Source organism: Pseudophryne corroboree, chromosome 6 (assembly GCF_028390025.1).
Source record: "Pseudophryne corroboree isolate aPseCor3 chromosome 6, aPseCor3.hap2, whole genome shotgun sequence".
Taxonomy (NCBI): domain Eukaryota; kingdom Metazoa; phylum Chordata; class Amphibia; order Anura; family Myobatrachidae; genus Pseudophryne; species Pseudophryne corroboree.
Genome location: NC_086449.1, coordinates 223,099,209 through 223,171,297, shown reverse-complemented (window position 1 = coordinate 223,171,297; position 72,089 = coordinate 223,099,209). Strand labels below are relative to the sequence as shown.

Genomic DNA, 72,089 nt, shown 5'->3' with positions numbered 1-72,089 from the left:
ACAAGTGGAATAGCCTCCCATCAGAGGTGGTAGAGGCTAAGACAGTAGAGCAATTTAAACATGCATGGGATAGACATAAGGATATCCTTACAAAGAAATAAGGATCAAATAAGGTTAGAGATAAAAATAATATAAAAAAAAAAAAGGGGCAGACTAGATGGGCCAAGTGGTTCTTATCTGCCGACAAATTCTATGTTTCTATGTTTCTATGCTATCTATTGTTCTTCCTGTGACAACAGCATTCCCTTGTATGCACATGACTATTTACTAACCACGCTACCTGAGGGCATTCCTGCTGCACTTTTTACACAGGTCATTTACACAGGCAGAGCCTGTGTTGGCAATATTGAGCATTACTCACCTGTGATTAGCGTATGCACCAGTATCTTGATTCTACTGGTGGATTCCTTCTCATTGACCAATGTGATAAGACATGTTCAATTTATTGGTATATATATGCTATTTATTGTTCCTCCTGTGTCAGCAGCATTACCTTGTATGCACATAATTACTTAGGGGATATTTCCACCAGCTTTTCTGGATATTATTATTAATTTTAATTAATCTGGGAATATGGCATAATCCCTTATTGCTGAGTTATTTTGAGTTATTTCATTTATTTTGTTCATATTTAATTTGCAATATTTCTTGCATTTATTCTTGACGTCAGCAAATATTTGTTAGCAGGGCACTCCGCATTCAATCATTTATGCCTTCTAATTCTAATCCTGACTCTTTTCCTTCCGTGGACTCTCATCTATGATCCTGGATGCGTAATACCACCTTTGTGGGACCTACTGCATCCAGCCTAACGTAGAAAGCAGATCCACACCTTTTCTGTGACCTTCTCTCTGGTATATAGGTGCACTGTCATTGGCGTCTAACCCACCCATTTGTCTACTACCATACCACACTGCCAGTGCCCGATCTCGTCCGATCTTGGAAGCTATACAGTGTTGGGCTGTGTCAGTACCTGAGGGGGAGACTCACAGGGAATACACAGTGAAGTAGACTCTTTATCCTTGCGATGTGCGTTATCTGACACCAACAGCAGTATCACCACTTGATTTCATTTTCTTCTCTCTATTATCTCTACCCTTTGTATGCATACTCTGTTAATACAATGATTTAAGACCCTCTGAGCTCTTATTTATAAACAAACCACACAGTCCATTTGGTTGGTGACTGGTGGGAAGTGGTTAATGTCTCACTATCCATTGCCGGACCTGTCCAGCTTTTTCATATTTGATAATTGACTATAATCTGGTCTCAACAATACAGATTTTCTGTACTGGTCGGGCTGAAACGGATGTAGAATAGCAAAGTGTCTACATCCTTTCTTATCACATCTTGTGAGACAGGACCAGAACATTCCTTCACGTTTTAAAACGATTTCTTTCAAAAAAACTTTTCAATTTAATATGCATTTTAAATCACATTTAGTTGTTCGATCCTATTTTGTCTAATGGGTATTCATGAGAGACTCCTTTTAATGTATATCCATTAAAAGTTATATTTTATTAACTACCATGTATAATTAAAACTATTTGAACTTTATTTCAATTAATTAAGAGTGCGCCCACACAAGAACCTTCCTTTTTTCTTCCTTTGTTGACAGCCTGTAAAATGACAGTTAAAGGGCGGGATGAAGTAAACTTAAAAACGCGGCCAAACGTCTGAAAATTCCAGGTCTTGGATGCGGTGGGTATCGCATGTTCAGATGGCGTTGCCCTATAGAAAATTATGGGCTTTTATCGGACTTCCCCACTGAGAGGGGTCCGTCATTGGATGCATGTGCACATAGGATCCTGGGTCCTAAACCTGAAAGACCTATTATTCCTTTGTGATTTTATCCAGGCATACGGCATTAGTAAACACCAATATGTGTGCAGTGAGTGGTGGGATTTGCAATGATTGATGCATCCTGCCCAAAAGCTGATTGGTTGGTATGGGCAACTTCATTTTCATTCACTGGTAAATGAGACTCAAAAATCCTCCACAAAACCTGAGGCTTGGGGCCAGATCCTAAGTCGCATGCAACGCTGATATTGTGAAAAAGGTCAATGTTTTTCAATGATGCATGTTGCAATTTTGCTAAAATAGCAAAACTGCAAATGAAGCCGAATAGGGTCCTATAATGGGCAATTCAATTTATCAATATACTGTGTATATATAGTTATATTACTGGTTATGCTCCCAGTCAAGTAACTATAATTTACATATAGGGGAAATAAAAGGTTTAATTACATATATAAGTGTATTCATTATTGTAGAATGCTGTTAGGGTCTCCTGCCCTGTGCTGCCACGTCGTCATGGCAACCGGGAGACAAGTGCTAGTGGAGTAACCTGAGCGCAGCTGATACTCCGGTTCGGGTCTTTTGCTGTGCAGTGGTTATAGGCTCTGTGCACGGCAGGGGATCCGGTGCTGGTTTTTGTGCTCACAGTCTGTGAGGTCTGAGTGGGGCGTGGACAGCACCTGCTTTATAAGGCCTCTTTTCAGGGTAAGCAGATGCTGCTGAATCTTTGTTGGTTAGTCAGTTCATGAACGTTAGCCAGTACTGTGTAGCTTTGTATTTGTTTGTTGCTTACTGCAAGTAGGCCTGGGAATTTGGTATTACACTCTGCCAATCCAGACCTAGCAGTAAGACTGGAGTCAGTCGTTTAGCTTGCTGGGGTTCTGTTACTACTCTGTGAACTTAGCAAGTTTGCGGCTGTATTCTAAGACTTGCCTGTCTAATCCTGTCTCACTGTGCTAGGTGTCAGGGGTCAGTTTAGTGGCAGTAAGCTAAAACCTGTGCACTGCAAGTGAGAATTAGGATTGTGGAGATTCTCCTTGTGTCTATCATTCCATCTCTGACCAAGGAGTTTACTGCCACACCCGTTGGTAACCCTTTAGGGTTTTGCTGTTGCCCTTAGCAACAGCATTTCGGGTACTCTACGTATTAAAACACAACTTCTTGCTTTTTCCATCTTAGCAGTTCTAATACAAGGGAGATACCCAGTTCCTTAGCCTCTGGGCTTCTCTGTTCACTTTGTGTGTATTTTGTTACCCTATCACCTTCTGTGTACGTTATGTCATATCCCCCAGTTTGTCTGTGAGTCCATCTGTTTTGCATAACAGTTCAAACACCAGTACATTCCTGCAGACACTGGAGTGCATAACAGTTCTGACACCAGTACTTTCCTGCTGGCACTGGTGTGCATAACATATTCAGCAGCCTAATACTCCTGTTGAAATTTTGTGGGAATATGGAGCATACCCCTCAAAATATGTTGCAACAGGTGGTCGATCAGGTGCAGGTCCTGACTCGACAATTGAATGATTTGTCCATTAAAATGCACACCTCCCAGGCTGCTGGCGGAGCTCCCGCAGCAGCAGCACCTGCAGGGGTTAAGGAGCCGAAAGTAAATCTCCCGGATCGTTTTTCTGGAGATCGCTCGCAGTTCTTTTGTTTCAAGGAGAGCTGCAAGCTATACTTCCGGCTTAGGCCTCAGTCTTCTGGGTCGGAGATTCAGCGGGTGGGCATAGTGATTTCCTTGCTACAAGGAGACCCACAGGTCTGGGCATATGGGTTGCAGCCTGACTGTCCGTCGCTTAAAAGTGTTGATGCTTTTTTTACGGCACTGGGCATGTTGTATGATGACCCTGACAAGACGGCCTCAGCCGAGGCTCAGATTTCGATCCTTAAGCAAGGGCGAAGGCCAGTTGAGGTTTACTGTACGGAGTTTCGGAGGTTGGCCCATGATACCCAGTGGAATGACCCAGCCCTGAGACACCAGTACCGAAGAGGTCTTTCTAACCAGATAAAGGACCAACTGGTACAATATCCCTTGCCTGATAGCTTGGATCAGCTCATGCAGTTATCCATCCGGGTGGATAGACGGCTGAGAGAGCGTAGGCTTGAAAGGGAGACTGAGATTTCCTTCCTTCCCAAGGGAACCTCAGACTCTGAGGAATTTTCTGAGGAGCCTATGCAGATTGGGGCTACCCGCCTCTCCTCGCGTGAGAAGACGCGGAGGAGACAGCAGGGGTTGTGTTTGTACTGTGGGAATAAAGGTCATGTGGTAGTATCATGCCCAGAAAAGCCGGAAAACTTCAGGGCCTGAGGGTGATGGGAAATATCCTGTCAGGCCAGAAGTCAGAATTTCCCAAGAAGACTTTTATCATTCCGGTGACCTTGAAGATCCTCGGTCAAACTGTCAAGACTGAGGCCTTTGTGGACAGTGGGGCCGACGGGGTTTTTATGGACCGCCAATTCGCCCTGAAACACTCTGTTCCCTTAGTACCCTTGGCATCGGAAATTGAGATTTGTGGGTTAAACGGGGAACCATTATCCCAAGGTAAAATTACCTCTTGCACTAGCCAGATTTCTTTGTTTATTGGAGCCACACACTCTGAAAAATTGTCCTTTTATGTGACTGTCTGTACTTTTGCCCCATTGGTGTTGGGGTTACCCTGGTTAAGGGCCCACAATCCTCAATTTGACTGGGTCTCTGGGGAGATTCTTAGTTGGGGTACTGATTGTTTCAGGAGTTGCTTGAGCCTTCCAGTCAGGCTCTCGCAGCTAAGTTTGCCAGGATTGCCAGGGTGTTATGCAGATTTTGCGGACGTGTTCTCCAAAAAAGTTGCAGAGGTACTACCTCCCCATCGCCCCTATGACTGTGCCATTGATTTGTTGCCAAATGCTAAGCTTCCCAAGAGCAGGTTGTACTCCCTGTCACGTCCTGAGACTCAGGCTATGGCAGAGTACATTCAGGAGAACTTGGCTAAGGGATTTATCAGACCTTCACAGTCTCCAGTTGGGTCGGGGTTCTTCTTCGTGGGTAAAAAGGACGGTTCGTTGCGACCCTGCATCGACTTCAGGGAATTGAACCGTATCACGATTAAAAACTCATACCCACTGCCTCTCATTTCGGTCTTGTTTGACCAGCTTCGTACTGCCACCATTTTTTCTAAGATTGACCTACGCGGTGCGTACAATCTAATCCGAATAAGAGAGGGGGATGAATGGAAGACTGCCTTTAATACCCACTCAGGGCATTATGAATATTTGGTGATGCCTTTTGGGCTCTGTAATGCCCCGGCAGTCTTCCAGGATTTCATGAATGATGTGCTCAGGGAATATTTGGATAGATTCTTAGTTGTATACTTAGATGACATCCTAATCTTCTCCCATTCCCTGGAGGAACATCGGAAGCATGTACGCTTAGTCCTCCAGAAACTCAGAGACCACCGGCTTGGGGCGAAGCTGGAGAAGTGCGAATTTGAAGTTCAGCAAATCGCATTTCTAGGATATATTATCTCCCCAGAAGGTTTCCAAATGGAGGGTTCCAAGGTACAGGCAGTCCTGGATTGGGTGCAGCCCACTAGTTTGAAGGCGCTTCAGCGTTTCCTGGGCTTTGCGAATTTTTATAGACGATTTATCGCTGGATTTTCGTCTATAGTGGCGCCCTTGGTGGCACTCACTAAGAAAGGGGCGGATGTTGCTCACTGGTCTTGTGAGGCTAAAGCGGCTTTTGCCCGTCTCAAAAGGGCATTTGTTTCGGCCAAGGTGCTGCGACACCCAGATCCAGAGCGTCCTTTTGTGGTGGAGGTGGATGCCTCTGAGATGGGTATTGGGGCAGTGCTTTCTCAGATGGGAGCGTCTGATAATCGCCTTCATCCCTGTGCTTACTTTTCCCGTAAATTTTCGCCTGCCGTGATGAATTATGACGTGGGTAACCGGGAATTGTTGGCTATTAAGGATGCACTCGAGGAGTGGAGACTCTGGCTTGAGGGGGCTAAGTTTGTGGTCTCAATTCTCACTGACCATAAGAATCTGGCATATTTAGAGTCAGCGAAGCGTCTCAATGCCAGGCAGGCACGATGGGCTTTGTTTTTTGCTCGCTTTAATTTTTTGATAACATATCGCCCTGGGTCAAAAAACATCAAGGCTGATGCGCTCTCGCGGAGTTTTGCTCCAATCCAGGAGACCACCGAGGAGCCGTTGCCCATTGTTTCCCCATCATGTATTAAAGTGGGCATTACCCAGGACCTCTTATCATTAGTCCTTAGAGCACAGGAGCAGGCTCCTCCAGACCTTCCGGTAGGTCTTTTGTTTGTGCCTCCTAGGTTAAGACAGCGAGTGTTCCTGGAATTCCATGCCAAGAAGTCGGCAGGTCACCCGGGTATTGCCAGAACTCGGGAGTTGCTATCTAGGGCGGTGTGGTGGCCCTCGGTGGCTAAGGATGTGGATCAGTGGGTTCGGGCATGTGACATCTGTGCCCGAAATAAGACTCCTAGAGGGGTTCCTGTTGGCCCATTACATCCACTCTCTATCCCATCTAAGCCATGGACCCACATTTCAATGGATTTTGTGGTGGACTTGCCCAAATCCTCGGGGATGACAGCCATCTGGGTTGTCGTTGACAGGTTTTCGAAGATGGCGCACTTCGTTCCACTGGTTGTGCTGCCATCAGCCAGGTGCCTGTCTGAATTATTTATGCTGCATGTTGTGCGTCTCCACGGGTTGCCACTTGATGTGGTCTCTGACCGCGGATCCCAGTTTGTGGCCAAATTCTGGAGGGCATTTTGTTCCGATCTCCAGATTTCTGTCAGCTTGTCGTCAGGCTACCATCCGCAGTCTAATGGGCAGACTGAAAGGGTGAACCAGTCCTTGGAGCAGTTCCTCAGGTGTTATGTCTCCAAGTGTCAGACTGACTGGGTTGCTCATCTGTCCATGGCGGAGTTTGCCTATAACAACGCGGCTCACTCTGCTACAGGGATCTCTCCCTTCCTTTGTGTGTATGGGCATCATCCTAAGGCCAATTCTTTTGACCCCCTGGACTCCACGCCTGGTGGTTCCTCTGTGGTTTCGGTCCTTAGAGGTATTTGGCGGAAAGTGAAGAAAGCCCTTGTGTCTGTGTCATTAGTGACCAAAAGGGTTTTTGATAAGCGGAAAAGACCCTGCAGCTTCAAATTAGGAGACTTCGTCTGGTTGTCTACCAAGAATTTGAAGTTGAGACAGCCATCTCATAAGTTAGGGCCCCGGTTCATCGGCCCTTATAAGATCACCAGGGTTATCAATCCGGTGGCATTTCAGTTAGATCTGCCCCGTTCTTTGGGTATCAATAAAACATTTCATTGTTCCCTTTTAAAACGGGCGATTAGTAATCCTTCTACCAGTGGAAGACCTTCCCCTCTTCTGATACGTGGCCAGAGGGAGTTTGTTGTTGAAAGGATTCTTGACTCCAAGGTGGTTCGGGGTCGGCTGTCATTTTTGGTGCACTGGAAGGGGTATGGCCCGGAGGAGCGGTCGTGGGTGCGCAGTTGTGATCTTCATGCCCCCAGACTGATACGCTCTTTCTTCTCGCAGTTCCCCGATAAACCCGGTGGTAGGGGTTCTTTGACCCCTCGTCAGAGGGGGGGTACTGTTAGGGTCTCTTGCCCTGTGCTGCCACGTCGTCATGGCAACCGGGAGACAAGTGCTAGTGGAGTAACCTGAGCGCAGCTGATACTCCGGTTCGGGTCTTTTGCTGTGCAGTGGTTATAGGCTCTGTGCACGGCAGGGGATCCGGTGCTGGTTTTTGTGCTCACAGTCTGTGAGGTCTGAGTGGGGCGTGGACAGCACCTGCTTTATAAGGCCTCTTTTCAGGGTAAGCAGATGCTGCTGAATCTTTGTTGGTTAGTCAGTTCATGAACGTTAGCCAGTACTGTGTAGCTTTGTATTTGTTTGTTGCTTACTGCAAGTAGGCCTGGGAATTTGGTATTACACTCTGCCAATCCAGACCTAGCAGTAAGACTGGAGTCAGTCGTTTAGCTTGCTGGGGTTCTGTTACTACTCTGTGAACTTAGCAAGTTTGCGGCTGTATTCTAAGACTTGCCTGTCTAATCCTGTCTCACTGTGCTAGGTGTCAGGGGTCAGTTTAGTGGCAGTAAGCTAAAACCTGTGCACTGCAAGTGAGAATTAGGATTGTGGAGATTCTCCTTGTGTCTATCATTCCATCTCTGACCAAGGAGTTTACTGCCACACCTGTTGGTAACCCTTTAGGGTTTTGCTGTTGCCCTTAGCAACAGCATTTCGGGTACTCTACGTATTAAAACACAACATCTTGCTTTTTCCATCTTAGCAGTTCTAATACAAGGGAGATACCCAGTTCCTTAGCCTCTGGGCTTCTCTGTTCACTTTGTGTGTATTTTGTTACCCTATCACCTTCTGTGTACGTTATGTCATATCCCCCAGTTTGTCTGTGAGTCCATCTGTTTTGCATAACAGTTCAAACACCAGTACATTCCTGCAGACACTGGAGTGCATAACAGTTCTGACACCAGTACTTTCCTGCTGGCACTGGTGTGCATAACAAATGCAAAACAAGTATTTCTCGTTAAACGCTTTGGTCAAAAAAAGTTTATATGTGTCTTTAAATTACTTATCACCTACATACAGTTATGTCAGTGTTGAGTTATATATATATATATATATATATATATACAGTATATATATATATACTGTGTACACACACACATATATATATATATATATATATATATACTCTGTACACATATATATATATATATATATATATATACAGTGCTTAAAGTGGTCCTAGAGAGGTGGTGGAACTCACCCCCCTCCCCATGGTGCACATGTAATAAAGGTATTGCGCGCGCCTACGGCGCGCGCAGCAAAAAGGGGGTGTGGCCTCAAAAATAAAGGGGCGTGGTCACACAATAGTAATAATACCCTAAGTAGTAGTACCCAAGTGGAAATTTTGAAGTGGGGGTATGGAAAAGTGAAGGGTGCAATTATGTGCGCGCCGAAGGCACGCGCACTCCTGACAAGGGGGCGTGGCCACGCAAAAGGGTGTGTGCCCTTCAGTGTAGTTTACCACACCATATACCCCTTATACACATTATGCACCACAATAGTAGGACCCCTTTCACATTATACCTCACAGTATGAGCCGAAATTCACATTTATACCACACAGTATGAGCCACATTCATATTACACCACACAGTATGAGCCAAATTCACATTACACCACACAGTATGAGCCGAAATTCACATTACACCACACGGTATGAGCCGAAATTCACATTACACCACACGGTATGAGCCGAAATTCACATTATAGCACACGGTATGAGCCGAAATTCACATTACACCACACAGTATGAGCTGAAATTCACATTATAGCACACGGTATGAGCCGAAATTCACATTATAGCACACGGTATGAGCCGAAATTCACATTATAGAGTGACAGAGTGACAGGGAGAGTGACAGCAGGGACATGGAAAGTGACAGCAGGGACATGGAAAGTGACAGCAAGGGAATACAGTAGAGACTAGGGAGAGAGAAAGGCAGCAGGTTAGATTACCTGTTTAGCAGCAGCGGTGGTCTGCGGTGCTGTGGATGAGTAGGCTGTGGTAGGCGTGACGTGGAGGAGGCTGTGGGCCTCGGAGATAGTGCGGAGGAGGAGGCTGTGGGTGCGCAGAGGTCCGAGGGCGGGGCGGCAGAAGAGGCTGAGGGCGGATGCAGTGGATCTGGAACCAGGCTGGCTTTATTCCTGCCGCCGCATCGAGCTCCTGTGACCACGGCGCTAATATTTCAAAACTGCTGCGGACCGGCAGCCAATCAGCGACAGATTTGAACTAGTAGCGCCGCGGTCACAGGAGCTCGATGCAGCGGCAGGGATAATAAAGCCGGCCTGGTCCCAGATCCGCTGCAGCTGGGAGTCTGGAACCTGGGCTTCCAGTGCGGCGGCGATGGTAGGGGTGGAGCGACGGAGGGCGGACCGGGAACGCAGCTTCTTTGTCGGCCCATACAGTAATGCCCCCAGCAGTAGCACCCCTTATACAATGCCCACAGTAGTAGTGCCCCTTATGCAATGCCCCCAACAGTAGTGCCCCTTATGAAGTGCCCCCTTTACAATGCCCTCATTAGCTGTGCACCCCATCAGTAATGCCCTTAATGGTAATGCCCCTGTGTAGTATTGCCCCTAGTCGTTTAGCCCCTGTAGTTTAGCCCCAGTAGTCATGCCCATACTGGTAATGCCCCTGCAGTTATGACCCCAGCAATTTACTCCCCCCCCTTTAGTTTAGCCTCTGAGTGGTAATGCCCCCAGTAGTTTTGCCCTCATGTAGTTTGCCCCATGTAGTTTATCCCCCAGTGGTAATGCCCCCTGCAGTTGTGCCCCCAGTTATTTAGCCCCTGTAGTTTAGCCCCCATGTAGTTTGCCAAAGTTAGTAATGTCCCCAGTAGTTTGCCCCCTTGTAGTTATACCCCCAGTAGTTTAGCTCCTGTAATTATGCCCCCTTGTAGTTTAGCCCCCAGTAGTAATGCTGCCAGTAGTTTGCCCATTTGTAGCTTGCCCCCTTGTAGTAATGTCCCCAGTAGTTTGCCCCTTGTAGTTTGCCCCAGCAGTAAAGCCCTCCAGTAGTTTGCCCCCAGTACTAAAGCCCCCCAGTAGTTTGCCCCTCTGTAGTTTGCCCCAGTAGTAAAGCCCCCCAGTAGTTTGCCCATCTGTAGTTTGCCCCAGTAGTAAAGCCCCCCAGTAGTTTTGCCCCTCTGTAGTTTGCCCCAGTAGTAAAGCCCCCCAGTAGTAAAAGCCCCGCAGTAACTAGCCCCCAGTAGAAACGCTGCTAGTGGTACACATATAGGAGGGAGGGGGGGGGGGAGCACCATACTTACTAAGCCTCGCTCCCGCCGCAGTCCTCTCTCGCCGCCCGCTCCTCGGCACTATGGGAGAGACGTCATGACGTCTCTCCCATAGCGCGCACTGACAGAGCCGGAAGCCGGAGCTCAGTACTGAGCTCCGGCTGCCGCTGCGGAGAGGGAGACGGGCGCCCGCTGGTAACGCGATCTCAGCGGGCACCCGGCATCTCCCTGCAGCGCCGCCCGGGACATCGGGTTAGGTGAGCCGGGGGAGGCGGAACTGCGTTCCGTCTCCTGGTGGAACTGACGGAACGCAGTTCCGCCCCGTTCCGGCTCACTTTAACCCCTGTATATATATATATACTGTGTATACACATACAGGTTGAGTATCCCATATCCAAATATCCGAAATACGGAATATTCCGAAATACAACTTTTTTGAGTGAGAGTGTGATAATGAAACTTTTGTTTTTTGATGGCTCAATGTACACAAACTTTGTTTAATACACAAAGTTATTAAAAATATTGTATTAAATGACCTTCAGGCTGTGTGTATAAGCCGGTGTATAAAAAACAAATGAATTGTGTGAATGTACACACACTTTGTTTAATGCACAAAGTTATAAAAAATATTGGCTAAAATGACCTTCAGGCTGTGTGTATAAGGTGTATATGAAACATAAATACATTCTGTGCTTAGACTTGGGTCCCATCACCATGATATCTTATTATGGTATGCAATTATTCCAAAATACGGAAAAATCCCATATCCAAAATACCTCTGGTCCCGAGCATTTTGGATAAGGGATACTCAACCTGTATATATATATATATATATATATATATATATCCACAATGACCGGCACTCCATGTAATTTTGTTTTAAATACCTGGGTGCCTTCCCACAATCCAGAAGGAACATGTAGAGAGAGAGCGAGACGGGCGGCACTCCACAGATTAAAAAAAAAAATACAGCAGCTACACAAGCTTAATTTCCGTGGAGTGCCGCCCGTCTCGCTCTGTCTGACTCTCTCTCTCTCTCTCTATCTATCTATATATATATATATATATATATAGACACAAAGGAAATTACTCTTAATTTTGCGCTATAATACAAGCAGCACCAGGGATGGAACCTCTGTTAGTGGGAAACCAAAATATGCATACAAACAAAACTAAATAACCCTGTGCGCTAATATATATGTCACTGTAAATTCAGTTCAAGAAGAAGCCGTTCATACGAAGGATCATCCAATAATCAATATGTTGATGCCAGTTGGAACTCAGATGGTCAGGGCAAGGTTCCCTATAAATAAACCCTAATCTCCCAAAATAAAAGTCATATGGATTGACTTTAATATAATGTCATATGGATTGAATAATACAGGTTGAGTATCCCTTATCCAAAATGCTTGGGACCAGAGGTATTTTGGATATGGGATTTTTCCGTATTTTGGAATAATTGCATACCATAATGAGATATCATGGTGATGGGACCTAAGTCTAAGCACAGAATGCATTTATGTTTCATATACACCTTATTAGTGATGAGCGGGTTCGGTTTCTCGGAAACCGAACCCCCCCGAACTTCACCCTTTTTACACGGGTCCGAGCCATACTCGGATTCTCCCGTATGGCTCGGGTAACCCAAGCGCGCCCGAACGTCATCATCCCGCTGTCGGATTCTCGCGAGATTCGGATTCTATATAAGCAGCCACGCGTCGCCGCCATTTTCACTCGTGCATTGGAAATGTTAGGGAGAGGACGTGGCTGGCGTCCTCTCCGTTATTGTTGAACTTTATTGTGCTGTGCACTATTGCTTAATTGTGGGGAGGGCTGGGGAGCAGCTGTATAATATAGGAGGAGTACAGTGCGGAGTTTTGCTGATCAGTGACCACCAGTTATCCGTTCTCTGCCTGAAAAAAATGCTCCATATCTGTGCTCACAGTGTGCTGCATATATCTGTGCTCACACTGCTTAATTGTGGGGACTGGGGAGCAGCTGTATTATATAGCAGGAGTACAGTGCTGAGTTTTGCTGACAGTGACCACCAGTATACGTTGTCTGCCTGAAAAACACTCCATATCTGTGCTCAGTGTGCTGCTTTATTGTGGGGACTGGGGACCACCAGTATAATATTATATAGGAGGAGTACAGTGCAGAGTTTTGCTGACCAGTGACTACCAGTATATAATATATAGCATTACGGTACGGAAGGCCACTGCTGTACCTACCTCTGTGTCGTCATTAAGTATACTATCCATCTACATTCTATACCTGTGGTGCATTTTAGTTTTGCAGTTTGCTGACACAGTGACCACCAGTATACTATATATAGCAGTACGGAAGGCCACTGCTGTACCTACCTCTGTGTCGTCATTAAGTATACTATCCATCTACATTCTATACCTGTGGTGCATTTTAGTTTTGCAGTTTGCTGACACAGTGACCACCAGTATACTATATATAATAAGAATTTACTCACCGGTAATTCTATTTCTCGTAGTCCGTAGTGGATGCTGGGAACTCCGTAAGGACCATGGGGAATAGCGGCTCCGCAGGAGACTGGGCACAACTAAGAAAGATTTAGGACTACCTGGTGTGCACTGGCTCCTCCCTCTATGCCCCTCCTCCAGACCTCAGTTAGGATACTGTGCCCGGAAGAGCTGACACAATAAGGAAAGAATTTTGGAATCCCGGGTAAGACTCATACCAGCCACACCAATCACACCGTATAACTCGTGATACTATACCCAGTTAACAGTATGAAAAATAACTGAGCCTCTCAACAGAAGGCTCTAAACAATAACCCTTTAGTTAGGCAATAACTATATACAAGTATTGCAGACAATCCGCACTTGGGATGGGCGCCCAGCATCCTCTACGGACTACGAGAAATAGAATTACCGGTGAGTAAATTCTTATTTTCTCTGACGTCCTAGTGGATGCTGAGAACTCCGTAAGGACCATGGGGATTATACCAAAGCTCCCAAACGGGCGGGAGAGTGCGGATGACTCTGCAGCACCGAATGAGCAAAAGCAAGGTCCTCCTCAGCCAGGGTATCAAACTTGTAGAACTTAGCAAACGTGTTTGAACCCGACCAAGTAGCAGCTCGGCAAAGTTGTAAAGCCGAGACCGCTCGGGCAGCCGCCCAAGAAGAGCCCACCTTCCTCGTGGAATGGGCTTTTACAGATTTAGGATGCGGCAGTCCAGCCGCAGAATGTGCAAGTTGAATCGTACTACAGATCCAGCGAGCAATAGACTGCTTTGAAGCAGGAGCATCCAGCTTGTTGGGCGCATACAGGATAAATAGCGAGTCAGTTTTCCTGACTCCAGCCGTCCTGGAAACATAGATTTTCAGGGCCCTGACTACGTCCAGCAACTTGGAATCCTCCAAGTCCTTAGTAGCCGCAGGCACCACAATAGGTTGGTTCAAATGAAAAGCTGATACCACCTTAGGAAGAAATTGGGGACGAGTCCTCAATTCCGCCCTATCCATATGGAAAATCAGATAAGGGCTTTTACATGACAAAGCCGCCAATTCTGACACACGCCTTGCCGAAGCCAAGGCCAACAGCATGACCACTTTCCACGTGAGATATTTCAGTTCCACGGTTTTAAGTGGCTCAAACCAATGTGACTTAAGGAAATCCAACACCACGTTGAGATCCCAAGGTGCCACTGGAGGCACAAAAGGGGGCTGAATATGCAGCACTCCTTTAACAAACGTCTGAACTTCAGGCAGTGAAGCCAGTTCTTTTTGGAAGAAAATCGACAGAGCCGAAATCTGGACCTTAATGGAACCTAATTTGAGGCCCATAGTCACCCCTGACTGTAGGAAGTGCAGAAATCGACCCAGCTGAAATTCCTCCTTTGGGGCCCTTCTGGCCTCACACCACGCAACATATTTTCGCCATATGCGGTGATAATGGTTTGCGGTCACCTCCTTCCTAGCTTTAATCAGCGTAGGGATGACTTCCTCCGGAATGCCCTTTTCCTTCAGGGGTCGGCGTTCAACCGCCATGCCATCAAACGCAGTCGCGGTAAGTCTTTGAACAGACAGGGTCCCTGCTGCAGCAGGTCCTGTCTGAGCGGCAGAGGCCATGGGTCCTCTGAGATCATTTCTTGAAGTTCTGGGTACCAAGCTCTTCTTGGCCAATCCGGAACCACAAGTATAGTTCTTACTCCTCTCCTTCTTATTATTCTCAGTACCTTGGGTATGAGAGGCAGAGGAGGGAACACATAAACCGACTGGTACACCCACGGTGTCACTAGAGCGTCCACAGCTATCGCCTGAGGGTCCCTTGACCTGGCGCAATATCTTTTTAGCTTTTTGTTGAGGCAGGACGCCATCATGTCCACCTGTGGCCTTTCCCAACGGTGTACCATCATTTGGAAGACTTCTGGATGAAGTCCCCACTCTCCCGGGTGGAGGTCATGCCTGCTGAGGAAGTCTGCTTCCCAGTTGTCCACTCCCGGAATGAACACTGCTGACAGTGCTAACACATGATTTTCCGCCCATCGGAGAATCCTTGTGGCTTCTGCCATCGCCATCCTGCTTCTTGTGCCGCCCTGACGGTTTACATGGGCGACCGCCGTGATGTTGTCTGACTGGATCAGCACCGGCTGGTGTTGAAGCAGGGGTCTTGCCTGACTTAGGGCATTGTAAATGGCCCTTAGTTCCAGAATATTTATGTGTAGGGAAGTCTCCTGACTTGTCCATAGTCCTTGAAAGTTTCTTCCCTGTGTGACTGCCCCCCAACCTCGAAGGCTGGCATCCGTGGTCACCAGGATCCAGTCCTGTATGCCGAATCTGCGGCCCTCTAGAAGATGAGCACTCTACAGCCACCACAACAGCGACACCCTGGTCCTTGGAGACAGGGTTATCAGCCGATGCATCTGAAGATGCGATCCGGACCACTTGTCCAACAGATTCCACTGAAAGATCCTTGCATGGAACCTTCCGAATGGAATTGCTTCGTAAGAAGCTACCATCTTTCCCAGGACTCGCGTGCAGTGGTGCACCGACACCTGTTTTGGTTTTAGGAGGTCTCTGACTAGAGATGACAACTCCTTGGCCTTCTCCTCCGGGAGAAACACCTTTTTCTGTTCTGTGTCCAGAACCATCCCCAGGAACAGTAGACGCGTTGTAGGAACCAGCTGCGACTTTGGAATATTCAGGATCCAGCCGTGCTGTTGTAGCACTTCCCGAGATAGTGCTACTCCGATCAACAACTGTTCCCTGGACCTCGCCTTTATAAGGAGATCGTCCAAGTACGAGATAATTATAACTCCCTTTTTTCGAAGGAGTATCATCATTTCGGCCATTACCTTGGTAAATACCCTCGGTGCCGTGGACAGACCAAACGGCAACATCTGGAATTGGTAATGACAGTCCTGTACCACAAATCTGAGGTACTCCTGGTGAGGAGGGTAAATGGGGACATGCAGGTAAGCATCCTTGATGTCCAGTGATACCATGTATTCCCCTTCGTCCAGGCTTGCAATAACCGCCCTGAGCAATTCCATTTTGAACTTGAACCTTCTTATATAAGTGTTCAAGGATTTCAAATTTAAAATGGGTCTCACCGAACCGTCCGGTTTCGGTACCACAAACATTGTGGAATAGTAACCCCGTCCCTGTTGAAGGAGGGGTACTTTGGTTATCACCTGCTGGGAGTACAGCTTGTGAATCGCCTCCAGCACCGCCTCCCTGTCTGGGGAAGTAGTTGGCAATGCTGATTTGAGGAAACGGCGAGGGGGAGACGTCTCGAATTCCAGCTTGTACCCCGGAGATACCACTTGTAGAATCCAGGGATCCACCCGTGAGCGAACCCACTGGTCGCTGAAGTTCTTGAGACGGGCCCCCACCGTACCTGGCTCCGCCTGTGGAGCAAGAGAAAGAGGGACCTGGCACCGGTGTAATTTATAATAGGATAGAGAAAGGGGCCAAAATGGACAGGTATTGGAAAAGAAAACGACTTTTCAAATGTAGTCCTTATTGGCGGTGCGCCCAGAGCTAGGAGGTATCTGTACATACACAAGGAGAGAAAGAAAGCTCTGGTGTGGGCGCACTCTTGAAAGAAAGAATCAAAGAAATTCTTCGAATATGAGTTGAAAAAATGTAAAAACAATGTTTATTGAAAAATTGAATCAATTTTTCAATAAACATTGTTTTTACATTTTTTCAACTCATATTCGAAGAATTTCTTTGATTCTTTCTTTCAAGAGTCCGCCTGTGGAGCCCCAGCATCAAGCGGTGGACTTAGAGGAAGCGGGGGAGGACTTTTGTTCCTGGGAACTGGTTGTATGTTGCAGCTTTTTCCCTCTACCTCTGCCTCTGGGCAGAAAGGACGCGCCTCTAACCCGCTTGCCTTTCTGGGGCCGAAAGGACTGTACCTGATAATACGGTGCTTTCTTTGGCTGTGAGGGAACATGGGGTAAAAATGCTGACTTCCCAGCTGTTGCTGTGGAAACGAGGTCCGAGAGACCATCCCCAAACAACTCCTCACCCTTGTAAGGCAAAACTTTCATGTGCCATTTAGAATCTGCATCTCCTGTCCATTGCCGAGTCCACAATCCTCTCCTGGCAGAAATGGACATTGCGTTTATTTTAGATTCCAGCCGGCAAATATCCCTCTGTGCATCTCTCATGTATAAGACAGCGTCTTTAATATGCTCTACGGTTAGCAATATAGTGTCCCTGTCTAGGGTATCAATGTTTTCCAACAGGGAATCTGACCAGACCACGCAGCTGCAGCACTGCACATCCATGCTGAAGCAATAGCCGGTCTCAGTATAATTCCTGAGTGTGTATATACAGACTTCAGGATAGCCTCCTGCTTCCTATCAGCAGGTTCCTTTAGGGCGGCCGTGTCTGGAGACGGTAGTGCCACCTTCTTTGACAGGCGTGTGAGCGCTTTATCCACCCTAGGGGATGTCTCCCAACGTGACCTATCCTCTGGCGGGAAAGGGTACGCCATTAGTAACTTTTTAGAAATTACCAGTTTCTTATCGGGGGAAGCCCACGCTTCTTCACATACTTCATTTAATTCATCCGAAGGGGGAAAAACCACTGGTAGTTTTTTCTCCCCAAACTTAATACCCTTTTTTGTGGTACCTGGGGTAATATCAGAAATGTGCAACACATTTTTCATTGCAGTAATCATGTAACGTGTGGCTCTATTGGAATGTACACTAGTCTCATCATCGTCGACACTGGAGTCAGTATCTGTGTCGACATCTGTGTGTGCCATCTGAGGTAGCGGGCGTTTTAGAGCCCCTGATGGCTTTTGAGACGCCTGGGCAGGCACGAGCTGAGAAGTCGGCTGTCCCACATCTGTTATGTCGTCAAACCTTTTATGTGAGGAGTTGACACTGTCACGTAATTCCTTCCACATGTCCATCCATTCAGGTGTCGACCCCGCAGGGGGTGACATCACATTTATTGGCACCTGCTCCGCCTCCACATAAGCCTCCTCATCAAACATGTCGACACAGCCGTACCGACACACCGCACACACACAGGGAATGCTCTGACTGAGGACAGGACCCCACAAAGTCCTTTGGGGAGACAGAGAGAGAGTATGCCAGCACACACCAGAGCGCTATATAATGCAGGGATTCACACTACACACAGTGATTTTTCCCCTATAGCTGCCAATATTACACAGATTGCGCCTAAATTTAGTGCCCCCCCTCTCTTTTTTACCCCATGGAGTCTGGAAACTGCAGGGGAGAGCCTGGGGAGCGTCCTTCCAGCGGAGCTGTGAGGGAAAATGGCGCCAGTGTGCTGAGGGAGATAGCTCCGCCCCTTTTTCGGCGGACTTCTCCCGCTTTTTTATGGAAGTTATGGCAGGGGATTTTACACATATATAGTCTTAATGACTATATTATGTGGTAATTTGCCAAGTAAGGTACTCTTATTGCAGCCCAGGGCGCCCCCCCCCCCCCAGCGCCCTGCACCCATCAGTGACCGGAGTGTGTGGTGTGCATGGGGAGCAATGGCGCACAGCTGCAGTGCTGTGAGCTACCTTAATGAAGACCGAAGTCTTCTGCCGCCGATTTCCAGGAACGTCTTCTTGCTTCTGGCTCTGCAAGGGGGACGGCGGCGCGGCTCCGGGACCGGACGACTGAGGCTGGGCCTGTGTTCGATCCCTCTGGAGCTAATAGTGTCCAGTAGCCTAAGAAGCCCAAGCTAGCTGCAAGCAGGTAGGTTCGCTTCTTCTCCCCTCAGTCCCTCGTAGCAGTGAGTCTGTTGCCAGCAGATCTCACTGAAAATAAAAAACCTAATTTATACTTTCTTTTCTAGAAGCTCAGGAGAGCCCCTAGTGTGCATCCAGCTTGGCCGGGCACAAAATTCTAACTGAGGTCTGGAGGAGGGGCATAGAGGGAGGAGCCAGTGCACACAAGGTAGTCCTAAATCTTTCTTAGTTGTGCCCAGTCTCCTGCGGAGCCGCTATTCCCCATGGTCCTTACGGAGTTCCCAGCATCCACTAGGACGTCAGAGAAAATAGCAGTACGGTACGGAAGGCCACTGCTGTACCTACCTCTGTGTCGTCATTAAGTATACTATCCATCTACATTCTATACCTGTGGTGCATTTTAGTTTTGCAGTTTGCTGACACAGTGACCACCAGTATACTATATATAGCAGTATGGAAGGCCACTGCTGTACCTACCTCTGTGTCGTCATTAAGTATACTATCCATCTACATTCTATACCTGTGGTGCATTTTAGTTTTGCAGTTTGCTGACACAGTGACCACCAGTATATAATATATATAATAGCAGTACGATACGGAAGGCCACTGCTGTACCTACCTCTGTGTCGTCATTAAGTATACTATCCATCTACATTCTATACCTGTGGTGCATTTTAGTTTTGCAGTTTGCTGACACAGTGACCACCAGTATACTATATATAGCAGTATGGAAGGCCACTGCTGTACCTACCTCTGTGTCGTCATTAAGTATACTATCCATCTACATTTTATACCTGTGGTGCATTTTAGTTTTGCAGTTTGCTGACTCAGTGACCACCAGTATACTATATATAATAGCAGTACGATACGGAAGGCCACTGCTGTACCTACCTCTGTGTCGTCATTAAGTATACTATCCATCTACATTCTATACCTGTGGTGCGCCTCTTTTTTTCTTTGCATCATGTTCTGTTTGGGGACAATTTTTTTGAAGTGCCATCCTGTCTGACACTGCAGTGCCACTCCTAGATGGGCCAGGTGTTTGTGTCGGCCACTTGTGTCGCTTAGCTTAGTCACACAGCGACCTTGGTGCGCCTCTTTTTTTCTTTGCATCATGTGCTGTTTGGGGACTATTTTTTTAAGTGCCATCCTGTCTGACACTGCAGTGCCACTCCTAGATGGGCCAGGTGTTTGTGTCGGCCACTTGTGTCGCTTAGCTTAGTCACACAGCGACCTTGGTGCGCCTCTTTTTTTCTTTGCATCATGTGCTGTTTGGGGACAATTTTTTTGAAGTGCCATCCTGTCTGACACTGCAGTGCCACTCCTAGATGGGCCAGGTGTTTGTGTCGGCCACTTGTGTCGCTTAGCTTAGTCACACAGCGACCTTGGTGCGCCTCTTTTTTTCTTTGCATCATGTGCTGTTTGGGGACTATTTTTTTAAGTGCCATCCTGTCTGACACTGCAGTGCCACTCCTAGATGGGCCAGGTGTTTGTGTTGGCCACTTGTGTCGCTTAGCTTAGTCACACAGCGACCTTGGTGCGCCTCTTTTTTTCTTTGCATCATGTGCTGTTTGGGGACAATTTTATTGAAGTGCCATCCTGTCTGACACTGCAGTGCCACTCCTAGATGGGCCAGGTGTTTGTGTCGGCCACTTGTGTCGCTTAGCTTAGTCACACAGCGACCTTGGTGCGCCTCTTTTTTTCTTTGCATCATGTGCTGTTTGGGGACTATTTTTTTGAAGTGCTATCCTGCCTGACACTGCAGTGCCACTCCTAGATGGGCCAGGTGTTTGTGTCGGTCACTTGTGTCGCTTAGCTTAGCCATCCAGCGACCTCGGTGCAAATTTTAGGACTAAAAATAATATTGTGAGGTGTGAGGTGTTCAGAATAGACTGGAAATGAGTGGAAATTATGGTTATTGAGGTTAATAAAACTATGGGATCAAAATGACCCCCAAATTCTATGATTTAAGATGTTTTTTAGGGTTTTTTGTAGAAAACACCCGAATCCAAAACACACCCGAATCCGACAAAAAAATTTCGGTGAGGTTTTGCCAAAACGCGTCCGAATCCAAAACACGGCCGCGGAACCGAATCCAAAACCAAAACACATAACCCAAAAAATGTCCGGTGCACATCACTACACCTTATACACACAGCCTGAAGGTCATTTTAGCCAATATTTTTTATAACTTTGTGCATTAAACAAAGTGTGTCCACATTTACACAATTCATTTATGTTTCTTATTACACACAGCCTGAAGGTCATTTAATACAATATTTTTAATAACTTTGTGTATTAAACAAAGTTTGTGTACATTGAGACATCAAAAAACAAAAGTTTCACTATCCCACTCTCACTCAAAAAAGTCCGTATTTCGGAATATTCCGTATTTCGGATATTTGGATATGGGATACTCACCCTGTAATTGGAATCTATTCATTATAGATTTATGGTCTTCAAGGGCCTTTTAAAGCATTGAGTGTGTCTACACAGTAAACCTTACACCTAATTGGTATGTGATTATTTGGAAATGTTTCATATTTTTCCAGTAACTATTCTCCTCTATAGAAATATTGTTACGTTCCTGGTGCTCAGAACAAGAGAGACGTTGCGTATTGAGCCCAGAGCACCAGAACGTGACGCTGAAATAAGGTATGGTATGGAAATAGCCCCTAGCAGCCTACCTCCATTGTTTCACCCGTGTGGTCAGTTCACGCCTGCGTGACTATGGTTTCTTGGGCCCACGGCAGCCGCGTTTGAAGGGCGGATTAGGTCTGCCCAACTCCGATGCCCCCAGGTCTTAGAGTGAGACAAGGCATGAACCGAGACAGGATAATAACAAGGGGACCTCTAACTAAAGCAAACAGAAGGCTAGGGGCTACTAACAACCCTAAAACTAAATACATGTGCGGCACGCCGCCAAAGGAAAAGAACAACAAAGGAAATGCTGTCCACATGCCGACACTATACTGTTGTGTACCGGCGGTGACAGCATATGCAGAACCCTCTGCAAAACACCAGTAACAGATATAACCAAGGAATACACGGCCTAGGCCGACGGACGCGGCAAAGCCGCTACTCACGGAACCGGTACAAATACTGGCAAACGAACAGGAACCCCCAACGTAGCCGACACAGGCTCTCAGAACCGGAGGACAGGCAGAATCCCAAACGACAGACCGGTGGACACCAAGAAGCCAGATACTCGACCAGGAACAGACAAAGCCACAGGACAGGAACGCCTCACAGCAGGACATGGGATCAGACACTGGAACCGACACTGGAACCGACACTCAGGAACTGGCAGGAACTAGCTCAGAACTCAAGAACTATCACCGGCGTCTGTGTATTGCACTGAGCCAGAATATAACAGAGAGCCCTAATTAATTATGTCGTGCAGCTGCCCTGTTGCACGACTCCAAACTGACAAGATGCAATTAGCAGACAGGTGAGGCCAAACACATGGAAACAGGCTGCAATTACACAGACTCACCACCGGAGGCAAACAAGAATCTTCTAAACCAGAGCAAAGGAAAATCCTGGCCTGCAAGACAACTTATAAACATAAAATAGGAATGAACCACTACCTGTGGTTCATAACAAATATGATATTGTTTTTCTCTCTTTTCTTTTAATAAAAGTTTTACTAGCTGTATACCCCTGATGAAGTCGTGATAGACGAAACACCTAGGGTTCACCAATCAATACCTGCCATGTTCTGATGTATGTGAATTCCACCCAGAGCTTACACCTTTTGCTAAAGGTGAGGGTGGATTCTATTCCAACTTTCTGTACTCAGACATGTGTTTTGATTTATTGGGCCTACAATACATTTTAAGAATTTAAAGGAAAATTTTGAACCTTGCCCTGACCATCTGAGTTCCAGCTGGCCTCGACATATTGAATATTAGATGATATATATATATATATATATATATATATAAAAGTCCACACCATGAGGCTCCAACAGGGGCTATGTAGCAGACAGGACCAGCACTCCTTTTAAATACAATTTAACTCTTTAAGAATATCTGTGCAAATTCAGCATAATTGACAGTCCATCAAGTAACATATATCAAAAATTGTGCATTTCACAATTCCTCTCGGGTCCTCAGACCAACCCAGACTTTTGGATATATGATTATTTGACCTGGCACCCATGGATTGAGGACTTGGGGGGTCATTCCGAGTTGATCACTCGCTAGCAGTTTTTAGCAGCCGTGCAAATGCATTGTCGCCGCTCACCGGGGAGTGTATTTTCACTTTGCAGTAGTGCGAACGCCTGTGTAGCAGAGCGCCTGCAAAAACATTTTAAACAAAACAAGACCAGCCCTGAACTAACTCTTCATGTGCATTGATTATAACATTGGAGGGGTGGCTTTTGAGGTCACACACCCGCCCAGCGTTTGCCCAGCCATGCCTGCGTTTTCTCTGGCACGCCTGCATTTTTCGAAACACTCCCTGAAAACGGTCAGTTGACACCCAGAAACGCCCTCTTTCTGTCAATCACCTTGCGGCCGGCTGTGCGATTGAAATCGTTGCTAGAACCAGAGCAAAACCACAATAGACTTTGTACCCATACGACGCGCGTGCACATTGCGGTGCCTATGCATGCACAGATTATCCATTTTTTCCACTGATCGCTGCACAGCGTACAACGGCAGCTAGCGATCAACTCGGAATGACCCCCTTGGTGTAGTGCGTTTTTTGCACTTGGTATATATATATATATATATATATATATATATATATATATATATATATAGTACATGTATATATATAGATATAACTAAAGAAAAACTAAAAAACTGGTATTATAGGAAAAGTATTAGACCAGTGTTTGGAGCATAACAAACTTGTTTCCCTTTGAAAAAAACTTTTAATAGCAATTCAGTGTTTTGCTACAGATTGGTCCTCCGTTATCTTGGCTCTTTCTGCGCCGTCATACTTAGAAAGATTACAATGGAGAGAGATAGAAGTTCCTCCCTAAGTTCCTGGATGCCAAATCACCATCCTTAGTATCTCTGTACAGTATGTTCTATTAGTGTACTAATTAGCACGAACAACTTGTAATGTACAGCGGCAAGATTAATCTTTCTATGTATAACGGAGAGAGATAAAATCTCCCCCTAAGTTCCTGGATGCCAAATCACCATCCTTAGTATCTCTGTACAGTATGTTCTATTAGTGTACTAATTTGCTGTTCATGCTAATTAGTACTCCAATAGAAAACACTGTACAGAGATACTAAGGATGGTGATTTGGCATCCAGGAACTTAGGGAGGAGCTTTTATCTCTCTCCATTATACATAGAAAGATTAAACTTGCCGCTGTACATTACAAGCTGTTCATGCTAATTAGTACACTAATAGAACATACTGTACAGAGAACTACAGTCGTGTTGATACTGTAGATGTGTAAATGGTACAGTAGCAGTAATCCCTTCTCATTAAGTACAACACAGATTCTCAAAACACAGATTCTCTAACGCAGACGATCAACAGTACTGTGTTGCTCAAACAGTTAGTTGCGTCAGAATACACTAATTTATATTTACTGGTAATGCTATAGGTGCTCATTACCGCTGTGTAGATAGTAACAATGGAGAAAGATTGTCTCTTGGTTGGCGCACTAGTGAAGAAGACGAATTTGTATTTAAATGTAACTTTTAATATTGAATAATTAAAAATTGATGTGAAAAATATATAGGAAAAGACAGTTAATAAAATTACTATATAAATTTAAAACAAGTTCACTGTGTGTTATTTGTGTGATTTTTTTCTTTCTTTTATATATATATGTGTTAGTTTTTGGACCAAATCCACTGAACGTTTGGCATGCAATTTTACCCTTATATTATTTATATTATTATATTAATTGCCAGAGGTGCAATCACCTATATATTAATAAGTGTGATACATTATTATCATGGGTAGTGAATTCCTCACTATTGTCGAGTGGTTATACTGGTGGGCATTGAGGTGGCACATTTTGGTTAGTCACTATCGGGCATATTGTGTCAAATCAATAAGGCTGTTCACAATCCTCTACTATAAACATAAATTATTGTCGTCCACCAATAATGAGTTTCTAACTCTGTTCTGTTAGCTATGATGAATATTAAGATGTTGCCTTATGATAATTCCCAACGGTATGTACCACACCACTAATGGGTTGCCCAAAGCAAAAAAAATCTTTGCTCACACTATTTTTGACAGCACCAGAATCATTGGAGTGTAATTTAACCAGACTGACAGGAACACATATCTATTGGAACCCGCTGTTCATAGCTAATTCAAATGAACTGTATTGTAACCAAGTATGTAGTACAACGTAACTGTTGTCAATTTGCTAGGATCTTTGAGTCTGCAGCTGCCCCCTTCCTTATTCAGAAGGGCTCATGACGGATCCGAGATAGACCATGATGTAACATTTTGCTCAATACGATGTTGCCATTTGGTTCGAGCTGAGATTTCTGCAGCTGCTCCCTTCCCTAGTCAGAAGGGCTCATAATGAGTCAAGGATAGGCTGTAATGTAACAGTTTACTCTATACAATGTTGCTATTTGATTCATATACAGTGGGGCAGATGTATTAACCTGTAGAAGGCATAAGGAAGTGATAAACCAGTGATATGTGCAAGGTGATAAACTGTTAATTTACATATTGGAGCTGATTGGCTGGTGCCTTTACCACCTTGCACATATCACTGGTTTATCACTTCCTTATGCCTCCTCCAGGTTAATACATCTGCCCCAGTGTATCTTATGTTGTACTTTTCTACAGCTAGTAAGTTCCTTGTTCAGATGGACTAATGTATGCCACATACCTCATTAAATTATGACATAGGATAATTTAGTAAATTTACAAGGGTATAGTTACTGTGGCATATCACACAGATTTTACCCTATAGTGTCTATTTACGGATAGAAGCATCACATTCTATGTAGTGTACTTTATGCTGCCCACATTAGTAACAATCTGTACGTTTGATTGTGACAGTAATTGGTTCCGTCTAGGTGTTAAATCCTGTCATAGGAAATATTCACCTAATACAACTGGGACATGGATAAATTGTCACATCCACAGTCATGTACGTGACTACTTTGTTCAGAAGGACTGGTATATATCATTCCCCCTGTCAAGTTGTGACATAGGATAATTTAGTCAGTTTAAAGGGGTATAATTGCTGTTATATATCACATAGACTTTACCCTATAGTGCCTATTCACAGATAAGGGCATCACATTCTATACTGTGTACTTTGTGCTGCCCACATTAATAACAATTTATACGTTTAGTTGTGGCAGTAATTGATTCCATCTGTATCTTAAATCCTATCATAGGAAGTATTCACACAATGAAACTAGGATGTGCATATATTGTTACATCCACAACCATATGCTCCATATGCGTTCTGTGTGGGGTACTACATTAATTCTAACTCCCTTTAATTTATATAATTCGTTCCATGATATTATTAACTCCTATCATAGGAGATGTTTATTAGAAAGCGGCTGCAGCGCACATGTACTGTCCCATCCACAACATTAATCTCTGTATGTGTCCCATGAGACTTGCTATGTTAGCTTAGCTCAATTCAGACGTTGCTGGTCACATTTAATATTACACATACATTCCTTAGTTTAGGTGTTGCTGGTCACATTAAACATTAAACACACATTCCTACACATTGGTATTATTTAAACATTAAGCACAGTGAAAATAGCATGCGTGCTAATGCCGCTCTGAAATGCCAACGTGCACGTTTCAAAATAACTTTGTCAGGGCACAACTGTGTAGATAGCGAATGAGTAGCTCCTGCAAATTTAACCCGATTTGTGTGAAACCTCTGTGCACCCTTCCATTGAATGTTTTACAATGGATTACGCAGAAAAATTATAATAATAAAGTGAATGTCACGGGAACACACACACAAAAAAAAGATTGGCACTTTGGGAATCAAACCCGGGACTTTCAGTGTGGCAGGCAGGAGCCTTCATCGCTCGCCCACGACACTGCATGGAAGATTCACAAGTTCATGTGTAAAAGTACTGCAAAGAGCGATTCCTTCACATTGGTGTTTGTTTATGTCATTAGGGGACTCGGACACTCATTTAGTGCACTGTACATACTGTAAAGTCAATGAGCTACATTATTCCTTTCACACATTAGTTGCGTCTGCATATACAAGTGTTTTAACATGTTCATTTGCATCTGTATAAACTATACACACAGTGATTTGGCATCCAGGAACTTAGGGAGGAGCTTTTATCTCTCTCCATTATACATAGAAAGATTAAACTTGCCGCTGTACGTTACAAGCTGTTCATGTTAATTAGTACACAAATAGAACATACTGTACAGAGATACTAAGGATGGTGATTTGGCATCCAGGAACTTAGGAGGAGCTTTTATCTCTCTCCATTATACATAGAAAGATTCAACTTATTATAACGGAGAGAGATCAAAGCTCCCCCTTGTTAGGTTCCTGGTGCTCAGAACAAGGGAGATGTTATGAAGTGAGTCCAGAGCACAAGGACGTAATGCTGGGAAAGGGGAATGGAAAGGGAATAGCCCCTGGCGCCCTATCTCCGTTGTCTCACCCGTGCTGTCAGTACACTCTTGCGAGACTATGGTTGCTTGAGCCCATGGCAGCCGCGTTTGAAGGGCGGATTACGTCTGCCCAACTTCGATGCCCCCTCAGGTCTTAATGAGAGACAAAGAGTGAACCGAGACAGGGTGATAACGGCCCTCTAACTAAACAACAAGGCCAGGGGCTACTAACAAACCTAAAACCAAAGTATGTGCGGCTTGCCGCCAAAGGAAAAGAACAACAAAGGAAATGCTGACCACACGCCGACACAATACTTTTGTGTACCGGCGGTGACAGCATAAGCAGAACCCTCTGCAAAACACCAGTGACAGAAATAATAACGGAATACAGCGGCCTAGGCCGACGGACGCGGCAGAGCACCTACTCACGGAACCGGTACGAATACTGGCAAACGGACAGGAACCCCCAATGCTGCCGACACAGACTCTCAGAACTGGAGGACAGGCAGAATCCCAAACGACAGACCGGTGGACACCAAGAAGCCAGAAACTCGACCAGGCATAGGCATAGACTTCTGGACAGGAACGCTTCACAGCAGGACACGGGATCAGACACAGGAATCGACACAGGGAGTGACACAGGAATCGACACAGGAAGCAGCTCGACAGACACTGCTACACAGGAGCTCCGGAACTGGCAAGAACAAGCTCAGAACTCAAGCAGACTGGAAACCTAGAAATATCACCAGCGTCTGTGAATTGCACTGAGCCAGCATATAACAGTGAGGCCTAATTAATAATATCATGCAGCTGCCCTGTTGCATGACTCCAAACTGACAAGATGCAATTAGCAGCCAGGTGAGGCTGAACACATGGGAACAAGCTGCAATTACACAGACTAACCAGCGGCAGCAACCAAGAGTATTCTTAAACAGAGCAACGGGAATTCCTGGCCTGCAAGACTATTAATAAACATAAAATAGGAATGAACCACTACCTGTGGTTCATAACACCCCTAAGTTCCTAGATGCCAAATCTATGTCCTTAGTATCATTGTACAGTATGTTCTATTAGGGTATTAATTAGCTATTCATGCTAATTAGTACTCTAATAGAAATGTTCCTGGATGCCAAATCACTGTCCTTAGTATCTCTGTACAGTATGTTCTATTAGTGTACTAATTAGCACGAACAGCTTGTAACGTACATCGCCAAGATTAATCTTTCTATGTATAATGGAGAGAGATAAAAGCTCCTCCATAAGTTCCTGGATGCCAAATCACTGTCCTTAGTATCTCTGTACAGTATGTTCTATTAGTGTACTAATTAGCATGAACAACTTGTAACGTATAACACAGATTCTCACAACACAGATTCTCTAACGCCGACGATCTACAGTACTGTGTTGCTCAAACAGTTAGTTGCGTCAGAATACACTAATTTATAGTTACTGGTATGTCTTTAGGTGCTCATTACCGCTGTGTATTTTAGATAGCAAATGAGTCGCTCCTGCAGATTTACCCTGATTTGTGTGAAACCTATGTGCACCCTTCCATTGAATGTTTTACAATGGATTACACAGAAAAATAATAATAATAAAAAAGTGATTGTCACGGGAATACACAAAAAAAATCGGCATTCTGGGATTCGAACCCGGGACTTTCAGCATGGCAGGTGGGAGCCTTCATCGCTAGCCCCCGACACTGCATGGAACATTCACAAGTTCATGTGTAAAAGTACTACAAAGAGCGATTTCTTCCCATTGGTGTTCATTTATGCCATTAGGGGACTCGGACGCTCATTTAGTGCATTGTACATACTGTAAAGTCAATGAGCTACAATATTCCTTTCACACATTAGTAGCGTCTGTATACAAAAGTGTTTTAACACGTTTATTTGCGTCTGTATAAACTATACACACAGTAATTTGGCATCCAGAAACTTAGGGAGGAGATTTTATCTCTCCCCATTATACTTAATACTACGGGATTTGGATGCTCACATATCCCTAACATCAATAGACCATACTGTATCTGTAACATGTTTGTTTGCATCTGTATATGCTTTACTATTTGCATCTGTACTGTATATACTGTTATATACTGTATGACATAATGTAGCGTAATGAGACGCACCAGTAAAGTAGTTCTTACGCTGTAGTTCAGTATTGTATTTTAATGGAGACCACACGTATGCGCATTGGTGATTTTAAAAAGCAACATCTGGTGGATGATCTTAGGTATTACACTCAAAGGTAACGCCAAACGCTCTGTGCACCTCCCTTCAACTAGGCACGCCTCCTTGCACCCAGGCACGCTGCGTATGCCTGATCGCGACTAACTCCTCAGTCAGCCAAGATAACGTAGGACCCCCCTGTAGGTTCTAGTATATTCTGTATCTGAACACGGATAAATCAACAACTTTTTTAAATATGAGAAACTGAAAGATATGTACTGTGTAGAGCCATCCTAACACATAAGGATTACGTTTGATTGTTACATAAAAAATATATGCATTTTAATATTTTGAATTCAGTTTGATCAGGAAACCTATGCACGATCCCTTATTAATACTTCTGTATAATCTATATTTAGTTTCTCTATCTAACAATACTCGATATCTTATATGTGTTGTCATGGGCAAATGTTTTATCTCTTAATTTCAAAAAAATCCTAATAGGTAAAATGAGTTTAACACTCAATTTGCTTTTCTTAATGCTGCTTTAAACTCCCTAAAAGCTCCAAATCGGCTCATAGGATCCAAGGTCATCTTGAGTTTGCAGGTAGGCAGGGTGGATTGTTAGACAAGTTTAGAATTGTTTTATTTATGCCTATGTGTGTGATTGAAGATTTGTTTGTCAGTTTTGCCCTGCTGGGAATTGTGAATATGTGAAAATTGAATATTTCAACAGATATTATTACTGCATTACTTTAGATCGTTCTGTGGTCCAGCCTGAAATATATTCTAAATACACATTTGGAGTTTGGCTTCAATTAAAATCATGTTCCGACACATCAAAGACAAAAATGCAAACTAAAGCAGTGTACATGGACATTTTATTTTGCAAAACAGTATTTTCTCCTTCTCCATATAATATTGAGCTCAACACATGCTCATGAGTAGAGGAACTGTAGCAAACACCATATATTGTAAAGGAAACCAATGACAAAGTACAACAATCTCTAATCAGAATAAGTGAATACAGTATATCCAGGAGAGAACATATAACTTGTCAAGGAGATGGTGTGTGTGTGTGTGTGTGTGTGTGTGTGTGTGTGTGTGTGTGTGTGTGTGTGTGTGTGTGTGTGTGTGTATATACACATATACAGAAAAGAAAAGAAATGGCAGCGGCACTCCGTTGAAGTAAATCAGCAAACGTGTATTTCAAGTCAGAATAACATCACAATGGTCACATAAAGAAACAACGTTTCGGGATCTTGAGACCCCTTTGTCAAGGCGTGCCGCTGCCATTTCTTTTCATTTCTGTGGATTGTTTGCTGCGGAGGGCACCCGGATTCATTATAACATATTGGGAGTGCCGGGCATCACAATACCTTATATATATATATATATATATATATATATATATACTTAGTATAATATGTGTGTGTGTGTGTGTGTGTGTGTGTGTGTCTGTGTGTGTGTGTGTGTGTATGTATATATATATATATATATATATATATAAATTCATTACCTTTGAGGAAGTCAGAAGGATAGGACATAGCTCCTCCATGACAAAACGCATTAGACGGAGTCCAGCGTTCTGCCACTCACACACACGGCGAGTCCAGGTGATGCAAAGACCTTTCAGCGGCTGACAGTTTCATGGGATCCGGTCTGAAGTTCGACACTGTCTAGGTCGACAATGTTTAGGTCGACTACTATAGGTCGACAGTCACTAGGTCGACAGGGTTTCTAGGTCGACATGTGCTAGGTCGACAGGTCAAAAGGACATGATTTTTTTTTTATTCTTTTTTTGAACTTTTTCATACTGAACGATCCACGTGGTCTACGATTGGAATGGTATTCTGTGGCGAGCGAAGGGGTAGCGGAGCGAGGCACCTTGCCCGAAGCATGGTGAGCGAAGCAAGTCATATGAGGGGACGCGGTGCACTAATTGGGGTTCCCGGTCACTCTACGAAGAAAACGACACCCAAAAAAAAAACACCTGTCGACCTTTTGACCTGTCGACCTAGCACATGTCGACCTTCCAACCCTGCCGACCTAGTAACTGTCAACCTATAGTGGTCGACCTAAACATTGTCGACCTAGACACTGTCAATCTAATGATCCACACCCGGTTTCACGTTGTCTACCTCTGGAGATCCATTGTTCTGCGGGAAGAGCTTTGCCTGGATGGTAACATCTTATGTCATGTGGTAACCAGCCCACAGCGTCCTTTTCTCTGGTACGAGTACTGTCTCACTGGAGTTGCAGCTTTTATCTGTTTGTCAAATAAAACTTTTATGCACTATGGAGCGCTCCCTTTCCTTTTGTTTTTTCTACTAGGAATTGCACCCATAGATACTGGGTTTTTGGAGTTGGAATAGGGGAGCAGCGGCCCTTATACGTGTGGCCACGTGTGCAAATAGACTCCAGATTATCTGTTGTCTGTGCTGAACTATATACACTTAAGTACATTGGTGCCTTCACTATTTTTTATCATATATATATATATATATATATATATATATATATAAAACAGAAAAAACTGCGGCACTCGGGGACTGATACAAAGTCACCATGTACAAATATATATAGTATAATATGTGTGCGTGTATATATATATATATATATATATATAAACAAGAGGGTTCTGCACTCTCATCAAAGTTCCTAGTGGTGGGTGCTCCCAACAGACGAAGTGTCCGCAAATGTAGACGAGAATTCCACGTGGTGGAGGGTGCACTCTCACTATGTATAAAGTCCACACGTTTCTTCAATGAAAAAGTTTTTATTGTAGCCTCAAAGGTTTCGACGTTTCGATCCACAAACCAGGATCTTTTTCAAGAAGGGCCATACATAATTCATCAAATCCAATCATAGTATAGTGAAGTTGAATAGTTAAAAAATATATCTAGAAAAGATAGAACATAAACATGACTAAGCCTCCCAGGTCCCAATATATAACAATACTAGCAACAATGCTTATATCAAAACAAACTACTACTTAATGCCAAATTTAGAAAAAGGAACTCATATACCAAAAACGGGTAGCAGAGGAGTGAAACTGCAAGGAGGTATAGATTAACACCCTGTGTTCACCACTGGTCTTAGAATGCATGCAAGGCCCACACGTCCTCACCTCTATCAGCACATTCCAATGGGGCTGCGTGTCTGAACTGCTGTATAACAAGTATAGGGGATGTCCATATAATCACAGCTCTGCAACCAAACTGCTGCTGTAATCAAAAGATATCTCTATTATAAACGTGTGTCAGAGTCAAATGTATACATCAAATTTGTTACCACATAAATACCTAAGGATCCGAAAAGGTGTGCACAAGACTACACCTGGATAAGGCATTCTCCCACACAAGGTTGACGGCTGCAGGATCTCAAAAAGGACGTTCAGCCACTGTGATTACACATATACTCTGTTTAAACAATGTGCATCTGAGGCATAAAAATATATATCAAAAAGGCCATAACCAATAAATACCTATAGGTCCAAGCGGATACATATGGGGCAGCCCATGGGATCAGCGTTCTTCCACATCAGATCCATAACTACAAACAATAAATAAACCCTAATCAACAGCTTATACAAACATCAAACTTGATCAGTGGGACAAACCCAACATGGTTACTCACAGAATCATGTGGAACACTGCACAGACCAGGGCTGCGTACACCAACTAGATCTAAGCAGGGGATTTAAATACCCCTTGACCCGGAAGTATCATGGGTGTAAGGGGTCAACTCCAATTATCACCTGCACAATTTTCCAGACCTTTATTCATCTTCCTTAACCATTTACCACCAGCACAGAGGGCCAAATGAAGCAATCTGTATGCCTGTGTGCACATCAATAGTCACATTGCAGCCGAGGAAATACACAAAATAGCGCTTCATGCGCCGGGGGACCAGAAACTGGAAGTGTCGTGCATTCCAACCGCTAAAACCGGTGGAACGCATGCCGCAAACACCATTGCGGACACACAGCGCGTGACACTTGCACGGGGACAAAGTGCCCGCATCGCGGGTACAGTCCCCTTGCCACCAAATGGAGACACATCTGCGTTTACCACCCCACGGGCCGGAGGGACCAAATCTCTCCATTCACACCGGGGGCCGGAAACAGGAAGTCCCGTGCGTTCCAGCGGCCAAAGCCGGTGGAATGCACGCTGCTAACATAGATAAGGGATGGAAAGATGATCTAGTATATTGGAAACAAAACAATGTTTTATATAAAAAAATGAGATCATTCCTCAAAAAATTATATGATTCCTCAAAGAATCAACTATTAAACAACATATTAAAAGAGTCAAAAATTGTTATAGGGGACCCAGGAGGAAGCAGCAGCAATAACAATACAAAAACGTAAAACAAAAAACATACATAAAACTAGTACAATTAAAAAGACAAGCTGGCTATACAGCGAGTATATCAATATCTATACATTATATACTGTCACTAATCGAGGGGTGCATTAGACATATGTTGAAGATATACCATTGATAAACTGATCTGAAACTTATAGACAAACACTTAATGGATTATATTCATTGAGCCCCCTGGGGGCTACTGTGACCAATTTATTGATCCATTAACATTCCCTCCGTTTAAGCTGCCCCACTCGATTGCCTCCAGTCGACAAAGGGGGAACCCAATCAATCAACTTACACTTTAGACTTGCTACTTGGTGCTTAGCCTCTAAAAAGTGTTGTGCGACAGGTTTATTAGAGGTTCCACTATTTAAAGCGGTATGTATAGAGGACCGGTGGTTGGCCATCCGGTCTCTAAAATTCTGCATGGTCAACCCCACATAAAGGAACCCACATGGACATTTCATTATGTAGATGACATGATCCATTCTGCAATGTAGATGAAATCTGATCTTGATGGCGGTCCCAGTATGGGGATGATTGAAAGTCGGTCCAACCATCAATGACCTGCACGTCGTGCAGTTGCCGCACGAGAAACACCCAGGTTTCTGTGTATACAATTGTGTATGGGTAGGCTTAGCTTCAGGATATATGGTGGGTCTCATCAACATTTGTTTCAGGTTCGGACCTTGCCTATACGCCAACATTGGTGGTTTCATATGGGTGAATGGTAACGTGGGATCAGAACTGACAATTGCCCAATGTTTCTTCAAAACTTTATTAACATGTCCAGAGTGGTTATCAAAGTGGGTGGTGAACACCATTCTATCTTTAGATTTATTACGCTCACTATCACATGTCCCTGAAAAGATCGCTTTTGCTTTTTTAAGACATCTAGATAACACTCTAGTATGGTAACCTTGTTCCCTAAAACGTGTAGTAACATCAGTGAGTTGTGCCTCCACCTTCTCACTGGCTGAGTTAATCCTGAGAACCCAAAGGTATTGGGACACAGGTAAGTTGTCTTTTAGGGCCGGTGGATGATGACTAGAGGCATGCAGGGTGAGGTTACGATCTGTTGGTTTCCGATATAATGTCGTTGTCAACAGATTGTTGGTTTTACTGATGGTCACATCAAGAAAACTAATACTGGTATTCGAGAAAGTCGATGTAAATTTAATGGGACTAGCTAGAGAGTTTAGTTCACTAACCATAGATAAGAACTGCTCCTCTGTGTTGGTCCAAAGCAAGAAAATGTCGTCGATAAAACGACGATAGAAAAAAATTGAATGGCCATATTTAGGAAAGATGTTAACAGACTCATACTGTGTTAGGTTAGCGTATGAAGGGGCCAAGTTTGACCCCATCGCTGTACCCGCTAGTTGTAAATAATATGAATCTTTATACATAAAATGGTTGGTCTTCAAGACCAATTCAGTCAGTTCGATGATAAATTCAATGGGCATGTTAATTTTAGAACCATTAATCAATGCAGTTCTGAAAGAACTTAACCCGTCATCATGTGGTATCACTGTGTATAAGGAGTTGACATCCATTGTGGCCATCAGGCAAGGAATGCCATATAAGTCTACCCCTTTAAGCTGAGAGCGAAAGTCTCCAGTATCCTTAATGTAACTATCACTCCTAGTTACTAGGGGTTGTAGAATATGGTCTACAAACTGGGCCAGTGGCTGTAACAAAGACCCCTCAGCGGCTATAATAGGCCTGCCAGGCGGTGCATTCAAACTTTTATGTACTTTAGGCAAAGTATACAAGATAGGGCATTTGGGATGTTCGACAGTGAGAAAGGAATGCAGCTCACTATCCAACCACCCATTGTCAAGACCCCTTTTGAGACATGCGTCAATGGTCCGCTTAGTGCCAAGCACAGGATTGGATCCTAATCGTTGATATGTAATTTCATCCGCCAATTGACGCATAATTTCTTTATCATAGTCTTGCCAGTTTTGAATCACCACTGCCCCGCCTTTATCGGCTGGGTGAATAACTAGCTCCTTATTTTCACGCAATCATTTTAGGGCAACTCTTTCTGCACTCGAGAGGTTGTCGAAGCTTTTAGGGAGTGAGTAATTGCTGATGTCTCTGTTAACGATTCTTAGAAACGTATTAACGCTGGCATTCTGAGAGGGGGGATCAAACGTAGAAGGTTTCTTAAGTGATTATATGAGGTCGATCTGTAGTTTTATCAGAAAAATATTCCTTAAGTCTAAGGGACCGTCCAAATCTAAACTGATCAACTGTGTTTTGAAATTTATTGTGCTGATAAGTTGGCACATATGACAAACCTTTAGACAAAAGAGACATATCGGCCTCATCAAGGGGTGTGTTGGATAGATTAAACACTGTACTTATGTTTTTCTGGGTCTCCCACGTCTTCTCGTACCCGCCCCTCCTTGGGTGCAGCCTCCGCCACCTCTGGGTTTTCCAGAATGAGGGGGCAGATCTGTACCTACCTCTAAAAAATGCCTCGAATCTCCAGACCCTACATTGTGGTCAGTATCGGAGGTGGACACTGAAGAGGCAGATTCAACAGGAATGGGTTGTGCCCTTCTCCTTCTCATGGGTCTATTGGTATTATCGTTAAAATTGTGAGTATTGCCCAGAACCACCTGTACACAGTGTGGTTCTTATAATCATTGGTGACTACTGTTAATTTTTTCCGTTTAAACGAAATTAACTCTCGCTGGTATGTGTCAATTTGTACCTGTAATTTTTCAACCCAATTTTGTGTTTTATCATCACGCAATAAAGGAATCGCACTGACATTAGCTGCCTCAATGTCAGCCCTAACAACCTTGAGATCAAGACCCACCTCCTCTATTACCAGTGCTATCAGATCAAGGGAACATTTGTTTAAAATGCCACACCAGTGACTGCAAAATTTAGGATTACTTCTCCCTATGGTAGGTGTATTAATAATGCGAAAACCTCTCGGAATCTGCCGTCGCCGGTGGTACTCCGAGAGGAATTGCCCATGGAGCTTCAGATCAATCTCTCGTTGCCTTTGTTTCAATAACTGATGAAATATGTCTAATGGAGTATCTGCGGGTAATGCCTCAAAATCAATTTTGTCGAACAACAACTTCTCCACCTCCTCATCAGTAAAGGATAAGGTGCCTTGTTCGGCTTGTGACAGCAAGCCGTCATCAAGTAAATGTGCTGATAGAGGTGAGGACGTGTGGGCCTTGCATGCATTCTAAGACCAGTGGTGAACACAGGGTGTTAATCTATACCTCCTTGCAGTTTCACTCCTCTGCTACCCGTTTTTGGTATATGAGTTCCTTTTTCTAAATTTGGCATTAAGTAGTAGTTTGTTTTGATATAAGCATTGTTGCTAGTATTGTTATATATTGGGACCTGGGAGGCTCAGTCATGTTTATGTTCTATCTTTTCTAGATACATTTTTTAACTATTCAACTTCACTATACTATGATTGGATTTGATGAATTATGTATGGCCCTTCTTGAAAAAGATCCTGGTTTGTGGATCGAAACGTCAAAACCTTTGAGGCTACAATAAAAACGTTTTCATTGAAGAAACGTGTGGACTTTATACACAGTGAGAGTGCACCCTCCACCACGTGGAATTCTCGTCTATATATATAAATATATATATATAAAGTGCAATGTTGCGCACGGCACTCCTAAAGGTGAAATGCTGTGGTGCCTTCCAAGTGACATAGAGTCACTATGTAAAATTGTAGAAAAGCGCGGCGGCACTCAGCAGACTTGGATTAATCTTTTATTAATGCCGTGGAGCCGACATGTTTCGGGGCTTGTACCCCGTCCTCAGGGCCCTGTCTCCACGGCATTAATAAAAGATAAATCCAAGTCTGCTGAGTGCCGCCGCGCTTTTCTACAATTTTTTATATATATATATATATATATATATGAATTCATTACCTTTGAGGAAGTCAGAAGGATAGGACATAGCACCTCCATGACAAAACGCGTCACATGTTTCCTGCTGTATGCTGGTGGCTCAGATAAGCTACTTTTTCTCTTTAGTTATGTACAGGCACATAGTTATGTCCTTGTATTTTTATCTTTATATGTAAACTGTATTACATTATGTACTTTTTATTTTTATTTTTATGGATGATAATAAAAAAATTGTTTGAAACTACATGGGTTTGATGAGTTTGTATGGATCATCACAAGATTTCAGATAAGCTGTTACATTTTTTCTATCCGGTATGGGTTCACCTTCATTTTGTATTGCACAATTGGGTGGTGTCATTAATATTGCACTAGGAGGTGCTCTTGTCCTTTTTTGTATATATATATATATATATAAAATATATATTCTCATGCACACACACACGATGGTGGTAAATTAAGTAAGGTAACATGTAGACCTTCCCCTCATGCCCATTAGACTGCTCCTCACATCAATCAAATCAATCAGATCAAATAGAGGTGCGTATTGTGATCAGATTTCTGCATCTAACGGGCACATCAGCAGCTAAAATTTATCACCAACTTGTCAAGGTGTACAGTGATAATGTCATGTTATAGAAACAGGTTTGGGATTGGTGCACTGCCTGATAATGTCAGGGCAGACGTTCATGATGAACAGCGATCTCTACAGCCCATGACCTGGCACCGAGTGATTCCATCTCTTTGGACTATTGTAGAAGCACTTGGGTGGAAGGCAAATCAAAACTTCTGGTGAAGCTTCAGCTCCAGACACTTGACACTGATTCCATCTATGCCTGGATAGATGTCTTGGTGTATTGTTGGAACAAATGTTTATGTTAGATTGGGGTCTATGTGCAAAAATAATCTGTAGTAAGGCCATACCATTGATTATATGTATAAGTATGAGTTGAATAAATGTATGCAAATGAGGGGTCTTGTAAATTACTTATTGAACTACCATTGTATATATATATATATATATATATACTGTATATATACAGGTAAGCCCGCACTCTCATCTAGTTGATAGCAACAGCGGGGTGCACCCAGTGGAAGTACATTGAAACAATGAGTCCACATATATAGAACCGATCCCTAAGCAGGGAGATGCACTCTCCTAAGAAAAAGTCGATCCAATCCAAATATAGTCGTCTTTAATGTTCAATATAATAGCTCAGTATGTCAACGTTTCGATTCCAATGTAGAATTTTTGTCAAGACGAGCATAGTAATAGCATCCAAATTCATATGTACACTATAGAGAAAAAGAACGAAAAAAACAAAAACAAAAACATAAAAAATTGAGAATAATGGACAGTGCCTCACGGGCCCATATGCAGATAATAGTGAATCACCCCTGAGTGAATACTGCTATTATTAGAACAATGTGTCAGAAAGACCAAAAGATAGAATCCACACCAAAGTAATGAGTATCAAAGTACTGAGATGAAAGATTATATAACCAACCAGTAAACACAGTCAAACCGTCACCAACATTTATATCGGCTGGAGGGTAACTCACTCATTAGAGATAGTTCAAAGCCCTCAAAGACAATATGCAGGTCATATTAACCTAAATAAAAGATAATGATCAGGTGATAATGTACAATAAAGGATCATAGGAGCCAAATCCAACAACAATATACTCACTACTAGTGTGGTGGCAGTAAATGTCTTCCGATGGGGATATTCATTCCTCAAAACCTATTATCACAAAATTATAGGTCACCTGACCATACCAATAAACAAATAACAAACAATCAGAGCAAAATGTAACCAGTATTACTCACTTTAATCCTAGATAGTCGGCTAGCACACATCAGAGCATCAGGACAGGGCTGTATACAGCACCACAGTTCTGGGCTCCTAATATAGTACCCAGACAGGAAGTGATGTCACTATGCATATTATTCCAAAATCCAACTAAAAACAACAAAACGCCTGTAGATAGCTATATATAATTCACTTTCAGAAACAATACCAATGCGCGCCAAGCCGCCCAGTATAAATAAAACTTTATATAGTGTATACACAGGGAGATCTACACAAGGCACACAGCGGGGCCTTGTGTTGTTGTGGAGCGGCACCAGCGAGTCCTTTGTCACCATGTTCGAGAAAATCAACTCACTTGATACTCCTATCAAGTTCACATTTGATCTATCATATGAAAGTGTGAATTTTCTGGATGTAACTGTCCGTATTGAAAATGGTCTAGTGACGACAACCCTATACAGGAAACCAATGGACCGTAATACTACACTCCTGGCCAGCAGCTTACATCCCCCTAGTCTCAAGGAAACTTACCTGTCTCGCAGTACCTGAGGGTCATGTGTATTGATACAGAATCGTCAGTTAGAGAAGGGCAACTGAACGAACTTACGCAAAGATTCAGGGATTGGGGATATCAACCAAAAATCTTACGTAGATGTCTGCAAAAGGCCAAGAAAATTTTCCATGGAGAATGCCACACCAAGTACACCAGTAAACAACGTATGATATTTGTTTTGTTCATATGTTTGTAAATCCAGTCATAAGGACACAGAGACATGTGAGTTCACTGCTGTGCTGTTTTATTCCATCACCAACTCCAGGCACACTGCACACTGGACCACCCACTTCCCAGCATCCGCCTGGTCCCAGAGACTATCGCTGAAGATTCAGGCTTACACATATTAGTAAGGGAGTGTCTACAAATATTAAGCATTCTAATACACTAACATCACATCCTCTTTTCTTTAAAGATAAGCCCTGTACGCTTCAATGCAACAATTAACAACGTCATATTAAGAACATCATCTAACACATTTCAATGAGTCTCTAAGTTCTTCGTATTTCCCTTTTGGGTCTTTCATACACAGTCTGTGTTTCATCGACCATGTTGGACCTTTCTAGAATCGTGGTTTGTTCACCATTATCAGGATCATCATACATGTCAGATGAAGGGTATTCTTCAGTCATGTTGTCTTCATTATGGTTAGGTTGAGATCTTAAATCCACCCGATTTCTTCTTACTTCCGTTCCACGCTCTGTACGTATAATATAAGATCTTGGTGCTACTTGTGCTTGCACAATACCTTTTTGCACCCAAATACCTTTCTCGTGATCTCTGAGACGGACTTGGTCACCCGATTTTAGATCAGATAAGCTTTTTGCTCGCCTGTCATGGAACAGTTTCTGTTTCGCCTGTTGATGTTCCTTACTCAGTCTGACCAACGCTGAGTTATGTGCATTAAGCAGTTCATCATGTATCGGGAGATTTGCTCTAATCCTCCTTCCCATCAGCATTTGTGCAGGAGAAAGTACATTCTGTAAAGGTGTACTGCGATAGATTAAAAGACTTTTGTAGAAATCTTCTTTACCTTCTTGAGCTTTTTTCATGAGACTCTTTACAGTTTTTACTGAACTTTCCACCAACCCATTTGAGCATGGATAGTGGGGACTTGACGTAGTATGGACAAATTCCCACTCATCAGCAAATTGTCTAAATTCAGCACTGGAAAACTGAGGACCATTGTCAGTGAACACTTCCATAGGATCACCATGCCTTGCAAAGATTGACTTCATGCAATTGATTATGGCTTTACTAGTAGTTGTATGTAGTGTCTTCACCACAGGGTAGTTAGAGTAATAATCAGTCACGACAATGTACGTTTTCCCATTACAATCAAACAAATCTGCGCCAACTTTCTGGTACGGTCTCTCTGGCACTGCATGAGGACTCAGTGGCTCGACCCGTTGTTTCGGTCTATACGTAAGACATAATTCACATGTAACTGTAGTCTGTGCTATGTCTTGGTTAATTCTTGACCAATACATAACTTCACGTGTTCTCCGCTTACATTTTTCTTCTCCTAAGTGGTCTTCATGTATCTTGCACAGCATAGTTTTTCTTAGTCGTGCAGGTATGACAAACCTATTGCCTTTGTAAATAATACCATCGACAACTGTAAGGTCACTGTGGTACATCCAATAATCATGGATAGACAGCGGGCACGCATGTTTTTCTGCTGGCCAACCTTTCAGAATGATATCTTTCAACACTTTCATTGTGTCATCTGTCTCAGTTTCTTTCCTAATCTGTTCTTGTCTTGCAAGAGACACTGGTAGAGAAGCTACGATCAAATTAACATAGGCTTCTATCTCTTCATCCATCAGACTTTTTGGAACCTTCACTTTTGTCCACAGCACGAGAAAGTGTATCAGCAATGTACATGTATTTGCCGGGATAGTACAGTAAGTGTACATCATATTTCTGTAGTCTGATAAGCATTCGTTGAATTCTCATGGGACAGTCATGTAATGATTTAGTCATGATAGCTACCAATGGCTTGTGGTCAGTTTCCACTGTAAATGTTTGACAATACACAAACTGATGAAATCGCTCACATGCATATGTGATCGCTAGAAGTTCTTTTTCTATCTGAGCATACCTTGTTTCAGCACTTGTCAGTGCTCTTGATGCATAGATTACTGGTTGCCATGTATCCTCATGTTCTTGTAACAGTACTGAGCCTAGGCCAAATTGCGAAGCATCTGCTGAAATTCTTATTCTTTTCGCAGGATCAAAGAATTTTAGCACTGGTTGCTCTGTAATGTTCTGTTTCAAGTTTTGCCAACTTTCTTTTTGTTCATGTGACCACATCCACTCGTTATCTTTGTCCAACAACCATCTAAGAGAGGCTGTTCGTACAGAGAGTTGAGAAATAAACTTTCCTAAGTAATCATTCCTAAGAATCTTCTGATGTCATCTTTGTTGTTAGGACATTCCATGTTCACTATGGCTGATATTTTCCTTGGGTCTGGTTTTACACCTTGATCCGAGACCACGTCGCCCATAAAGGTAAGTGTATACATGCCAAATTCACATTTGTCCTTGTTTAGCTTTAGATTCACTTTCTTGACAATTTCCATTACTTGTCTCAATCTAGAATCATGTTCTTCCTTTGTAGATCCCCAGATAATAATGTCATCCATCATTGTTTCAACACCTGGAATATGTTCAAAAATCATGTGTATCTTTTTGTGATATACTTCTGGAGCAGACAATATTCCATATGGTAGTCAAAGAAATCTGTATCGACCTTCTGGTGTATTAAATGTACAAAGCTTTGAGCTGGCCTCATCTACCTTCATTTGCCAGAATCCTGAAGATGCGTCCAATTTACTGAACCATTTTGCTCCCGCAAATTGCGACATGATTTCATCTCTGGTTGATAGTTTGAAATGTTTTCGTTTAATAGCTTTGTTTAAATCTCTGAGGTCTAGACATATTCTGACTTGTCCATTTTTCTTTTCAACAATTACTAAGGAGCTTACCTATTCAGTAGGCTCATCAACTTTCTGGATCACACTATCACACCCAAGGCTTCCATGCGATTTAACTCTTGTTTAAGTTTTTCTCTCAGTGCAAACGGCACTTTTCTACAGGGGTGTATCACTGAAGAAACTTGCGTGTCTATATTTATTTTATGCTCTCCAGGCAAACAACCTAGACCTTCAAACAAGTCTCTGTATTCTGTAAACATCGATTTGCAGTCATCTTCTACTTGTGATGTCACCATAAAAACTTTCTTTAGCAAGCTTAGTTTCTCATAGGAACTTAATCCTAGAATCGGTTGCACATTTTTATCCACAATCAGTAGAGATGTTTTAAACTGTTGTCCCTTATGTTTTAGTGTCACTAAGCATGTACCTTTCATAGGAATTTCCTCCCCAGTGTACCCTGTAACTTTCACTTTGGCTGGATGAATTTTAGGTTTTACTCTAAAAGTCTTATAGTCTTGAAACGATATTAAATTCACCTGCGCGCCAGTATCAAGCTTAAAGGGAATGACAATCTCATTCACAGTTAAAGGGACAATCCATTCTGTCTTATCTGCACTGCAAAGTTCAATGCAATCCACAAAGAATTCCTCTGTTTGTTTAACAGCATGCACATTGGTTGTTTCACTTTTCATTTTACAGCATTTGGCAAAGTGATTAAGTCTACCACATTTCATGCAGGTTTTACCATAAGCCGGGCACATTTTAGGATTGTGAGCATTTCCACATCTACTACACATTTCCTTATTAGACTGTGGCTTAGACTGCTTCATTCTTGAGAATGGAGGTTTGCTTGGCTCTGTTTTCTGCACTACATGGACAGCAGCATCAACTTCCTTGTGAAACGTTTTGGCTTGAAATCTAGTTATTTCTGCAGATCTACACATAGTCACTGCCTTGTCTTGTGTTAGGTCTTGCTCTCTCAGCAGTCTCTCTGAGTCCATTATCAGGTATTCCACAGACAACACGATCTCAAATCAGTGAATCCTTTAAATCACCAAACTCACAGGTTTTACTGAGTGATTGCAGCTCTGTAACATACTGATCAAATCCATCTACAGACTTCTGATCACAGGTGAAAAACTTATTTCTTTCATATGTCACATTTTTCCTTGGCACAAAGTAATCTTCAAACTTTTGCATTATAGAAGATAGCACCATATTCTGCCCCTCATCAAACTAAAAACTATTATAAATATCCAGCACATTCTCTCCTATCACATGGAGGAAAATGAATGCCTTAGTTTTGTCAGTCTCTGTATCAGCTCCACATGCAGCAAAATATATATTAAACCTTTGCTTAAATATTTTCCTGTTTTCAGACAAGTTACCAGACATCAGCATGCCTGTTGGAGGAGCCAGTTTATCCATGGTTACTCACTGTTTGAAGAGAGGAGCACACGGCAGGCTTTGCAGACACTGAGTATCACAGCCTTACAGGCTTCTGCAAGATTCTTTCACACTCTGAGAGCACTAGCAGTCCAAGTTAAACTTCTTCTGACACCATGTTTTGTTCATATATTTGTAAATCCAGTCATAAGGACACAGAGACATGTGAGTTCACTGCTGTGCTGTTTTCTTCCATCACCATCTCCAGGCTCACTGCACACTGGACCACCCACTTCCCAGCATCCCCCTGGTCCCAGGGACCATCACTGAAGATTCAGGCTTACAGATATTAGTAAGGGAGTGTCTACAAATATTAAGCATTCTAATACACTAACATCACAATATTTACTACCAAATTCGACCAACATGCTCATAATACACAACAAACCCTTAAGAAGCATTGGCCGATTCTTACGTCTGATTCGACTTTGCCCTTTACTCATATGCCACCACCTATGATGGCCTACAGTAGAGGGGCAAATCTCAAACAACTATTGATGCAACCTACCATGGTGCCCCAGGAACACCTTAATATTAAGCAAATCATGAGTACCAAGCCGGGTAGTTTCTCTTGTGGAGGTTGAACCACCTGCAGATCAATGCTAGTTGGCAAGACCTTTCCCCACCCACATTCTGGCAAACATATTAAGATTAAGTACCATCTTCATTGTAAGATGGAGTATGTCATATACTTACTCACATGCCCATGTGGGCTTTATTGTGTTGGGTTAACTTCACAATGTTTTCGCGATCGAATGGCGAATCATAGAACCACTATCAGAGCTGCGCTCCAGACACGGAAAACTGACAAACCAGTGGCGAGACATTAGATGCTTAATGGCCACCAGGTTTCTAACCTCAAATGCATGTTAATAGATTGGGTTCCCCCATTTGACCTGGGAGGGGATCGTTTATTGTTACTCAAACAACGTGAAAGTTACTGGATTTCAACCCTCAACACTATTTCTCCACATGGTCTGAATGAGCATAATACTCTTAATATTTTCCTCTAGGTTCAGACACAATATATATGATAAATTTTGGGATCGGTACTATACATTTTTCAACTGTGATTGGCTGCTTGTATGTTGCTATACATTGGTATTGTTATTATATTATATTATATATTGACATCATCTAGAATGTATTGTGATACGTGTGTTCTTTATTGGTATAGCCACGTTCGTGGCACGGAATATACCATTGCTCACAAAATTGTATAGTTGCTCTTTATTTGAAGATGTGATATCTTATTTCACTCAGCTTACTATATGATTGTATTATTGTATTATGTTGTATTACTCTATGAGGATGTATATGTGTATTTGTGTGTGTGACAATACATACACATATACACTTTTGCATATTATTGATTGTGCTATCTGTACATTTGTTTGTTTATTGTGTAATGATATGGTTTTTTCCTTGGACACTCACGGGCCCTGTGTGGATTATATGCATAACGGTATTTTAGTTTATGTTAGTTTTATTTTGATTGGTCTATGTAGATTGCCTGTGTCTGCGGGCAGTGGATGCTGGTGGAGCGCATGTACTTCCGCCAGCACAATGCTGGAACGCATGTTGTTTCCGCCCATACACACTCTGTCCGGATTCTGACGGCTGCGCTGGCCGCGGCGGGCGGATGACTCATGTGGAACGCATGGGCTTCCGCCCGCTGCGGGTGGAATGCACACCGCTTCCGCCCCGCTGTGTGCCTTGTGTAGATCTCCCTGTGTATACACTATAAAAAGTTTTATTTATACTGGGCGGCTTGGCGCGCATTGGTATTGTTTCTGAAAGTGAATTATATATAGCTATCTACAGGCGTTTTGTTGTTTTTAGTTGGATTTTGGAATAATATGCATAGTGACATCACTTCCTGTCTGGGTACTATATTAGGAGCCCAGGACTGTGGTGCTGTATACAGCCCTGTCCTGATGCTCTGATGTGTGCTAGCTGACAATCTAGGATTAAAGTGAGTAATACTGGTTACATTTTGCTATGATTGTTTGTTATTTGTTTATTGGTATGGTCAGGTGACCTATAATTTTGTGATAATAGGTTTGGAGGAATGAATATCCCCATCGGTAGAAATTTTCTGCCACCACACTAGTAGTGAGTATATTGTTGTTGGATTTGGCTCCTATGATCCTTTATTGTACATTATCACCTGATCATTATCTTTTATTTAGGTTAATATGACCTGTACATTGTCTTTGAGGGCTTTGAACTATCTCTAATGAGTGAGTTACCCTCCAGCCGATATAAATGTTGGTGACGGTTTGACTGTGTTTACTGGTTGGTTATATAATCTTTCATCTCAGTACTTTGATACTCATTACTATGGTGTGGATTCTATCTTTTGGTCTTTCTGACACATTGTTCTAATAATAGCAGTATTCACTCAGGGGTGATTCACTATTATCTACATATGGGCCCGTGAGGCACTGTCCATTATTCTCAATTTTGTATGTTTTTGTTTTTTTCATTCTTTATCTCTATAGTTTACATATGAATTTGGATGTTATTACTATGCTCGTCTTGACAAAGATTCTACATTGGAATCGAAACGTTGACATACTGAGCTATTATATTGAACATTAAAGATGACTATATTTGGATTGGATCGACTTTTTCTTAGGAGAGTGCATCTCCCTGCTTGGGAATCGGTTCTATATATATATATATATATATATATATATATATATATATATATATAAAAAAAAGGGGGAGGGTACAGTGCCACTTGTGAGGTATGATCTCAGTAAATACTATATTAAATAATCTAAAATGAAATTAAAATTACCATAAACAAAACACACATAACCTCAATGAAAGTGTCTGCCAAGCCCGAAAGATGCAGAGCCGGTATGGCACTGCTGGACGTATGGAAAACTGGAGAGATAGGGTTCGGCGCTCAGTGTTGCTAAGAAATGGTTAATTTAAAAGCCAAAAAAGTATATATGTAAAAAAAGTTTTTTAATATATGAGAGTAAAAAGTTATACAAAGTACATAAAAAACATAAAAATATGGACCAAGAAAATATTAAAAGGATAAGGAGATCAACTTAGCTTTAAAAAACAGCAGGGGGTTAGTGCAGGAAATACAACGCGTTTCGTCTCATCAGACTTCTTCAAAGAAGTCTGATGAGACAAAACGCGTTGGTTTCCCGCACTAACCTCCTGCTGTTTTTATATACTTTTTTGGCTTTTAAATTAACCATTTCTTAGCAACACTGAGCGCCGAACCCTATCTCTCCAGTTTTCCATATATATAAACAACATGCATGCAAGTCCTCGTCAGGTGCAAATAGCCGAGACTATGGCTAATGTTAGGGTCCCATAATTAGGCTATAGTAATGCAGTCAAAGGCAACTGTTCTTTGATGCATTTTGATGAATTTCTTCCAGTTATCCTGAGTTTTGTAAAAAAGGCAGAAGTATTGCACTTCTGCATTTTGATAAAAGCCCAATCAATAGTTTAAGTGTAAGTGTATTTTTGGTTTAGTGTTGTCCTAGGGCAGACAATTACCTCCTTCCTACATATACTAGAATAATGTATTTACTGTATATCAGTGCATGGTTATATATTATTTCTCTGATATGAATGTGCAGCCAATATTTATTTTCTTCTCTATCTATCCAGTTGTTTTGCATAATTAAGTTTTGAGGTGTGCTGTTTGGTTCTCCAGAAATCCTAATCCACCAGAATTTTGTGGATCCGAACCAAACCAAAATCCGGTTGAATCTTCCTGCGGCTCAGAGTTCAGAGGTTAAATCCGAATTTCAGTTTTTGGATTGCAAAAATGACATGATTTTAACTGCTTTTATTATTTTTTTAAATCGATGATTATCAATTTTTTATCGATTAAACCGAACCGAAATCCGAATCTGAATCACAACGCTTGAGGATTGTTTTGCCAAAATCAAAACCAAAACCAACACACAATGATGGCTTTGAAACAAAACCATAACCAAAACGGGTCCCAGTCTATAGATAGACAGTTAAAAGATAGACAGTCATTAGGTAGACACCATACAGTCGACAGTTAAAAGTCAGTCAAAAGTCCGACAGGGTCAAAAGTCAGACAGTCAAAAGTCAGACAGGGTCATAAGTCAGACACAAAACATTTTTTTTTACATTTTTCTGTGGGTTTTTCTTACAACTTTTGCCTCATTTACTATCCATGTCACAAACAATTACTGTACCTTTTAATAAAGTTGTGGCGAGCGAAGAGAGACACCGAGTCCGAAGCGTGGCGAGCGGACAAATTTTTACCAATTTTGGGTTAAAAAAAATTTAAAACACAAAAAAAGTAAAAACATTTTTTGGGTGTCTGATTTATGACCCTGTCTGACTTTTGACTGTCTACTTTTGACCCAGTCTGACTTTTGAGACTGTCTGACTTTTGACTGTCTGACTTTTGACCCTGTCTGACTTTTGACTATCGACCATATGGTGTCTAACTAATGAATGTCTATCTTTTAACTGTCTATTTGCTATACCACACCTAACCAAAACACAGAGCATGCTCACATCTAATCAAGTTGTTTTGTCAAAGTAGTACCTGCCAGGTACCCTCAACAAGCAGATATGGCAGCCTCAGGTGGACTGGCTAGACTGTGGGTGTGGGCACAATTTACTTACAGTATGTATCCTCACAATCAGGTGTCACTGTAACGGTTGCAGTACCTGTATGGGCATATCTGCAGTCATTTTAACATTTTTAGGCATAAAAAAAATTACAAACTTAAAAGTGAAGGCTCACACACCCCAGGGTCTGCAAAACATACTTGCCTACTTTTGATAAGTAGTTTCAGGGAGATTGTAGATGTTAGCAGAATGTGTGGCACGCCATTGAGTGGGCGTGTCATGTTCCACCCAAGGGGCATGTCTAGCTCCACCTATGTGCGTATCTATTTCAACATTGGGTATGCAAGTATTCATTTGAAGAGCCACTGGCTTGGAGTCCAATTGATTGGTGTGTTATGATTTAGTCCAGGGGTTGCCAACCAGTCACAGAGCCAGAAAAGATCTGTAGTTAAGGGTAAGAGCCACCTAGTTGTCACAAAGCCACACCCAATTTTTGTGCATGCACCTTTCAGTATGACGTTTGTAGAAGTATGACCTTGTGTCATAGCCCCGTTTTTAGTCATGTTGTACAGTGCCACATACATATAATGCTCCAGTACAGTGCCACATACATATAAAAACACCAGAACATGGGTGCCTCCACAGTGCCAAATACATATTTGCCCCCACAGTGCCAGATACACATGTAACCACAGTGCCAGATACACATGTAACCACAGAGCCAGATACATATATGCCCCATAGTGCCAGATACACATGCCCGCACAGTGCCAGTTATGCCCCCAGAGTGCCAGATATGCCCCCAGTGCCAGATAAATATATGCCTTCAATGCCAGATACAGAAATGACCTCAGTGTCTCCACAGTGCCAGATACGCCCCCCAGTGCCAGATACACATGCCCCCACAGTGCCAGATATGCCTCCAGTGCCAGATACATATATGCCTCCAATGCCAGATACAGAAATGCCCCCAGTGCCAGATACACATGTCTCCACAGTGCCAGATATGCCCCCAGGGCCAGATACACATGCCCCCACAGTGCCAGATATGCCCCTAGTGCCAGATACAGAAATGCCCCCAGTGCCAGAAACACATGTCCTCACCGTGCCCCCCCTTTCCCTGCTGCTTACCGTGCTGCTGCTGTCCTGTGTGTGAGGGGGGGAGAGTGCAGCGTGTGCCTCTCCTGCCCCTCAGTCTCCGGCAATGGTGCGGATGCCTATCTTCAATTAGGCGCCGATCCATGAGCCAATCAAAGCTCACAGTATGGCAGCCAATCGGGAGCCTTGGCTGCCGGTCCGCGAGCTCTGATTGGCTCACGGGCTGGCGCCGAATTGAAGGTAGACACTGAGGGGCAGGAGAGGCACACGCTGTGCTCTCCTGCCCTCACAGCAGCAGCACGGTGAGCAGCAGAGGGAGGGAAGGAGCGGTGGGCGGGACTCGGGAGGCAAACGAGAGCCGTGGGTTGGCCACGACTGATCTAGTACGTTAGTGATATATAGGTAGGATGTATGTTTGGTCAAATAAGGCGATATATGGTGTTTTGTCCCAGATTCGGTCTATGCTTTGCACATAAGTTATGTTTTTTTATTTTTATCTGTATGTTTATAATGTTTAACTATGATTATATGGATTGTAAGCTTTATTGTGCATATCTCATGTTGTTATTTGTGTGTTTGTATTGTTGTATTATTGTATGTGTCACGTTGGTGTTATTGTTTATACAGTTGCCATGGGCACCGCCGTCTCTTCCGGGTTGGTCAGAGCAGTGACCGACGCGGAAGCAGGGCGAGTACCGCTGGCAGCGGTGGCGGGATCTATAAAATTGGAAAGTGTGTCACTTATTTTGTGAGGCTTGATAAAAGTGGTATGAGGCACAGAAAATAAATGTTGCCAAAGAAGCAGTGTTCGTGTTGTTCTTTATATAATCGGAGTGCCGCCTATGGAACTTGTATATAAATGTATAAAAAACCCTCTTCCAAGCAGCCACTGCTGCCCAGCGCACAGAACCCCGCGGTGGCCAACATTTACATAAAATAACATCCACTTCATGACATCACCCGGGAAGCCTCGCACCCGGCATTCCGAGCTTGCGGAAAATGCGAACTGCGCATGCGTGAGTACAGAATGTCGGGGGCGGGGACTACACGAGTGACATCATGATGTGGGCAGGTCCGCCCACCAGCATTCCGGCATACACGGCAGGCACAGTACATATTTCGCTGAGCTGTACCTAAAAACCGGGAGGACCCAGTGGTTTTTATGGGGCAGCGGGAGGGTCACTCGAAAAACGGGAGCCTCCCGCCGCTCAATGCGGGAAGATAGGCAGCCCTGGCATAACACAAGTAGTAAGTAAAAGTGAAATCATACTTCTGTATAAGAGAGAGTTGAAAGAAAAAAAGGCCTCATTGCCACAGTTCAATGATCACTCTTTCCTTCACAGCCATCACGCAGCTCCATAATGCTGTTTAAATTAATTAATTACATTTTATTTGTAATATGCTACATTGGGGGTGAGGGAGAGACCACCATTGCTCCTGCCTGTGCTGCTACCTGCTGCAGCCTGCTAGTGACACAAGATGTCTTTTTTCCCTCGGTGCTACCCACCCCAGAGAACCCCACGGTGGCCGGTATTTTAATAACATGACGTCTACGTCATGAAGTGACTCAGGCAGGCCCCACCCCCAGCATTCAGGACTCGCAGAAAATGCAACCTGCGCATGCGCGAGTCCGGAATGACGGGGGCGGGGCCTTCACTGCGACGTCATGAAGTGGATGTCCCTTTTATTTAAATGCCGGTCTCTGTTCCCCCACATTCCCGGCCGCTGTGGCTCATTTAAATAATATGCTGCCCATATCATGACATCCTCTGTGCAAGCCACACCCCCAGCATTCAGGACTCGCCGAAAATGCAATCTGCGCATACGCGAGTCCTGAATGTTGGCGGCGTGGCCTGCACGGACGATGTCATTATATGGGCTGTATGTTATTTAAATGAGCCACAGTGGGCGGGAATGTGGGGAACAGAGGCCGGCATTTATATAAAGGTGACTTCCTCTTCACGACGTCGCGGTGAAGGCCCCGCCTCTTGTCATTCCAGATCGCGCATGTGCAGCCCGCATTTTCGGCGGACAGCGCAGAAAAACCGGATGACCCGGTGGTTAAGCGGGGCAGCGGGAGGCTCAATGAAAAAGCGAGAGCCTCCCAGAGAATGCGGGAGGGTAGGCAACCCTGCTGCAAAATGATTTGTGGTCAAGACAAGTTTTATATTTGCTGTGGTTATTATAACTAATATAATTTTCATACAAAATGTCTTAAAAACAATCATACATATTGAGATATTCAGTGCACAAAATCTGAATTGGAAATATCACACATTAATAATGCATTGCTAAAGACATATTTATACTTTCCATCATAAAATACTGTTTCAAAATTACATGGTTTTACTTTTAGTTCTATTTTCGCAGAGAGCACGCACGTGCTGTTCTTCTTGGCATCTATATAGCAGAGAGAAGAAGCAGGGGTTCAATGCAATCACAAAAAGCCTTGAGAGCTGCAATGAGTGACTGGCAGCCCCAGCATGTTTTCTATCCTGTATCCTGGATTCCCATGTACTGCAGTACAATGTTGTTTTCTAGATTAAGCAGCATTTATTTTATCACTGAAATCTAACCTAATGCCGCAATACGTATAAACATGTTCTGTGAAATCAGCTATTAAAGAGGAAATAATGTACTGCAATAATTCTGCATCCAGGTAGAGAAACCTGCTTGTATGTAGAGTTCAATGCAAGATGGCAGTAATTGCACCAGCATTGTGTACACGGAACTAAATGGGCATTTTCACCTTCATGCAAGTTACACGCATCTCCCCGTTTCCCAAACCACCATTAAATGTATGGATGGTTTTATATAACTCACCATGAACTGTATGCACTTGTCGTGCCTTGGTGCAAAGGTTCGTCTGAAAAGTGAAAACAGGTGTAATTACACGCAGGTAGCATTCTGTATAGCATGAAAATTCAGTTGACACAATTGTACTAAACTTATTGTGCAAATGCCCCATTACCAGTCAGTTATGCTCCATCAGCCGCAAGTGGAGAAGCATCTGAGTTGCGACCGACTCTGAATTGCCCGTACTTGCATACGTATTGCATGTGCAGTGTGAAAAAAGTAAGCTACAACTACAAGGCTATGTTCACCTCTGCATCAGTCACTCTGTACGCATTTTTGAGCTCATGTAAAATGTATGTGAATGGGTCAGACTCAAGAAACTATGGTTCCAGAGTAATGCTGGGTACAGGGCCAGCCTTAGCTATAGGCAGGCTAGGCATTTGCCTAGGGCATCCAAACATGTCTAGGGGCATCCAAGCATGTTCCTGCAGTATCTCATGCTGGGAGGGACAGTCTGCAAACTATCTGTTACTTTCTAAATGTATTCAATCAGTACTTGTATACGGGTGTGGTATAATAGATAGTGTCTAGTTATACAGTCAATAGATAGACACCATATGTTAGACAGACATTAAATCGACCTAATGTCTGTCTAAAATATGGTGTCTATCTATTGACTGTCTAACTAGACACTGTCTATCAATCGGATACCTTGTATACACTGCTGTTTACATTTGTCAAATAGAATGCACACTGTCCCTTGAACTCCCTCCAACATGCTTGAATGCCCCTGACTTGTGAGACCTTAGACCTTTTCACTGAATATAAGGTTATTACTGGATGGCTCCTTGTGATACCACATGTGTATTGTGGAACACTGTTCCACATAAATCTGACATCAGCTACACGGCTTGTGCACTGTCAAACTCGAAAAATATTGCAGTACACACATCACATACAAACCACACACATATGGCCTCTGCATGTGTACTTGTTCTGCCGTGCGTGCACATATCCACAATTTGTGTATGGTCGCTCCGCGGTCCTGTGCATCAGCGCGTAGTATGGGTATTTACGGTAGAGTTTGTGAACGCATGGAGAGCTATCAAAACACATTACATATTTAATCCAAATAGTGCACAATGTACACATAGTCCCCCTGCACCACATATGAAATAAACAACAGTTTAAATGGTTTCAGAACAAAGGGACTCGCCTTTACAGAATAGGAGGGGACAGAACAAGGTCATAAGGTGGTGTTTGGTATCCAGCTGTAGGGTATTTTAAGGGTATCATTCCGGTGTTGGTTTGAGGAAGATCGCATGTTCCAGCGGATAGTTATGTGCAGAAGCAGAATATAGATATAAACTGTATTTACTGTACATTATGTATGCGGCGGGAATCCAGAGGAGACCACCCACAAGAGCAGTTGGGAAAGACATCGCCTACCTATTCAAACCGACCTATGACCTCTCCTGTACTGTAAAAGTGCATTCCTGTGTCCAATGGACAAAGGGATTACAGTATCTATTGTATTGCTTTTGGAAGAAGTGTATAAAGAGAGCCTGCTTCTGGCCTGGTGAGACACAAGACTCACAAAGTTATCTATTTGATGACCGAGGACCGGGCCGGGAAGCGCAAGTGAATCTACTCAAGTATGTACCATTGAATGTAGCCATTTACTCTGTTATATTTTATTGTATTATTTGTATTGCAACCCCCTTTCAGCAATAATCCACTGTGGTGTCGGAACCCAGCGGTTAAATCACAATTGGTGTCGTGTCTTCATTGCCCTGCTAAGGTTTAAAGTGTTTTATCATTGCATTGCATTACTGTGAAGGTTTAAAGTGTATCTCTGGGTGTGTGTGCGCTGTGTGTACTTTGTACCCCTAGCGCGGCGTTTGTACGCTAAGTCTGTACAGTGATACGGGACTCCGTACGCAAACAGTGTATAAAGTACGTAGCGTGTGTACTAGGTTTAGCGGCCGCAGCGGCTCCATGGTAAAGTGTATTCTAAGTGTGTATAAGGTATAGCTTTCATTCCTGTTAGATAATCGACATTATCAATTGGGGGCTCTCCGGTTTTCCACATACTTACTACCTAACAGGTCACAGCAGACGTAATCTATCAGCAAAGGGTGGAAAGTTATCCTACGAATCCTTTTCTTGGTCGATGGATGCACTGAAAACCCTACTTGATTGCTGCTTAGATGGAGTCTGCTCTGTATGGTTTGTAGAGATGCTGGTAGAACTCGTAAGGTAAACAGGAAAAAAGCTATTTAAAATCTGTGAATTTTTTTTGGCGCCAAAAAGCATACACGGCACCCATACTTTGCATACTCTCTCACATTGTTGCAAAACAAGGTTCAAATAAGTCATGTTGTGTTTGATTCAGATTGGATTGCTTATCTGTTAAGTAGGATTAAAAGTACATTTAAAAGTTGCTGCAGAGCATTGATATAGTTTTTATGTTTATCTCAGGCCTAAAATAACTTCAGGGGCTTGTATGATGTGTGATTTCTTTGTGACAAAGGAAGCCGCATGGTCTGTCTTCCATTTTGGACTAACCACATGGCCTGTCCACCATTTTGTGTAACCCTCATGGATGTGGAAGGGGGAGGAGCAGCGGCCATTTTGGGAAGGTCATTTTTCTAAATGGCTGATTTTCACTGCCCAGAATAATCAGCTCTCCTTGGTCACATCAATCACCATTTATGAGTTACCAATGCATTTATTTAACCCATGCCATAGTCAATTACAAATACTTTCAGCTGGGCCTAGTGAAAAGTAAATAGTAAGATGAATACTTGATGTAAGAATTAAACACAGATATAAACAAAGTTTGTTTTTTCTTTTACCTCTAGGATTTAGTTAGAATCTGCTTGCTATAAGATAGCCATTGAAATGCAAATTAACCTGTGTAACTGCTTTTTCTTAGCAATGAAAAACCACTTTTACAGGCAGGCAAAAGCACATAGCTTTTATATGCAAATTAGGAGCACTGAATGGGTAAAGGAGTCTCAGGAGACCAGTGAATGGTACATATATATAATTATTATAATTATGTGTATATTTATATCAGTGTATGTTCTGCAAGATAGCTATCCAATCTGAATCATATCATTTAAATTATTGATTATTGCTAGAGTCATTATAGATCTGTGTGAAATAGGATACATTTGTTGCTATATAGGTAAATATATAGGTACATTTGAAATAACAGTATTTTAAGGAAGTAAGCGTAAAGACACAAACGCAGTTCTGCATAAAGGTTTATACAGAAAGAAACTGTGTGGCGTGTTAATTGAGCGATTATAGTTAATATTGCTCACATTTATAGAAATTGTGTGAGTTGTTTTATTGAGTACACACATTGGTACACGTGTCTCGGACAAAGTAAGGGACACGCATGGTCGTGTGTTTGCGCAAAGTGCGTAAGAATGCAGGCGCTGAGTACAAATTATACAATAGTGTCGTTTAGTTCAAAGGTGGGATAGTAGACATATAATACAATAGCACATATCTATCAGATTTCAAAAGCAGGTTACTCTAAATTTAGTTTAAAAAAAACTGTATTGCCTCTGGGGTAAAGCTGCCTATCTGAATGAATTTAAATTTTCTGTACAGAAAAATAAAGTGTATTTGAGTGAGCGAATGCAGGAGTGAGTGGATACTGAACCCAAGAACTGAAGTGGTCTAGGTGGTCTAAGTGGACACACTGGGTTAGTAGAGGCCCGGTGGCGTAGGGTTCGCAACCCTGCGTTATTAACTAGGTGGTCTTAGTGGACTGAGTGGTATCCCATACAACTCTTAGTGGTCTATGTGGTCTAAGCTAGATGGTCTACAGCAATCATAGGGCATATAGATAACTAGTATCTATAGGCTGTGCTATTGCATCACATGTCCGTTTGTTCAGCACAGAGCAATGTGATATTATTGTGTCATATGCGCTGTGGAAGAGCATACGCAGACGTGATTGTATAGACAAAGGGGTTTTTCTTTGATAACTTCGGGAAATCTCCCTGGTGGGCTTCACTGGAAAGGGTGAAAGACAGTTATTTAATTTCTCTGTTTTTCACCCTACAAACAATTCCAGTTGAAAGATACCGAAAAGGAAATTTTCACTGCCTCTCTCAGGAAAATATTCCAAACAGAACTTCCACCGAAAGAAATTATGGTGCAAGGTCTGATAGGAGCCCTAAGTTGGGTACATTGCGATCCGCTATCAACAGTGTATCGTTGTATTGGCCAGCGTGGGCGAGAGCGAGTGGAAGGCGCTCAGGTATACTTCCACCGTCTACTTATATTGAGTATTTTAGTGTTTGTGGGAATTTTTTAAAGATATTAGAAGAGACCCACAAATATGGGAGCCAGTTGCTCAAGTAAGAGACGTTTAGACAGGGTTCAGGCAGAATTGTGGCCAAAAGGCTCAGCAAGGTTTATCATGTGTGAAAAATATGGTTCACACACAGAAGTTTTATGCAATGAGTGGGTATGTATGACTAACAATGATAGGGAACCATTCCCTAAGGTGAGCAGCTTTGAACCAGAGGTATTACAGAACTTAAGGTTAAAGATATGTCTGATTAAATCCAGAAAACAAAGGATTAGACATAATGATTGTTTAAAATTATGGCAGCAAGAGGGGGATATGCAAAGGGAATTAGCTCGTGCAGCAGGTTCCAAACCTAGCGGGAAAACAATGGCGACCGCACCACCACTACCGTATATTGCGGGGGAGAAGATGGCTACAGTCAATGGTATATCCGTAAAATATAGTAGTATGTAAAAACAATGTATTAACCCTAATTATTTTTTTTGCAAGATGTATCCTGTTTTTTTTTAAAGTCTTTTCAGGGTTATAGGTCACAAGAGGATGATGGACTTGCTGGCAGATCAGTTCCTGTATTTATTTACAGAGAGAGAGAGACATTAGATGCATTGGAGGGAATGGTAATTGTATCGCTGGCCTGTAACTGTAATTGTATGTAACTGTATGTTTTAACTGCTTACTGTATGAGTTGTAACTATAGGTATACTGTACTTTGTAATATATATATTGAATTTATATCTTTTGTTTAATAACAAATATATCCAGCCAAATCGCAGCTCTCCTCCAAGCAGTCACCTCGCTGCAGGAAACTCAGGTGGGGCCTGTCCAACCAGGTAGAGCAGTAACAATATTCCCCAATGAAAGAACTGGTGAGGTCACAGCTACCGGTAAGTGTGAGACAGTTCACTGCAAAGAGACAACAACACCTCACAGTAAACAGATTAGGAACGGAATGGTAGGATTACACCCTGTCTTGGAAATAGTAACCCCCAACGGGGGAATTGATAGTCAGGGAATAATCCTCACCAGGAATAATGCAATGTATTGCCCGTGGCCCAGAGATGAGCTGCGATCAATCATTTCAGAATTCCCCGACCCTCGGAAGCATTTAGCCAGATGTCAGAAATTTTTCAGAGATCTGGGTAATGCGTATGAACCGACAAACAAACACTGGCGGATATATTTGAAAGCGTGCCTACCTCCTAATATTGACACCCAAAAATGTATCACTGATTGTAGATTAGAGTTGGACAGTCTTATGACTGACAAAACACAATCAGGATAAATTAGAGCAAATTAACATGCAACTAGAGTTGTATTTCCCCACAACTGTTAAGTGAAAAAAAAAAATTCTCCATAAAACAGAGGGAAAATGAAATGACATCTGAATACTTCCATCAGGACCTGCAAATAATAAATAGATATATGGGGGTATCAGATACAGGGAACGATGCGAATTAAAGGAAGGTAGCTGTTTCTGTATTAATGGACGGACTCAATCAGACAGTAAGGGACAGGGTACAAACATTTTTTTTTCCTGATTGGAGAGGGGCCACAGTAGCCTGTCGTAGAGAGTGTGCGATTGAACACCATAAGAATATAGCTAGGCGTAGAGAACTGCAGGAGGAGAGGCTGGGGATTGAAAGTATACAGGCTCTTACACCAGAGTCTCATCAGCCTAAACCCCAAAAACCCTGGTGGTAAGAAAAGACCGAGAAATTGTTACATTTGTAAAAAAAATATAAAGAACATTTTGCTAGAGATTGCAAGAGAAGTAGAGCACATAGCCAATATAGACCCCTAGACAGAGAAAACAAGCCACGTTATTAAACACATAGACGGGATCAAGGGACATATAGTAAGGAGTCACGAGCCATATAGAAAACACAGATTCGGTTAATGGGAAGAATAGAATAAATGCAACTTTACCCTTTTGACAGAACTTACTGGGGTTAGGAGGAGGTCTCTAAACTTCTGCTTCTTTCTCTAGCAGAAGTGACCTCTAATTAATTTAGCAGAAGTTTTGTTAGAGATGGTATACATATAGTGTGCTCCCGCCCAGGAAGTACGAATTATGTTGGATACCCACGAAGACTAAGGTTGCATTTCGCTGTTCTAGATACATGTCCATCACAGGTAGAGGAAATTATCTCAAAGATACCGGGTTCCCTATGAATTTAGAATGGACAGGACACTGGATTGATGGCTGGGATAGTCCCAGTAGAGATATAACACACATAGATTTTTTTTTTTTTTGGGGAGCAGACCGAGTAGAGAATCATTCCCCTTAGTGTCCTATCCAGATGTCAAACTTTGTAAAATCTTCTTTGCTTCTACCAACTTATCTGTTACTAAACTCTATGTGATTTGTCTTCAAAGCTTCCTCTTCATCTCTTACGTCCACCGACAGGGTTACAGTTCAGACGCCACAGGCCTACTCGGTCTTTCAGAGTTCTGCCCAAATCCAGTATATCTCACCAGCATAGGGACACCAGTATTAATGCAGTGTGCCTGGTCATGCACAAAGGGTGGAGAATGAGAATACTGGTGAAGGGAGACTGTGCATAGACACCGATATGCATGATGGCGTGACAGCCTGATGGTGAACGCAAATCTGAAAAATTTTCTTTTTATTATTTCCTTTCTCTTTTCACTTTCCACAGATGGTTTACTTCACACAACTGATAATACACAACAGTTAAACACATTGAAATACAAGATTTATGTTCCATACAGAAAGGCTGCTGACTCAGAGAGAACTTGTGACAAAGAGCAGAGTGTAGAGAACCTCGTATCGTATCGTCTGTTCCGGGAAGGTTAAGAGGCAGGACTGTTGAAGGGCATCCGAGCACAGATCTAGAACGGTTATAGTATCATTTTTTTTTCACCTCCCCCTGCATTTTCCTGTCTTTTCCCCTTCTTATTTTCCTCCTTTCCCTAAACGAAATGGATCGATCACAAGAGACTGCGTTTCGGGTTCTATTAGTAACTCTGGTTTTGATAAGGACAGTTTGTTTTTGTGAGGGTCCCAGAGAGGTCGAGCAGGGATCTGGAATGGGTTCTGATGGCAAGTATGAATTTGTAGGATATCAGGATCAGCACATCACTTTAGTAAAGGCTGGCATCAGTAAGCGCTCTGGTAGTCAGGGAGTTCGGAGGCACTGTGAGGGGTTATTGTCTGATGAAAATTGTATTTGTAGGAATTATGAGAATATAGGTGAGGATGGGTGCATCCAGAGATGTCAGTCCAACCTTAATATCGACATGGACCGGCATCCGTTGAGTGATTACCACTCACTAGTGGGTAAGGTCTTAAACCAGACAGAATGCTGGGTGTGCTCACAGATACCTCAAGGTCAGAGCAAGTCAGGATTAGTACCATACCCTTTAGCAATAGATGAGGTACTCGAATTACGGGGTGGGAGACCGGTGGACAAGAAATTCAATATTTCTAGGCCCCCTAGTTTGAAGCTCCACCAGTATCATGTAGATAGATCCTTATTATGTTTTAATATTTCCAATTACCGAAAACCGGGAAATTGAGAAGTGACGTGGAATAACCAGACAATGACCTTTTCACACAGAGCTGATAGGATACCCATAGACTCTGAACTTGTACGCCAAATAGTCAACAGTGGGAGGTATTTTCAGTATAGGTATACTCGTGGAAGCAAGACCATGTGGTTGGAAAAGTATCGCCAGGGTATTGTGCACATATCATCCAGCCCGATACTTGTACTGAGCAGATGGGAGAACTAGGGATGGGTTTCTTTACTTGGAAAGTTTGTAATATGGTGATGTTATATTTTGTCCCCTATGTTCTCCCAGATGATGCCTATTTCATATGTGGGAGGAAGGCGTACAAGTGGCTTGCCCCGAGCTCAGAGGGATTGTGTTATATTGGGAGAGTACTGCCAGAGGTCATGACCATAACCCATGATAAGATGAGAGATGTTCACCGCAGTGCTCAGGCTCCTTATACTCATACTTACTATGAACACATCATCCAGAGACACCTCATGGATAGGACAGAGCACGCAGCCTCTGATTTGATCCACGAATCCACCGGGATTCAATTCCTTCTCGCATTAGACATCACCCGTACTGCCAGAGGAATTATAAATTATAGGTATATCCATGCGCTAGCGAACTTGATAGATAATATCACTGAGATGTATGAGGACACCTTCAGGTATACGGGAAGGGAGTTACAAGCATACAAGAAGGAACTGATTCAGCACAGGATGGTCTTTAATTATATCGCAGCCGTGACAGGTGGGTACTGTGTTACGCTGGCATCTCAAAATGGGGTGAAGTGCTGTACGTATATTACGAACAGTACTGACGACCCAACGGAGATCATCGATCAAAAGATGGACGATATCTTGCAGTTGAAGTGGGAGTTCAGGAGGAAACACAGCCTTACCTTGGCGACTGTGAGTAATGAACTGACCGGCTGGGTCTCATGGTTGAACCCACGAAATTGGTTCTCAGGTTTAGGAGAGTGGGCTCAAAATGTTATTATGAGTGTAGGGAAGTTTCTCCTTTGTATCCTGGGAGTCGTCATAATTATTGGTTTGATATTTAGGTGTGTTCGTATTCTGACGCGGCGCAAGCACGGCACAAAATTGATGAGTCTAAGGAGCAAGGGCGCTGTTATAGCAGCAGATTAAATTTATGACCCATCCATAGAGACAGTGTTATGATAAGGATTGTAAATGAATTTCATGGCCCGTTTCTTTCACCCGTTTCTCTTGTGTTTCCCCCTCTGCCCAGATACATCCATCCGGAAAAGACATCTGCCCTACCCAAAATGTTTATGTGAATGTATTTTAGATATGTGTCTTATCTTAATCTCTGCAACCTCCAGTTAATAGCACACATAGTCGACAGGTGATATCCACATATACTAGCACTCACATATGTCTCCCCTCCGTGTATCATCAACTAAATGTGCACCCCATTTGTTGGAACAATCCGACAAGAACTCGGTAGTGTTTGTTGGCCCATTTACAGACCCTTAATACGGGATAAGAAGGATTTAATGTATACTTCGCAATACCTCGAAGCTTATGTAGAACATATACGGCACGATGATACATGCCCCTCAGACATGGATTCATACATACATACTTTTACTATCCCACTAGGTCATACATTTCCCACCTACAACTCTCCTCTGACAACTCCAAGCTTCTGTAGATATTGTGTAGATATTTTTCTGTTTTTATTGATTAGATAGTGGCAGTTATTGGTGACTGCCAAAGGGTGGACTGTCAAAGTCGAAGAATATTGCAGTACACACATCACGTACAAACCACACACATATGGCCTCTGCGTGTGTACTTGTTCTGCCGTGCGTGCACATATCCGCAATTTGCGTATGGTCGCTCCCGCGGTCCTGCGCATCAGCGCGTGGTATGGGTATTTACGGTAGAGTTTGTGAATGCATGGAGAGCTATCAAAACACATTACATATTTAATCCAAATAGTGCACAATGTACACGTAGTCCCCCTGCACCACATATGAAATAAACAACAGTTTAAATGGTTTCAGAACAAAGGGATTCGCCTTTACAGAATAGGAGGGGACAGAACAAGGTCATAAGGTGGTGTTTGGTATCCAGCTGTAGGGTATTTTAAGGGTATCATTCCGGTGTTGGTTTGAGGAAGATCGCATGTTCCAGCGGATAGTTATGTGCAGAAGCAGAATATAGATATAAACTGTATTTACTGTACATTATGTATGCGGCGGGAATCCAGAGGAGACCACCCACAAGAGCAGTTGGGAAAGACATCGCCTACCTATTCAAACCGACCTATGACCTCTCCTGTACTGTAAAAGTGCATTCCTGTGTCCAATGGACAAAGGGATTACAGTATCTATTGTATTGCTTTTGGAAGAAGTGTATAAAGAGAGCCTGCTTCTGGCCTGGTGAGACACAAGACTCACAAAGTTATCTATTTGATGACCGAGGACCGGGCCGGGAAGCGCAAGCGAATCTACTCAAGTATGTACCATTGAATGTAGCCATTTACTCTGTTATATTGTATTGTATTATTTGTATTGTAACCCCCTTTCAACAATAATCCACTGTGGTGTCGGAACCCAGCGGTTAAATCACAATTGGTGTCGTGTCTTCATTGCCTTGCTAAGGTTTAAAGTGTTTTATCATTGCATTGCATTACTGTGAAGGTTTAAAGTGTATCTCTGGGTGTGTGTGCGCTGTGTGTACTTTGTACCCCTAGCGCGGCGTTTGTACGCTAAGTCCGTACAGTGATACGGGACTCCGTATGCAAACAGTGTATAAAGTACGTAGCGTGTGTACTAGGTTTAGCGGCCGCAGCGGCTACATTGTAAAGTTTATTCTAAGTGTGTATAAGGTATAGCTTTCATTCCTGTTAGATAATCGACATTATCAGCACATGGGGGAGGTGGACCCTGGTATCCTGTGTCCCTTATCCCTGTGAAAACCTCAGGTGTCTGCAGGGATATAATATGGGCAGTGTTCTCCCCACATTTTATTTCTCAGTCAGTCCATGCCATAAAATTCCCTTGCCATCCAGCACTGTAATGTGGTCAGTAAGTTGCGTTGCGCTATTTCTATATGAAACGTCAGCGCAGCATGACTTTCAGATGCGTCAGACTGGAGAGCAGAGCATATTGCTCCCGCAGTATAAAATAAATGGCATGCAGTTGCGGGGAGTAACAGACACACTGAACCGTTTGATACTGGTCTTTTTGTATAACCAGGAAGTATGGCCGTATCTGGACTTTGCTGCCATCTGTGTACACCCAGCAAGCTAAAATAAAGGATAAGGCTTGCAAAGGACGGCATACCCTGTGAGGTTACATCCCTTGTATGGTTGCCCCTTTAACGGGTACAAGTACAAGCACTCACCCATCCTGCCACCCCCATCTCACAAAACGCAGTCACCGATCTAGGGAGCAGCATGGGTGCACACACTGACTGCAAGCACACCAGCAAGCAAAAGTAAGTTTTATTAAAAAAAAAAAGCTACTAGCATTACCAATGTGGGGCATATGTGTAAGGTGAATTGCTGTGTGGAATTATGTGTATTATGGGCATTACTAATGTGGGGCATATGTGTAAGGTGAATTGCTGTGTGGAATTATGTGTATTATGGGCATTACTAATGTGGGGCATATGTGTAAGGTGCATTACTGTGTGGAATTATGTGTATTATGGGCATTACTAATGTGGGGCATATGTGTAAGGTGAATTGCTGTGTGGAATTATGTGTATTATGGGCATTACTAATGTGGGGCATATGTGTAAGGTGCATTACTGTGTGGAATTATGTGTATTATGGACATTACTGTGGGGCATTATGCAGGGTTGAACTGGCCCACAGGGGCACAGGGTAACCCCCCGGTGGGCCCCACTGCCTGAGTGTTGCTGGGTCAGATGCAGAACTAGCGACAGTGCTAGGGGGCACCAGCCAAAATTTAGCCTAGGGCACCAAATTGGCTAGGGCCGGCTCTGGCTGGGTACACACATGAAATGCTCCCGATCAGCTGAGCAATATACCCAGCAAGAGATGGCAGCAGCAGAGCGGGAGTGTAGGTGAGATAATCTTGCACGGCTCCTCTATGGGATCGGAAGGTCAGCTGAGCAGCACATAAGATACAACCTACTGATCCTAACCATTGCAGGAGCATTATAAGCAGTTTACACACCTATACAATTGTTGGCTATTCACCTGATATCGGTAGAACGAGACGACAATTGTATAGGTATATCTATTCTTTTGCTTTATGTTTACCTTGAGTAAGCACGTGCCAGGCTGCACAGGCAGAGGGGCATCCCTAATTTAGTGATGTGGTGGCCATTTGCATGCTGAGTGCCCATTTGCATGCTGGGTGACTTTTCCCTGTGCTAGGCGACCCCCAGCATGCGATCGCAACCAGTTGCAGTTTTACTAATTTAGCAAAACTGCAACTGATGCTAAATAAGGGGCCTAATTCAGAGTTGATCGCAGCAGCAAATTTGTTAGCAGATGGGCAAAACTATTGGGGTGATTCCGAGTTGTTCGCTCGTTAGCTGCTTTTAGCAGCATTGCACACGCTAAGCCGCCGCCCTCTGGGAGTGTATCTTAGCTTAGCAGAAGTGCGAACGAAAGATTAGCAGAATTGCGAATAGAAATTTCTTAGCAGTTTCTGAGTAGCTCCAGACTTACTCAGCCATTGCGACCAGCTCAGTCCTTTTCGTTCCTGGTTTGACGTCACAAACACACCCAGCGTTTGACCAACCACTCCCCCGTTTCTCCAGCCACTCCTGTGTTTTGCAACTCGAACGCCTGCGTTTTTCCGCACACTCCCATAAAACAGCCAGTTTCCGCCCAGAAACACCCACTTCCTGTCAATCACACTACGATCAGCACAGCGATGAAAAAGCTTTGTTATGCCGTGAGTAAAATACCAAACTTTTGTGTAAAATAACTAAGCGCATGCGCCCTGCGAACCTTGCGCATGCGCAGTAACCGACTAATCGCAGTATAGCGAAAATCGGCAACGAGCGAACAACTAGGAATGACCCCTTATGTGCACTGCAAGTGGGGCAGATATAACATGTGCAGAGAGAGTTAGATTTGGGTGGGTTATATTGCTTCTGTGCAGGGTAAATACTGGCTGCTTTATTTTTACACTGCAATTTAGATTTCAGTTTGAACACACCCCACCCAAATCTAACTCTCTCTGCACATGTTATATCTGCCTCCCCTGCAGTGCACATGGGCCCTCATTCCGAGTCGTTCGCTCGGTATTTTTCATCGCATCGCAGTGAAATTCCGCTTAGTACACATGCGCAATATTCGCACTGCGACTGCGCCAAGTAATTTTACAATGGAGATAGTATTTTTACTCACTGCTTTTTCATCGCTCCGGCGATCGTAGTGTGATTGACAGGAAATGGGTGTTACTGGGCGGAAACAGGCCGTTTTATGGGCGTGCGGGAAAAAACGCTACCGTTTCCGGAAAAAACGCAGGAGTGGCCGGGGAAACGGGGGAGTGTCTGGGCGAACGCTGGGTGTGTTTGTGATGTCAAACCAGGAACGACAAGCACTGAACTGATCGCAGATGCCGAGTAAGTGTGGAGCTACTCTGAAACTGCTAAGTAGTTTGTAATCGCAATATTGCGAATACATCGTTCGCAATTTTAAGATGCTAAGATACACTCCCAGTAGGCGGCGGCTTAGCGTGAGCAACTCTGCTAAAATCGCCTTGCGAACGATCAACTCGGAATGAGGGCCATGGTTTTGCCCATCTGCTAACAAATTTGTTGCTACGATCAGGTCTGAATTAGGCCCAAGGTCCTAAGTGTGAAGATTATTATATTATCTGTTACTCTTGCAATCAAATCCCTTCTAGTATTAGAGTAGTAAAGTGACAATGTCCAGCACAAAAGTAATTGTAGTATTTATCATCCAAACTCCATATAAAATGTGATTATGCTGCACTTACAGATGAACACATATTTAATAAATAAATAATAAGGGACAGGATAGTCTGCACACACCTACAATGTTACATGAGAAAGTACTGACACTAGAAACCACCATTCACATACTGTATGTAGGCAGCAGGAGCAATCCAACAAGAACGTGCAGTAGGGAGAGGCTAGTGTATGCAACATCCACCATCAGCGCAGCCACAACAATGCTTTGTGAATTGTGACGGCTGCCATTACTCTGAGCGTTTCCAATGATCTGCACACAATAACTGCAATGCATGTGGCAAATTCTACAATTTCATAAGGTGGTGTAGGTCTAAACTAGAGATGAGCGGTTCGGATCCTCAGAATCCGAGGCCACCTGAACTTCCAGTATCCGAATCACACTGGGCCAGATTCAGGGGTGGACGCTGCTGCATCCGCTCTTGCAACTGTTGGCAGATCATATGCAAATGCTAATTTAAGCCTTGCCATGGTGTGCTAGCAAGCCCTGAGACACCCACTTTCTGCATCTGTGCAAGCTGTAACACCGCTGGTGATTCTTTAGACTCCACCATCAGTGCACTATCACGTGCACAATTGACACTTTGCACCAGCCCTATATGCAAGACAGAGACTGGCCATCTGGCAAATGCCAGAAGGGCTGATGGGCAGGTCCACCGTAAATGCTTGGCCAAGCAGCTCAGACCTAGAGCCAGAGGTGTCCGAGCAGCTCTGCTTCGCTACAATTTGTTCAGCTATATGGCAGGTAGAGAACCTGGGGCTGACATTCCAGCACTCTGCTTTGCCATATGGCAGGCAGAGAGCCAGGGATTAACCAAGCAGAACCGCTTTCCAACACTTTGCTCAACCGCATGGCAAAGAGCCAGGGATTGGCCTAGCAGCTCTGCCTCCCGGCATTCTGCTTGGCCGCCCGACATACAGAATGGAATGCCCCCCATAAGCTATGACTGAGCCCCTTGTGTGCATGTGTGAGCTAGATTGCCGGGCCGTCTCAGACACCCAGTCTGTCCCTGCCTATATGGCAGGTGCAGTTTCTCCATCTGAGTATGGCCTCTGCGGCTGCGGCTGTGCAATTGAGAACACAGCCATTTTCACTGACACACCCACAACACTCCCATAACATGCTCATGAAACAGACCTATTTGTGTTCATTTCAGGCCACTGCACAGGAATACCTGTATTTTTGCAGCTCCCTTTCTGATACTGTCTGTCCCGATCGCAGTAGCACCATTGTCGCACCGCAGGGTTTTCTGAATTCTTTGCTTAATGAAAAATCACTCAATTATGTGAACATTGATGCTGCGTGCGGTTTGCGTGCGACTCAGAATCACGCTCACTATCTTTTACCTTTGCTAGATTTAAAGGCCACAAAGTAAGAAATCCATTCTATTGCTTCTATAATATTTTCTGAATATCTAGATTACATATAATAGGGAACCGAGCAATCAATGCTGATGACAAGGTACTCGTGTATCTACTGTATGTGTGCTGCGTTCAGATATGCACGTAGCATACTGTATATTCATGAAAGGGAAATTAGTTGGTGAGAGTGTTTCTACAGAGAGAAAGAGTCATTATTGAGGTGGCAAAGTGAATCTTAATAAAAAATAGATGTATAGTGGAGCTGAGTCTCACATTAACCTGTCTAGTTTTAACTTTAAAGGAGTCCAGCAAGTTATTGCATGGCAAGCTAGTGCATATTTCCTGTCGGGCTAATGAATAGTTAAATTGTCTGCATTTCTAACTATAAATAGCAATACCTTAAGCCATTTTCTTCCTCTTGTAAGTATGTATAAAATATTAAAGTGGAATTTGCAGTGGGTGACTTGGATGAATACATTTGCACTTTTGTGAAATCCCCCCTTCCCCAGTTTAATAAGTGCATTACACAGTGTTGTTCTGCAGCGGTTTGTGTGCTGCTAGAGAGAATATTTATTACAGAGCAGCATCTCTGTGGCTAGGTATCTAACGTGTTCATCTGGTTCTTCATGGCAGCTTGGAAGCCTACATATATGCACTGTCAATCTCCCAAATGCTACTGAAATAAATATTAATCTTGTTATTGTAGAGGGCCTTTACTTTATTTGAACATGACTAAGAGGCCTGTCTGACCTTTGTAATCCAATCCTGTTAACAGAAGTGAAGACAAATATATGGGAAGCCCTCTTCATCGCTAGTAAGATCTATATAGATGCAATTTCAAATCTCATCCTTACTGTAGTTGCTCTGTGCTTTGCATTTGAATAATATCTGTGGTATCCAGTCACATCCTTTTACTGGGATCCGGTCTCTAGGTCGACAGTATCTAGGTCAACAGTAACTAGGTCAACCACTATTGGTCGACAGTAACTAGGTCGGCAGGGTCTCTATGTTCTAGGTCGACAGGTCAAAAGGTCGACATGAGTTTTTCACAATTTTTTTTCTTCTTTTGAACTTTTTCATACGATCCACGTGGACTACGATTGGGAAGCGAGCCAATGCGAGGGGACACGGTGCACTAATTGGGGTTCCCGGTCACTGTACGGAGAAAACTACACCAAAAAACCCATGAAAAAACTCACGTCGACCTTTTTAAATGTCGATCTAGAGACCCTGATGACCTAGAGACCCTGTTGACCTAGTTACTGTCGACCAATAGTGGTCAACCTAGATACTGTCGACCTAGTTACTGTCGACCTTTCATACCACATCCCTTTTACTCTCCCTATATTTGCTGATACATCTGTAAATATCACACTTACACTGGTGTAGTTTGTAAAATACAATACAATAGAACTTTGCCTAATTGTTATGCGTTTTATAAATTCTTAGTCTGTGAAGATACTGTACAAGAAGCAGGGGTGGTTCAAAAGAGGAGGGGGCCCATTAGAGATGAGCGCCTGAAATTTTTCGGGTTTTGTGTTTTGGTTTTGGGTTCGGTTCCGCGGCCGTGTTTTGGGTTCGAACGCGTTTTGGCAAAACCTCACCGAATTTTTTTTGTCGGATTCGGGTGTGTTTTGGATTCGGGTGTTTTTTTCAAAAAACACTAAAAAACAGCTTAAATCATAGAATTTGGGGGTCATTTTGATCCCAAAGTATTATTAACCTCAAAAACCATAATTTACACTCATTTTCAGTCTATTCTGAATACCTCACACCTCACAATATTATTTTTAGTCCTAAAATTTGCACCGAGGTCGCTGTGTGAGTAAGATAAGCGACCCTAGTGGCCGACACAAACACCGGGCCCATCTAGGAGTGTCACTGCAGTGTCACGCAGGATGTCCCTTCCAAAAAACCCTCCCCAAACAGCACATGACGCAAAGAAAAAAAGAGGCGCAATGAGGTAGCTGTGTGAGTAAGATTAGCGACCCTAGTGGCCGACACAAACACCGGGCCCATCTAGGAGTGGCACTGCAGTGTCACGCAGGATGGCCCTTCCAAAAAACCCTCCCCAAACAGCACATGACGCAAAGAAAAAAAGAGGCGCAATGAGGTAGCTGTGTGAGTAAGATTAGCGACCCTAGTGGCCGACACAAACACCGGGCCCATCTAGGAGTGGCACTGCAGTGTCACGCAGGATGGCCCTTCCAAAAAACCCTCCCCAAACAGCACATGACGCAAAGAAAAAAAGAGGCGCAATGAGGTAGCTGTGTGAGTAAGATTAGCGACCCTAGTGGCCGACACAAACACCGGGCCCATCTAGGAGTGGCACTGCAGTGTCACGCAGGATGGCCCTTCCAAAAAACCCTCCCCAAACAGCACATGACGCAAAGAAAAAAAGAGGCGCAATGAGGTAGCTGTGTGAGTAAGATTAGCGACCCTAGTGGCCGACACAAACACCGGGCCCATCTAGGAGTGGCACTGCAGTGTCACGCAGGATGTCCCTTCCAAAAAACCCTCCCCAAACAGCACATGACGCAAAGAAAAAAAGAGGCGCAATGAGGTAGCTGTGTGAGTAAGATTAGCGACCCTAGTGGCCGACACAAACACCGGGCCCATCTAGGAGTGGCACTGCAGTGTCACGCAGGATGTCCCTTCCAAAAAACCCTCCCCAAACAGCACATGACGCAAAGAAAAAAAGAGGCGCAATGAGGTAGCTGACTGTGTGAGTAAGATTAGCGACCCTAGTGGCCGACACAAACACCGGGCCCATCTAGGAGTGGCACTGCAGTGTCACGCAGGATGTCCCTTCCAAAAAAACCCTCCCCAATCAGCACATGATGCAAAGAAAAAGAAAAGAAAAAAGAGGTGCAAGATGGAATTGTCCTTGGGCCCTCCCACCCACCCTTATGTTGTATAAACAAAACAGGACATGCACACTTTAACCAACCCATCATTTCAGTGACAGGGTCTGCCACACGACTGTGACTGATATGACGGGTTGGTTTGGACCCCCCCCAAAAAAGAAGCAATTAATCTCTCCTTGCACAAACTGGCTCTACAGAGGCAAGATGTCCACCTCATCTTCACCCTCCGATATATCACCGTGTACATCCCCCTCCTCACAGATTATCAATTCGTCCCCACTGGAATCCACCATCTCAGCTCCCTGTGTACTTTGTGGAGGCAATTGCTGCTGGTCAATGTCTCCGCGGAGGAATTGATTATAATTCATTTTAATGAACATCATCTTCTCCACATTTTCTGGATGTAACCTCGTACGCCGATTGCTGACAAGGTGAGCGGCGGCACTAAACACTCTTTCGGAGTACACACTTGTGGGAGGGCAACTTAGGTAGAATAAAGCCAGTTTGTGCAAGGGCCTCCAAATTGCCTCTTTTTCCTGCCAGTATAAGTACGGACTGTGTGACGTGCCTACTTGGATGCGGTCACTCATATAATCCTCCACCATTCTATCAATGTTGAGAGAATCATATGCAGTGACAGTAGACGACATGTCCGTAATCGTTGTCAGGTCCTTCAGTCCGGACCAGATGTCAGCATCAGCAGTCGCTCCAGACTGCCCTGCATCACCGCCAGCGGGTGGGCTCGGAATTCTGAGCCTTTTCCTCGCACCCCCAGTTGCGGGAGAATGTGAAGGAGGAGATGTTGACAGGTCGCGTTCCGCTTGACTTGACAATTTTGTCACCAGCAGGTCTTTCAACCCCAGCAAACCTGTGTCTGCCGGAAAGAGAGATCCAAGGTAGGCTTTAAATCTAGGATCGAGCACGGTGGCCAAAATGTAGTGCTCTGATTTCAACAGATTGACCA

General features: G+C 43.4%; 1 pseudogene; it reads left to right on the top strand.

Moving 5' to 3' along the window:
* The first annotated feature begins 895 nt into the window (after positions 1-895).
* Positions 896-1,014, top strand: LOC134937578 (5S ribosomal RNA; annotated as a pseudogene).
* The last annotated feature ends 71,075 nt before the right edge of the window (positions 1,015-72,089 follow it).